This window comes from Martes martes (genome assembly GCF_963455335.1).
Source record: "Martes martes genome assembly, chromosome: X".
NCBI lineage: Eukaryota > Metazoa > Chordata > Mammalia > Carnivora > Mustelidae > Martes > Martes martes.
The window spans coordinates 39,855,826-39,927,914 of NC_137897.1; positions in this window are offsets into that span (position 1 = coordinate 39,855,826).

Here is a 72,089-nt window from a genome sequence, read left to right on the forward strand (position 1 = left end):
TCTCTTTAAGTCCTCTAGTTAATGTGGGTACTACCTAAATTTACTGATTGATCATGTGCCAGGCCATGGCAATACAGAATTGAATAAAATAGAAATTGAATAACAAGAAACACATAGGGGGAAAGGTGAAGCAATAGAGCCTTTATTTTTTTTTAAAGATTTTATTTATTTATTTGACAGACAGAGATCATAAGTAGGCAGAGAGGCAGGCAGGAGAGAGAGGAGGAAGCGGGCTCCCTGCTGAGCAGAGAGCCCGATGCGGGGCTCATTCCCAGGACCCTGAGATCATGACCTGAGCCAAAGGCAGAGGCTTTAACCCACTGAGCCACCCAGGCGCCCGCAATAGAGCCTTTAAAGACAATACAGAAAATTCATCCCCAGGTTTTGGCACAAAACAAAACAGGAAAAAGATGATATAGACAAGTATCTTTATGATCACAGATTAGGAAAATAATTCTCAAGATGCAAAAAAACCCATTAATCATAATGAAAAAGATTGACATCTGGCTACCATAAATTTTAAAGCTTCTATTCATTTAAAAGGTAGTGTTATAAGAGAAGAAAAGGACAGCCACCGAATAGAAGATATCTGCAACACCTATTAGTGTCAAAGGGTTTATATCTAGAGGACGTAAAGAACTCTTACAAGCCAATAAGAAGATCACTGAGTAGAAAAGTGGGCAAAGCATTTGAACAGGCATTGAACAGGGGAAATTCAAGGTTTCAGTAAACATGAAAAGGGCTTAACCTTAGTAACCAGGGAATGCAAATTTAAACCACAGTGAGGGGCATCTGGGTGGCTCAGTTGGTTGGGCATCTGCCTTCCGCTCAGGTCATGATCCCGGGGTCCTGGGATGGAGCCCTGCATCGGGCTCCCTGCTCAGCCGGGAGCCTGCTTCCCCCTCTCCTGCTCCCTGTGCTTGTGCGCGCTCTGTCAAATAAATAAATAAAATCTAAAAAAAAACAAAACCTTAGAATGTCCTCAATGAAAAAGACTGATAGTAGGAAGTGTTGAGGAGAATGTGGTGTGATAAGAATGCTCATATTTCTGATGGTGATCTAAACTGGTGCAACTTTGCTGGAAAGCATTTTATCTTTATTGGATAATGTTAAAGCATGCGTACATGAGAACACAGTGATTCCACTCGTGGCAATATGCCCAACTGGAATATGTGTACATGTGCAATGGGAGGCATGGCCAAGAATATTTACAGCAGCATTATTCAAAATGTGTGTAATATTTCATGATAAAAAGTTAAAAATCAATAGTAATTAAAAAACCAGTGTTCAACATAATAGTAACAGTATCTATTCTCTGTATGAAAAATATTAAGAATATTTTCTGGGGGGCGCCTGGGTGGCTCAGTGGGTTGAGCTTCTGCCTTCAGCTCAGGTTGTGATCTCAGGATCCTGGGATCGAGCCCCGCATGGGGCTCTCTGCTCAGCGGGAGCCTGCTTCTCCCTCTCTCTCTCTGCCTACTTGTGATCTCTCTCTCTGTGTCAAATAAATAAATAAAAACTTTTAAAAAAAGGATATTTTCGGGGATGCCTGGGTAGCTCAGTTGGTTGAGTGACTGATGCTTTTTTTTTTTTTAAGATTTTCTTTATAAAAAACAAAGATTTTATTTATTTATTTATTTGACACAGAGAGAGAGAGAGAGAGACAGCAAGAGAGGAAACACAGGCAGGAGGAGTGGGAGAGGGAGAAGCAGGCTTCCTGCTGAGCAGGGAGCCCCATGTGGGGCCCGATCCCAGGATCCTGGGACCATGACCCGAACCGAAGGCAGACGCTTGATGACTGAGCCACCCAGGAGCTCTGAGTGACGGATTCTTGATTTTGGCTCAGGTCGTGATCTTGGGGTCATGAGGTCGAGCCTTGTGTCAGGCTCTGTGTTCAATGCCAAGTCTGTTTGAGATCTCTCTCTCCCTCCCTCTCTGCCCTTCCTCCCACTTGTGCTCCCTCTCTCGAAATAAATCAATAAAAAAATCTTTAAAAAAGTATATCTTCTTAGTGCCTTTTATTTACATAATCCCTAAGCATATTACCCCCCCCTTTCACGCCCCCCCCCACGACCCAAGACCAGTTTTCTGGCTAGGGAGATCTGGGGAGTTGGGGGAGAGAACCATGTGAATGTATTACCTATTCAAAAATTAAGTTAAAAATTACCAATGGGACCAAAATGGAATAGACATAATTCTCTCTATTTCTCCTGCTGAACACAGCTAAAACCCCAGGACATTATATATAAAACAAAGATAAGGGTACTCTGTAAATTGGAGAGAGGGAGGCAAACTTGCCATGATCGTCAGAACCTGAGGAATGCCACAGTGGTGATTTCCCCATTTTCTTTTCGCCCCACATATCTTGGACTAGGTGCTAGAGAAACTGGCAACCTAGAATGCCTACTGGCATAGACTGGAAACAGCCCCAGGAAAGCCTGCTTTCATGAGTTAAAAGTACCAGGGAAAAGGCAACGTAGCAAGAGAGAAAAACTTCAATAATACCGCCCTGTTCCAGCCAAGTATCACGGAAAAGAACTATGCTCCTACTCCCATTCTCATCAGCAAAGGCTGAATGGGGAGCCTAGATTTTCATCCCGGCCTGGGGGTAACAAGACCCCTTGCCCATAGTATCAGTTTAGGCCGTGTGGGGCTCTTCCATTCCCACTCGACGACAAGGTGTCCTCTGCCTTCCCACCAGGGTGGTGTCAGACGTGGTGTGTGGGAAGGCCTGAAATCCTACCCTTGCCCAGTAGCAACAAGGTGTTTCTCTCCTTCTGGGGTGTCAAAGGAGGTCAGCTGGGGAACCTGAACTTTACATCTACCTGGCAATAAGGAGCATTCTTCAGAATCCTCTTCAGAAGAAGAAGATTCTTCCTTTCTAGCACAACAGTGTCAGAGGAGACCTGTTAAACACAGCATTTAAATAAAATCTAGAGTGTCATAGTTCCCAAAATATCCAGGACATAACTGAAAGATCAGGCACCATGAGAAGAAGCAGAAAAATCTCGACTGGAATGAGAAAAGACAATCAAGAGATACCAACATTGAGATAACACAGATGTTAGAACTATCTGACAAGAATTTTAGAGTAGCTATCATAAAAGTGTTTCAACATACTCAAAAGAAATTTGAGAATAGAAAGTCTTAGCCAAGAAAGAAAAGATACAAAGACAAACTGAATGGAAATTTTAGAACTGAAAAATACATTGACAAAATTTAAAACTCCACTGTGGGCTCAACAGGAGAATAGAGAGGACAGAGGAAAGAATCTGAGAACTTGACAATGGAACAATGGAAATGATCCAATATGGAGAGAAAGGAAAATTGGCTGGAAAAAAAATGAGCAGATCCTCAGGGACCTGTGAGACAATAATAGAAGATCTGGCATTTGTGCCATCAGAGTCCCAGAAGGAGAGGAGAACAAGTGTGGGGCTGAAAAAGTATTTGAAGAAACTGGCTGACAATTTCCCAAATTTAACAAAAATTATCAACTTATAAGTTTCAAGAAGCTGAGGAAAACCCCCAGAGGAAAAGCCAAAGAAATCTACACCAAGACACACTACAATCAGACTTTAGAAAACTAAAGACAAAGGAAAAAAACCTTAAAATTAGCTAGAGAGAAACCACAACTTACTTATGGGCATAAAACAAAGTGACAACGGATTTCTCATCAGAAACCATGAAGGAGAGATGCAAATGGCACAACATTTTTCTTTTTTTCTTCCCAAAGATGTATTTATTTATTTATATTGGGGGGAGGGGCAGAGAGAGAGGGAATCCTCAGGTAGACTCCCACTGAATGCAGAGCCTGATGCAGGGCTTGATCCCAGGACCCTGAGATCATGACCTGAGCCAAATTCAAGCGTCAGCTGCCTAACTGAGCCACCGAGGTATACTGGCACAACATTTTTAAGTACTCAAAGAAAAGAACTGTTGACCCTGCCATATCTGGCAAAACTACCCCTAAGAAATGAAGTGGTAACAGGCATCTGGGTGGCTAAGTCATTTAAACGTCTGATTCTTGATTTCGGCTCGGGTCATGATGTCAGGGTAATAAAATCGAGCCCTGCATTGGGCTCCGTGCTGGGCATAGAGCCTGCTTAAGATTCTCTCTTTCCCTCTCCCTCTGCCCCATCCCCCTTCCCAGCTCCCCCACCCCCTAATAAAAAGAAATGAACTGGTAATGGCCAATAAATACATGACAAGGTGCTCGGTGTCATTAATGATCAGGGAAATACAAATCAAAATGACGATAAGATACTACCTCACGCCCACTAGGATGGCTGGAATCAAGACGTCAGAAAATAGCAAGTGTTGGTGAGAACGTGGAGAAATTGGAACCTTCATATATTGCCGGGGGAGTGTAAAATGGTGCAGCTGCTTTGGGAAACAATCTGGCAGCTCCCCAAAGGACTGCATATAGCTACCATTTGACCCAGCAATTCCATTCCTAGGTTCGTGCATCCTCAAGAGAAATGAAAATATACGGCCGTGGGGGCGCCTGGGTGGCTCAGTGGGTTAAAGCCTCTGCCTTCGGCTCAGGTCATGATCCCAGGGTCCTGGAATCGAGCCCTGCTCTCTGCTCAGTGGGGAGCCTGCTTCCCTCCCTCTCTCTCTGCCTGTCTCTCTGCCTACTTGTGATCTCTGTGTGTCAAATAAATAAATAAAATCTTTAAAAAAAAAGAAAATATATGGCTGCATTAAAAAACACGTACACATATGTCGAGAGCAGCATTACTCATTAAGAGCTAAAAGGTGGAAATCACCCCGGTGTACGTCAGCTGACAAAGGGATCAACAAAACACGATACATCTATACAATGGTATATTATTCAGCCATAAAAAGGAATAAAATAATGGACACATGCTACAACAGGTACATGTCCAACGTGCTAGACTTCTTCCCTATCTGTATCTACGTACAAACTTACCCACCTAGGGACGCCTGGGTGGCTCAGTTGGTTAAGCAGCTGCCTTCGGCTCGGGTCATGATCCCAGGGTCCTGGGATCGAGTCCCACATCGGGCTCCTTGCTCAGCGGGGAGTCTGCTTCTCCCTCTGCCTCTGCCTGCCTCTCTGTCTGCTTGTGCTTACTCTCTCTGACAAATAAATAAATAAAATCTTAAAAAAAAAAAAACTTACCCACCTATAGGGACTGGAGACTTCCTACTTTATTCATCAGGTTATATATAATCTATTACTACCATTATTTATTTTGCTACTCAAATTGTCCCAGATTTGACTAGAGGGAGTTCCTTGAAACATTATGCTATGTGAAAGAAGCCAGATACAAAGATCACAGAATATCTGAGTCCATTCATGTGAACTGTCCAGAAGAGTGACGTCTATAGAGACAGAAAGTGTATTAGTGGTTGCTCGGGTTGGGGGAGGCAGGGAACGGGGGTGGAGGGGTGGGGAGGAGTGACGGCTGCAGGAAATGGGGCTTCTTTTTGAGGTGATGAAATTGTTGTCAAATGGATTGTGGTGATGGTTGCTCCTATCCATAAATATAAAAACCAGTGAATTGAATGCTTTACATGGGTAAATTGTATGGTATGTGAATTTTTATCTCAGTGAAGCTGTAATTAAGAAAGAAGAAGTGAAAAGGAAATCAAGATATTCTCAGGTGAAGGAAAATCTCTTGCCAGCAGACCTACCCTAAGTGAATGGCCAATGCAAGTTCTGTAAACAGAAAGGAGATAATAAGAGAAGGAATCTCGGAGCATCAGGAAGGAAGAGAAAACGGAAAAAGTAAAAATATAAGTAAACACAATAGACATTCCTCCTCCTCTCGGGTTTTCTAAATTACGTTTGTAGGTCAAAGCAAAACGTATTACATTGTCTATTGTGGATTTCCATGTATGTAGGGGAAATATTTAAGACAACTGTATTATAATATAATCTGGTAAGGGTAAAGGGATTTAAAGGTCACTAAGTCTTCTATGCTTCATTCTAACTGGGAAAATGTCAATGCCAGTGACTTATTTGGTGATGGAATAGTTCTGTATCTGTATTATTGCACAAGAATCAATACATAGGGGCGCCTGGGTAGCTCAGTTGGTTGGGCGACTGCCTTTGGCTCAGGTCATGATCCTGGAGTCCCGGGATCAAGTCCCGCATTGGGCTCCCCGCTCAGCAGGGAGTCTGCTTCTCCCTCTGACCTTCCCCCTCTCACGCTCTCTCTCCCTCATTCTCTCTCTCTCCCAAATAAATAAGTAAATAAATAAATAAATAAATGAAATCTTTAAAAAGGAAGAATCAGTACATGAATGGCAGAGAACTACACACACACACACTGTAGCAATGTCAGTTTCCTGTTTGTGATACTCAGTGATACAGGATGTAACCACTGGCAGAAACTGTGTAAAGGGTTACATGAGACCTCGCTCCATCTTTGCAACTTCCAGTAAATCTATAATTATTTCAAAAATAAAAAGTTTTAACAAGCTACCAATATTATCCTCAGAAGGACTGGAGTAGTGGGCATACCAGAAAAGATCAGAATGCTATTAAAAAGAAGCATTCCGGGCGCCTGGGTGGCTCAGTGGGTTAAAGCCTCTGCCTTCAGCTCAGGTCATGATCCCAGGGTCCTGGGATCGAGCCCCACATCGGGCTCTCTGCTCGGCAGGGAGCCTGCTTCCTCCTCTCTCTCTGCCTGCCTCTCTGCCTACTTGTGATCTCTATCTGTCAAATAAATAAATAAAATCTTAAAAAAAAAAAAAAAAAAGAAATTCCAAAAAAAAAAAAAAAAAAAAAAAAAAAAAAAGAAGCATTCCTTTCTTTCCTCTCTGCCTACCTACAAACCTATCCACCTATTATATGGGCTGGTGACTTCCTACTTTATTCAGTGGGTTATCATCTATTGCTATCATTTTTTATTTTGCTACTCAAATTGTCCAATTTGGCCACAGGGAGTTCCTTCCGGGTGGCTCCTGTGTCATTTTGACATGGCCCTGTCTTTTAAGCACTCTATTACTTTTCAGTACAATGAGTTCTTCCACGGTCATTTTGTACTCTCTGCTCTAACCCTGGAATCAGTCATTTCTCCAAGAAGCTCTGGTTCCCATTAGTGACGAATGACAAGTCAAGGTGTGCTCATTGTGCCTGGCGTGTAATTGTATTTTCAGCAGTCAGAGCGAGGGCTGTTCTTCCTTGGAATGCCAACTAACCAATGTGGTAGAAATGATGGGATTAGAAAAATGTCATTAGGGAAACAGAGTAATTACTTGTTAGAGGCAAGAATTGTCACTAGATGCATGAGAAATAGGACATTTACATAGCCTCAAAGTATCTCCCCACAAAATAGTTATTAATTACACAGGGAAAGACAGTCACGTTACAGAACCTGATAGACACTGTCTCAGTCATAGTGAACAAAGTTAATATTATCAATGAAGTCTAAATTGATATTGAATGCCTACTGACATGAAGCACTGAGAAGAACACAGCACTGTTTCTGTGATACTCCTGAGCAAAAAAAAGGAATGACCTAAATCTGATTATGAGGAAGCAAGAAACAAATCCAAGTTGAGGGACATTCTTCCAAATGGTCCATGTCATGAAAGTCAAGGAAAGGCTGAGGCACTCTTCCGGATCCAAGACTAAAAGGACATGCCAAGGAAATGTAATAAATGAACCTGGATTGGATCCTGGACCAGGGGAAAATGCTATAAAGGACCTTCTTGTGACAGCTGGGGAAACTGTATATTATACATTCCAGATTAGATAATTAGGTAATACACGCTATGTTAGCCCCTTATCAATGTGAAATTTCTTCTTTCTGAAAACTGTACTGTGGTTACGGAAGAGAATGTCCTTGTTCTTAAGAGATTCGCCTTGAAGTATTTAGGGGTGAATACTAAAAACCGTGTCTGCAAATTCCTCTCAAGTGGTTCAGAAAATAAAGTTTTAAATATAGCTGTGCGTATACACATAGACACGAACTTACAAACACACAGGCATACATCAAGAATGGAATGAAAGCAAACGTGGCAAAATGTTAACGGGTTATTTTGGATGCAGGGGGTACACAGTTCTTTGTGCTGTTCTAGTAACTTCTCTTTCATTTTAAAATTATTTCAAAGAATCAAAAGTTAAAAATAAAAAAAATAAAAAATAAAAAAAAGTTAAAAAAAAGGTAAAAAAAACCCAAAGCTTTGAAACTCCTCTTGGAAAATGTAGGTGAATATTTGTTTAGGCCTTGGGGTGGGTGAGGATTTCCTAAAGGACAGAGAATATGCGTTGGGTATCAAAGAAAAGACCTAATTGATTTGACTCTTTGGAAGTGAAGAAGCTTTATTCGCAGAAAGCCCCTCTGGCCTCTGGGAGCCCAGGTCGGCCTCCCCTTGCTGGTGAATGATCAGGGGCACCAAGCATGCAGGGAACTCACAGTACCTTCTCCAGCACCGGCAGCTTCTGGAGGCGGCAACACAAACCCTGGGCAGAGCCCAGCACTTGGAGCATCACCACCACCGCCCCCCCCCAGCCCAAGCCAGCGCTCCTGAGCACAGCCCTGAGGGTTGCTGAGAGGAGGACCTTCACTTGAGCCCCTAGGAACACACCTGACCTGTACCACCTTCATCACCCAAGGGCAGTCAACGAGGGGGAGCCCTGGGGTCAGGCTTGCTGGAGGCTCTCATTCTGCCCGCCCATCCTCTGGAGCAGCTTGCCAGCTACCCCGGGGGCAGAGGGGCAGGTGTGTGGGCAACACGAGGGGGAGGAGCCTCAGGGGGCGGGACATGAGTGGCTATTTACCAATCAGTATGCAAGAATGAAAATACTCTCTCATTTGACACTGTTCAACATTTTAACAACTCCAGTGGCCCAAGCTAGTGGACAAAAGACCACCCTCAGTCAGTCCCTCCCTCCCTGGGAGTCATGAAGGCCCCGTCTGCAGGGAAAGTGTACAAAGCCCACGACAGGCATTCTCAGCATGGACAGACACAAGATAAATATACACAAAGTATACTGCCCACAGAAGCCCCTCTTTGCTCCCCTTCCCCGCAAAAATAGCAGCTTTGGGAGGGGGATTTTGGTGCCAGAAATCTGGGGAGAAAGTTGCTAACACAGACTCGCCCAGATTTCAGCCTCACCCGCCACCTATGAAAAGGTTTGATTTCCTGTCCCATTTATACCAGGCAGGATGGCACGCCTACCACCACCAGGACCCCTGCAAGGACTTCCTCATCTGAGGTGAGGATCCCCACTCTAGCTCCTCGAGGCTCTCCAGCGGCCCACTGGGCTCTCCTGTCTCCCTTCCGGATCATCTGAGCCACACACTACGGGCTCTCATCCCGGGGGCCCTGCTGGGCTGCCAGGCTTGACTACTCACTGCCTGTTGTGTTTCCTGGCCCTCAGCTCCCGCCCATCCCGTAGCCGGCTTAGGTCTCCATACGCCCACTTCTGGGTTTGCCTCACTCCTGCCGCTGAACACTTCCACATCCCCTCCTGTGATATGTCCCGGCCCTCCTATACCCTGTCCCAGCCTAGCAGAAGGGCTTCCATGGTGCTTACGGGACTGGCTGAAAGTGTGCAGCGAATTCTTGGCTCCTTGGGCCCTCACCAGAGGCCAAAGACCCAGCCTCTCTGTATGTTTGCCTTTGGCTTGGGTTGCTTTGATCTTCCCTGCTCCCTCTGGTTGTTCCCCTCCCTCGGGCTGTTCTCGTGGCTCCCTCTCGGTTTCCCCTGCTTCCCCAGACCACTCCTGTCTCGTCTCCCTGCTGCTCCCTCTGCTGGTCCTTATTCCCTCAGCGTTAGTCCCCATCAGACTGCCTTGGTCCCTCTGTTTACTGTTCCCTCTAAATGTTGCTTGCTCCTTCTGAGTGCCCTTTGGTCTCTTTCCGGATTGTCCCTGGGTTCCTCTAACTGTTCCACGCCTCCTGTTTCTTCTTCCCTCTGACTGCTCCCTGGTGCCTCTGACTGTCCTGTGTTTCCTCCGACAGTTTTCCCTCTAGCTGACCCTTTGTGGCATCCTTCTGATTGCGCCCTAGTCCATCTGGCTGTTCCCTGGTCCCAATGAGCTTTTATTCCTTCTACTTGGCACAGACTGACTGCCCTTTGAGGCCCTGACTGCTGTCCAGTCCCAATTCTTCCCTGTGCCTTCGGCAAATCTAGAATGCATTTTTACTATACTTTCACTCAACACTCCTGCATCTGGTTTGGGGAGGTGGGGGGGCACTTTGCAGACAGCTGGTCAACCCGGCTCCTAGCCTAGACTCTTGACCACCAAAGTCTACCAGTTCTGGGTGCTCCGCCATGCTTGATTTTGGACTTTCGCCTTCTCCATCACTTACATCATGTCTATTTGCTGGTTCTTCTGTTTCCTGGGTAGGGTGACCAACTGTTTCATTTGCCCAGGACTTTCCCATTTTCGCACTGAAATCCCTGATCCCAGGAAACCCTGTCACCCTATTCCAGGGAACTCTGGCTGTATCTCAGCCTCTTCCTGGCTTCTGCAACTGGCCCTTAACCCTGGTGCCTGTTACATGGGGCCTCTTGCTGTTAACTGGCCTCAGGAATGCCTACTATGCCTTCCAGCTATTTTCTAGTCCCTCTAGCTGTTCTCTGGTCCGTCAAGCTGCTCTCCAACACCAGATAAACGTTTAATGGCCACTTTGTTGTTTCCTAGTCCCCTGGTTAGCCCCGGGGACCTTCAGTAGACACCCTATGCCGAGTACAGCTTTGCTGTTCCCTCTGGCTGTTCCTGGACCCAGAGAGTCTTCCTTGTTCTGTGTGGCTCCTGATGTCCTCAGCTACTCCTCAGCCTGGGAGGCCTTTCCCTGTCTTTCCACCTGTCCCACGGGCCTGTCCCCTCCCCACCCTTCCCCCTGTTTAGCTCCTCTGGCTGCTATCCACTCCATTCCCATTCTTTCCTATTTTTTTTTTTTTGGTTCCCTGGTGCCTTTACCTTTCCCCATCCCCTTGGATTCTTCCTTAAGCCCTGGTGCCTTGTGAAGCTGCTTGTCCCACAGGCTCCTGCCCAGAACGCCAAACCTATTTACTTTTTTTAAAAAAAAGATTTTATTTATTTATTTGACAGACAGAGATCACAAGTAGGCAGAGAGGCAGGAAGAGAGAGAGGAGGAAGCAGGCTCCCTGCTGAGCAGAGTGCCCGATGTGGGGCTCGATCCCAGGACCCTGGGATCATGACCTGAGCCGAAGGCAGAGGCGTTAACCCACCGAGCCACCCAGGTGCCCCTCTACTTTTTCCATTTTAGCCAAATTTTGTTTTCCCATCCCTCTGGACGGTCTCTGCTCCTCTGGCTGCTATCTGGTCCCTCCTCCTATTTTGCGATCCCTCTTATTGTTCTTGGACCTGCTGGCTTTTCCCTGCTCTCCACTTCTCCAGTCCCCATGACTATTTGTTGGTCTCTCCTCTGCCTCTGGCTTCTGGGCTTCTGTTTCCCGTTTCCTCTGTTCCATTGCACTCTCATCTGTCCCCTGGGTCCCTTGGCTATCCTCCATCTCCAGGGAGAGCACCAGGGTCCCTTCAGCTGTTCCTCATCCCTCTTTCTCTTACTGACCCTTCTGCCTATTTTCTAGGTTCAGCCACTATTTCCTGGTCCCGCTGGCTGTTCCCTACCTCCGGGGACACTCTTATTGGTTCTTTGGCATCTCTGCCCCTTCCCTGCTCCCCGACATCTAATGAAAAAAACCAAAAACCCAACAAATAAATAAGTGAATAAATAACATTCAACAGTGTCTTGGTCATTTCCAGCTCTTCTTGAAAAGAAGAGTCTGTGGTTGGAAAGGAAGAGATTAGTAGAGAAATGTACCCTGTAGAGCCCAGAATCTTTCATCTAGAAATTCCCACACACTGGCTGGGCAAGAGGCCACCTGCGGAAAGACTGGGGAGGAGCACATGGTTGCAGGCCCAAACTGTGGGTCCGTGATTGATACGATGGGGCCTATACATTTCCATGGGTGGAAGGAAGGGCACTATGGTTAGGCGGCAATTTGTTTACCATTCGACAGATTCATACCTTTGACCCAAATACAATTTCAGTGACGTGAGCAAAAGATTCAAGTGCAGGAATTTCCCCACAGCAGTGTTGATCACAACAGAAAACCTGAAACACCCTAAATACACATACAGCGGATTGGTTAAATTAATTCAAGTTTATCCAAAGGACATAATGCTGTGCGTTATGAGGACAGGAAGATAAAATACTTAATGCCCAGAAAATCATGTTAAGCTGACAAATGAAAAAGGAGGCAACCAAATACTGTGATTCCATTTTTAAACTTGAGCTACAGGATGTATCCGTGTCTGGTATGCGTGCACAGACACAGTCCCGAACATACACCCACATACACGCACGCATGTGCGTACAAAGGAAAAATGAACTGAAAGGAAATGTAGCTGAATGTTAACGATGGTTAACTTTGGGTGATGCTGGAATTACAAGTAATGTTTCATTCTCTTCTATTTGTTTACCTGTGTTTTCTAACATTTTATTGTGGTATAATGAAATTATGAAACAATAAAAATCAAAATAATTTTGTAAAGATTAATATCCTAGTGACCACGTGACCCTGAGCCCCTGTGACCAGAAGCCTGTCCCAGAAGCCTGTCCCAGAGGTGACAGCACCCACAGGAAGGTCTGAAGCAGGGAGCTGTCGGGCAGGGTCTGGCTTTCTCATCTCCTTCCCCTGTTTACAGATTCTCAAGGGGAATATTTATTTTTCATTTTATTTTTTAAAAAATATTTTATTTATTTGAGAGAGAAAGAGAAGGAACATAAGTGGGGTGGGGGGTGGAGGGGCAGATGGAGAGGGAGAAGCAGACACGGGGCTCGATCCCAGGACCTGGACATCATGACTTGAGCTGAAGGCAGGCGCCCAACAGACTGAGCCACCCAGATGCTCAAAGGGAAACTGTAGTGGGCAACTTGGTCTTGGCTGTGGTGTGGTGAGGGTGGAGGACCCATTCAGGAGACCTGGTTCCAGTCTAATGCTGTTACTCACAATCCAAGGGGCCTGGGCAAGTCATGTCCATTCTCAGGCCATTGTATCACCTCTGAAAGGAAGAGGAAGAACTAGAAGGACCCTGGATCCTGTTGTTGTCCTATTACCTTGCCATCCTCTCAGTTCCAGAGAAAACGGGTTTTTCTGCCTTAGATCAGGATAGAGGAGAAATCAGCAAATCCCCTGAGACAAGGGAGAAAGGAGGCTGGGGGAGGGGTGAGTGATCAGCTGAGCATCTACAGAGAGCCAGTGGAGAGTGCAGGGTCTGTGCTGGGGGTCAGGGGTAGTGTCTTCCTTGCTAGGACCCCGGATGTGGGGTTACCCTCCCATCCCACCTTCCCCCCATCACATGACCACTGAAACACACTCTGGATATGGGACACCGGCTACGTGGTACTCATACAGCCAGAGGACGGTGACCTGGTATCCTGGAGTCTTGGAATCAGCCACTTCTGTGACCCACCTGCCCCCTCCTTGTGGCCCTGGGGACAAGTCAGGGCTGCCTCCTCACTGAGTGAATTCCAGCCCCTGGAGTCCTCTCCCTCCTCACCTCACACAGGCTGCCATGTCCCTCTGCAGCCAGGACCGAGGACCACTGGGGAGAACTCTGGTTAGCTGGCATGTTCCCGCTGGGCCTCAGCTCTCGGGGCTCTCTTGCCGATGACTCTGCTCTTCCCAGGAGCTCGAAGCCGGGTGGGCAGCCGGGGACCCAATCAGAGCTGCTGGGGCCAGGAGGTAGGTCCTACAGCCTCCACTACGGGGTCTGGCCCCGGGGGCTCCGCAGAGACTCCAAGAAATGCTGAAAAGCCAGTGTCCACGTGGTCAGTCATTCACCATTCTCCCCACAATTGCCTCCTGGGGGCACTGAGGGGGCAGCTCTCTGTGCTGGATACTGTGAAAAAGTTCAGTAAAACCAACACCAAGTGTTAGCATATAATATGAAAAAAAATACTCATAAGACTTGGTATAAAATGAATGAGGGCTTGAATTCCAGATCTTCTAGCTAGAATTTGGGGGAAGTCACTTTAGTCTGAGTTTCTTTATCTTACAACTGAGGATGAAAACTTCTGTTCACATACGGTCATTAGAATTAAATGGCATAATACCTCCAAAGCGCTCATTCCTACTTGGCACCTGGAACATACTCCATTGATATTAAATATTGTTATTATTGTACAAGGGCAAAGCAGGTACCTCTTTTAATTTTCAAACTCATCCTATGAACTAGGTATTCTAGTAGTCTTATTCCCATTTATCATCACATAGAGATGTTCAGAGATATTAAGAAATTTTCCCCCAGATCACTCAGATTAGGGGGAAGGACAGGGACTCAAACCCAGGTATGTCTGGCTCCAAGGTATATTTTCTTAAATACTAAGCCATACGGTATTCTGTACATGGGAGGTCACAAAAAACATTATTTCCATTTCCTGCTGCCCTTAAAGTGCTCTGGCTAGGGGTGATCATGCCACAAGTGCATAAACTGAGCTTCTGTATAATTTGGTGTCTGCTCTGGGCAACTGAGAGAGCCCACCTTCTTCTGCCATAGATGAAAACATAAACTCATTGCCTCCTTCCCCCAACTCCCATCTGGGCACTGACAACCAGCATGTCTGTACAGGTTCCTAAATCAGTAACCCACACTGCTTGACAAAATCGTGTCCCAGATGGTATCATCCACTGGTTTTCATAGGTTCCCCAAATAATCATCAACACAGGCAATACACCCTCAATAGAAAAACCAACCACTGATCCACTCAATGACTTTTGGGGACCAAACCTGACCTCCCATAGGACCCCATAACTCACAGCCCATATGGAGAATTAGTGACTCTCATAAAATCTTTAGTAATAGTCTATCATATACTAACTTACACAGTCCTGCATTTACTGATATCCATAGGTCTCAATCAATGACTCGGAAAAGGTCACCAAAACTGACTCCCCAAAACTTGTAATCCCAGGCTTACAAGCAATCATTTGCCACCTCAGGGTCCAATCAATAACTTTTGTGGGCTAATCAATGACTTCAGATACTTATATCTCCAACTCTTTTTTTAAAAGATTTTATTTATTTATTTTTTTATTTGACCAGAGAGAGAGAGCACAAGCAAGGGGAGTGGGACACAGAGAGAGAGGGAGAAGCAGACTCCCCACTAAGCAGGGAGCCAGATGCGGGGCTTGATCCCAGGACCCTGAGATCATAACCTGAGCTGAGGGCAGGCGCTTAACCAACTGAGCCACCCACGCACCCCTATATCTCCAACTCTTATAAAACCTCAAGAATTTCCCAAGACTGTCACTCACTGCCCCATTGTGAATCACATATACAGGCTTTAGATTATCTAATCCTATTGGACCCTACTTCATTGATCCTTCCCCAAAGAAATCCCCCCAATCCTTGACTCCCAGAGGAACCAAATCAACCCCAAACCTGATGTGGCATTGAATTTAGAGGATAAAAAGAAAACCTAAGGGGCGCCTGGGTGGCTCAGTGGGTTAAGCCTCTGCCTTCGGCTCAGGTCATGATCTCAGAGTCCTGGGATCGAGCCCCGCGATTGAGCCCCGCATCGGGCTCTCTGCTCAGCAGGGAGCCTGCTTCCCCCTCTCTCTTGGCCTACCTGTGATCTCTCTCTCTGTCAAATAATTAAATAAAGTCTTTTTTAAAAAAACAAAAAAAAAAAAAAAGAAAGAAAGAAAACCTAAAATACTTCCAGGCAGAAACAACATGTTATTTACAATGGAAAGGGCTCACAATGGCAACTAGACTTATTGTTTGCAATGATAGGAATCATATTAGAAGAAAATATCTACAAATTACTGAGAGAAAGGGGCTGAGATCCAAGAATTTTAAGCGAATCCTAGCTTGATACTATTCTTCTGTCAGAGCAAAAGACAATTTTAGACATAAAAGCATTTATAACACTAAATGCCACCATTCCTAGCTCAGGAGACCACTCAAGGGAAGAGTCTAAGCAATTATAAGTTGAATAGTAACAGGAACCTCAAAAACCAGAGGAAAGCAGTCTTGAGAAATGATTCTTGTAATATATAGTTATATCTGAATAAAGAAAAATAATGTAACTAGGCATATGGAATAAATAAGATTATTATTAAGTGGAAAATTTACAATAGCCTGGAAAAATCTACTGAGTAAAATGACGAAGAGAAGGCAAATCACACACCTCTATTCCTAGATCCAAATGTGATTACAACATTATTGGATCTAGTAATAGAGAAAAGATAGACTATCAGAATTCCTAGATAATATGAACCCAGAGGGGAATGAGAAATGTGACCAAACCAGCAAAAATAGGAAAAGAGTAGAAATACCAACCAAGTCAAATAAATAGTTAGCATAAAATAATAGAAGGCACAATATTTAATAGGTTATAAATCAACTAAATTGAATGAGTTGATCCCTGCCATAAAAGACAAAGACAATGGGACTGGTTCACAAAACAAAACACAGGTGCCACATACGTAAAACAAAAAGACAAAGACGTGAAATGAAGCATTGGACAGAAACATGCCATTGCTGTTTATCATTCTTTCTGTTATGGTTGGTACTCGCTATGTCTTAGTTAGGAAAACTCAGGGTCATAAAGATGTTCAATGTTTTCTTCTAAATTTGGATTGTTCTATCTTTTACATTTAGATTTATAGCCCTCCTGGGAAGGATTCTGGTGTGTGGTATGTGCTAGGGTCGAGATTCATTTCTTTCAGGGCGCCTGGGGGGCTCAGTCAGTTAAGTGTCTGCCTTTGGCTCAGGTCATGATCCTGGGGTCCTAGGGTCCTGGGATAGAGCCCCAGATCACGTCAGGCTCCCTGCTCAGTGGAGAGTCTACTTCTCCCTCTTCCTTTGTCCCTCCTCCTGCTTGTGCATGCTCCCTGTCAAATAAATAAATAAAATATCTTTTTAAAAAAATATTCTTTTCTTCCATATGGATATCAAGGAGATCCAACATGGCTTATTGAAAAGACTGTCCTTTCTCCACTGCTCTGCAGTGTTGCTTTGTGACCATCTACGTAGAGGTCCATTCCTGGACTCTGTGTTTTGACTGGGCTATTTGTCTATATGTGGACCACTACTATCATATCTTAATTAGTGTGCTTCATATCAAGTTTTGATATCTGGTAGAATAAAAGGATATTAAATTGGACTACACTAAAATGAAAGACCTTGGCTCATTAGAAGACAAATTAAGAGTGAAAAGGCAAATCCCACAGTGAGAGAAGATGATCGTAATACTGGTATCTGACAAACAATTCATATCTCAAATATATCAAGAATTCCTAGAAATCAATAGGAGTAACAGGAAAAACTCAAATGGAACAGGCACTTCCCAAAGAAGATATGCCAAGTGGCAAATAAGCATAGGAAAAGATACTCAACTTCATTAGTTAGCAAGGATATATAGATTAAACTGCAATCAAATACTTCTTCATAACCACCAGAAATGGCTGAAAATGGAAAAGATGGAAAATAACCAAGAGAGCTGGTGAGGATATGAGCAACGGAAACTCATAAATTGTTTCTGAGGAGCATACAGTAGCACAAACACTTTGTAAAACTGTTTGGTGTTATCTATGAAAGCTGAAAAGGGGCACCTGGGTGGCTCAGCAGGGTAAGCACCTGCCTTCGGCTCAGGTCATGATCCTGGGGTCCTGGGATCAAGCCCCGCATGGGGCTCCCTGCTCAGTGGGGACCCCGCTTCTCCCTCTCCTTCTACCCCCTCCCCCTGCTCATGTGCTCTCTCTCTCAAATAAATAAAATCTTAATAAAAAAAGAGAGAGCTGAACCCAAGTAATAGTCTATGACCCAGCTCTTCCACTCCTAGGAATGTACTCAGGAGAAAGGCGAACATATTTTGATAGAAAGACAAGATGAAGTTCAGAGTGGCTTTATTCAAAACTGAAAATTAAAAAACAAAAACAAAAAACTGAAAATTATCCAAATGCCCATCAATATCAGGATGGATAAACAAGCTGTCCTATAATCATACAAGGTAGTACTCTACAGTAACGAGAATGAACAGATTACTATGCACGACAGACAAGAATCCCATCTTATGAATATTCCATTGGCCAAAGAAGCCAGACCCAAAAGAGCAATGAATCAATACTGTAGGATTATGTTTATATAAATTTCAAAAACATGTAAAACTAATCTATGCTGTTACAAGTCAGGCGGTTGGTACCCCTTGGGAGGAGGTTAGTGATTGGAAAGGAACACAAGGGGGTACTTCTTGGGTGTAGCGATGTTCTATTTCTAAATCTAGGTGGTGGTTGTGCATGTTCACGCAGTCTGTTAAAAAATCATCAAGCTAAATGCATAATCTGTGCAGTTTCCTGTATTATGTCATAATTAAATAAAGATTTTTTAAAAAATGTACACCAGGCAAATGTAAGAAAATGAAAGCATATCTAGAAATATAATTCCTGAGGTGGAAATTAAGTCCAAACTGTTCCGTAGATTAACAAAGGGGTTCATTTTTAATAAAATATACAATAAAGAAGTACATAAACTTTTGCATAAATTTTTAGGGCCATTCAATATGTAAAATAAAACCAGCACGAATGCATGAAACCACATGAAGTTTTCAAAATCATAATTATGGGGACTTTCTCTTCTGAAGATGGAGTAGTTTACCTATTTTTTCTGCTAAATACAACTAATATAACTAAATACAACTAAAAAGTGTGGACATTATACATAAAACATAGGGAGAAGGGTGCCTGGGTGGCTCAGTCAGTTAAGTGCCTGCCTTTGGTTCAGGTCATGATCCGAGGGTCCTGGAATCGAGCCCCACATCGGGCTTCCTGCTCAGCGAGGAGTCTGCTTCTCCCTCTGCCTCTCCCACTGGCTTGTTCTCTCTCTCTCTCTCTCACTCATAAATAAAATCTTTAAAAAAATATAGGAAGATGTGAGAAGGTGGAGTGAAGAGGCCAGACTGACTAGGGATCCTGGCAGTGAGTTCTGTTGTTTTTCTTTTAGCCTCATCTAGCCTACACTTGGTGCTGGAGAAGCCAGCAACCTAGAACTAGAGGCCAATGGGTACAGACACAAACTGCCCCCAGAAAAGCCTGTTCTCTCTAGTCAAAGGACCAGGAAAGAGGCAGACTACCAAGACAGAAAACTTTTAGACAACAATGGCTCCACTCAGGCCAAACCCCACAAAAACACTGGGGTCCCACCACCATTACTGACAGCAAAGGGAGAGGGAGAGAGAATCCCAAGCAGACTCCCTGCTGAGTGCAGAGCCCAATATCCGGCTCAGTCATGACCCTGAGATCATGACCCCAGCCAAAATCAAGAGCCGACACCCAACTGACTGAGCCACCCAGGTACCCCATCTGACAAGGATTTTAGAGCAGCCATCATAAACACACTTCATTGGGCAATTAGGAAAAATGCTTAACACAGATGAGACAACAGAAAATCTCAGCAAAGAAAGAGGCATACCTCATTTTATTGTGCTTCCCAGATATTGAAGTTTTGACAGATTGAAGGTTTATGGCAACTCTGTCAAGTAAGTCTGTCAGCGCCATTTTTCTAATAGCAGCTGCTCACTTCATGCCTCTGTGTCACATTTTAGTAATCTTTTGTAATATTTCAAACTTTTTCATTATTATTATTTTTATTATGGTGACCTGTTGTCAGTGATCTTTGATGTTACCATCATAATCGTTTCGGGGTGCCACAAGCCATATCCACATCACTAGTCACAACAATCCCTTAAACCAAAGCCTAATCCAGATGAAGGACCTAACTCTCTTCAGTTTTCTGAAGGCTGAGAGAGGTGAGGAAACTGCAGAAAAAATGTCTAAAGCGAGCAGAGATTGGTTCACGACTTTTTAAAAAAAGGTTTTATTTATTCATTCGAGAGAGAGAGAGAGAGAGATTGAGAACGAGCACGGTGGAAGGCAGAGGGAGAAGCAGGCTCCCCACTGAGCAGGGAGTTTGATGCAGGGGCCGGATTCCAAGACCCTGGGATCATGACCTGAGCTGAAGGCAGATGCTTAACGGACAGAGCCCCACAGGCGCCCTGTTGGTTCATGAATTTTAAGGAAAGAAGCCATCTCCGTAACATAAAAGTGTAAGGTGAAGCAGCAGGTGCTGGTATGGAAGCTGAAGCCAATTATCCAGAAGATTCAGCTAAGATAATTACTCAAGGTGGTTACGCTAAACAGATTTTCATCATAGACGAAACAGCCTTCTATTGGAAGAAGATGCCACTAGGAACAGAAGGAAATGGCACAACACTTTTCAAGCACTGAAAGAAAAGAATTGTTAGCCTAGAATCCTATACCCATAGAAAATATCCTTCCGGAATCAAAGCACTGTCAAGGCATCTTCAGATGAAGGAAAACTAAGAATTTGTTACCAGGAGACCTACCATAAAAGAATAGCTACAGGAAGTTCTCTAACCAGAAAGGCAATAATAGAAGTAGGAATCTTGGAACACCAGCCAGAAAGAACATGGGAAGAGGGAAAATATAGGTAAATATAATATGCTTTCCTTCTCCTAAGTTTTCTAAATTATGTTTGACGGTTGAAGTGAAAATTCCAACACCATCTAATGTGGTGCTCCATGCAGGTAAAGGAAATATTTAAGACAATTATATTATAAATAGGGGAGGATAAAGGGACATGAGGTAAGTAAGATTTCCACACTTCCCTGGAACTGGTCAAATGATACCAGTGGACTCTGATAAGTTGTGTATGTATTACATGAGACACACAATATCAGGTCAAAAAAAACTATATAAAGAGAACCTCCTGAAAACACTAGATAAGCAAAGCAGAATTCTTTAAAATGTCCAAATACCCCAAAGAAGGGCCCCCCCCAAAAAAAGAGAGAGCGAGAGAGAGAGAGAGAGAGAGAGAGAAAAACAAAAACAGAGAAAACAAACAGAAAACACAAAATACAACAGACTTAAACCTTAATGTATAAATAATTACATAAAATGTAAATGGCATAAATGCACCATATGTAGACAGAAATTAGCAGATTCTATTTCAAAAATCATGACCCAGTTATATACTGTCTACAAGAAATGTGCTTCAAACATAATGATACATGTAGGTTGGAAGTAAATGGATGGAAAAGATGTATCATGGAAACATTGATTAAAAGAAAGCAGGAGTAGATTTATTAATTTTGGATAGCATAGATTTCAGAGTAACGAAAATTACCAGGGATGGACAGGGACATTACATAATGATAAAAGGGTCAGTCCACCAAGAAGACATAGCAATTTTAAATGTGTATGCACCATGCAATAGAATCGCAAAATATATGAAGAAAATCTTGATAAAACTGAAAGGAGAAATAGGCAAAATCACAATTACAGCTGGAGACTTCAATACCCTTCGTTCAACAACTGAAAGAACAATTGGACAGAAAATCAGAATTCATGAACATCATTAGCCAACAGGATCTCAGCGATATTTATAGAACTTTCCACCCAACAGTAACAGAATACATATTATTTTTAAGTACCTGCAGAAAATATGTCATATAGATCATATTCTAGACCATATAACCAATCTCAACAAATGTAAAAGAATTAAAATCATACACAGCATGTTCTCTGTCCACAGTGGAATGAAACGAGTAATCAAAACAAAGAGCTAACAGGAAAATCCCCAAACACTTAGAAACTAAACAACATGCTTCTAAATAATACACAGCTCAACGAGGAAATCTCGAGGGAAATTTAAAAAAAATACACTGAACTGAATAAAAATTAAAATACAACATATCAAAATTTGTAGGATACAGTCTCGGGCATCTAATCATTTAATTCCCCTTTGACCATATAAGAATGGACCTTGGGGCACTTGGGTGGCTCAGATGGTTGAGTCTCTGTCTTCGGCTCAGGTCATGATCTCCGGGTCCCAGGATGGAGACCCACCCCCAACATCATGTCGCATTCCCGGCTCGGTGGGGAGTCTGCTTCTCCCTCTGCCTCTCCCCCCTCCCTTGTACTCTCTCTGTCTCTCTCTCTACCTCTTTCTCAAATCAATAAAAAAAAATCTTTAAAAAAAATGGACCTTGGGCCTGGAACACAAGACCAAGAGCCCACACAGCCTGTGTTGGGCTACCGCCTTTTGTGGGAATATCTTTCCCTATTTTGAACTCAGTGTGTGCCGTTCTGTTCTGCGGAAGTTTGTATGTCAATGGCTCTTCCACATGCCCTTAGCTTTCAGACTCCATGGGGGAGTGGGTGGGGTTCTTCCACTGCAATATGAGAAGGGTGTGAATAGTATCTTAGTTTAGTTCAGTTTAGATTTCTTTGCTAAGTAATGGTGTGAAGGATCTTTTCTTATGCTTACTCGCCATTTGGCTGCCAGGGGACCCGCTAGCTATGAGGAGGCGACGTCTACTACTGACACTGACCTTACTTTGTCTCTTCTCTAGGCAAGTAAAGCATTGTTCCATTCAGTGTTTCATTGGACTGTGTTTTCCTTGGTGACTCTGATACCAAGTCACAGTAGGCAAAAGTGTTTGGAGTCCTCCCCTGAGATTTGATAACCAGTGCACAAGACTCTGCTCCATAGACTACAGCAGTGCTACAAGGAAATTTAATGGCACTAAACATTTATAAGTGAAAGAGAAAAAGCCTCAGATCAATAATCTAAACTCTCATCTCAAGAAATTAGAGAAGGGCACCTGGCTGGCTCAGTCAGTGAAGCATGTGACTCTTGATCTCAGAATTGTAAGTATGAGCCCCACGTTGGGTGTAGAGATTACTTAAAAATAAAATCTTTAAAAAAAAGAAATTACAAAAGAACAAAATAAACCCAAAACTAGCACAAGAAAGGAAACAATGAAGTAGGAGCAGAAATCAATGAAATTGAAAACAGAAAAACAACAGAAAAAAAAACCGCTGAAACAAAGGGCTGGTTTTCCAAAAAGATTAATAAAATTAAACAAACCTTTAGCAATATTGACAAAGAAAAAATCAGAGACACAAATGATTAATATCAAGAATGAAACAGGGGATAACACCACAGACCCTACAGACATCAAAAGAATAATAAAGGAATACAATAATAAATTTGACAACTTAGAGGACATGGACCAATTCCTCAAAAAGTACAAACCACCACAACTCTTCCAATACGAAATAGTTCGTTTGGATAGCCTCATAACTATTAAGGAAATGCAATTTGCGAGTTAAAAAACAACTCTTGAAATATAAATCTCTAGGCCAAATGGTTTCACTGGAGACTTCAACCAACTTTTCAAGAAGAATTAACACCAATGGCACATTATGTCTCCCAGGAAATAGAAGACGGGATTCTTCCTAATTCATTCCCTAAAGCCTGATACTGAAAGTAGACAAAGAGTACAATAAATATGTCATTGGGACGCCTGGGTGGCTCAGTTGGTTAAGCCGCTGCCTTCGGCTCAGGTCATGATCCCAGGGTCCTGGGATCAAGTCCCGCATCGGGCTCCTTGCTGGACAGGGGGCCTGCTTCTCTCACTGCCTCTGCCTGCCTCTCTGCCTGCTTGTGTGTACTCTCGCTCTCTCTGGCAAATAAATAAAATCTTAAAAAAAAATTTATTAAAAATAAATAAATAAATAAATATGTCATTGACGTGTTCATGTTTTCCCACTAATTTATATGTGGTTTGCATAGCAAATTTTGCACATTTTGTCATCACCTGTATTTGAAAATAGTATTTTCTTGATGAATAATTCTATTGCCTAAGCCAAAAAAGTATAAAAACCCTACAGATCAATATCCTTCATAAGCACAGATGCAAGAATTCTTTTTTTTAAAGATTTCATTTATTTATTGGAGAGAGAGAGTGAGAGAGAGAGAGCATGAGAGGGGAGAGGGTCAGAGGAAGAAGCAGACTCCCCGCCGAGCAGGGAGCCTGATGTGGGGCTCAATCCGGGGACTCCAGGATCATGACCCAAGCTGAAGGCAGTCACTTAACCAACTGAGCCACCCAGGCACCCCATAGATGCAAGAATTCTTAACAAAATATTAGCAAATGTAATTCAGCAACATACAAAGAGAATTATACACCATAACCAACTGGTATTTATTCCAGGAATGCAAGACTAGTTCAATATTTGAAAATCAACTGATGTAATTTACCATACTAACAGGCCACAGAAGAAAAAAACCACATGATCATATCAACTGATGCAGAAAGAGGTTTTGACAAAATCCAACACCCATTCATGATTTTAAAAAACCAAACTCTTAGAAAACCTGGAATAAAGGTTAACTTTGTTAACTTGCTAAAAATAAGATCTACCAAAAAAAACTATAACTAACATCATACTTAATAGTGAGAGACTGAATGTTTTCCCCCTAATATCAGGAACAACACAAGGATGTCAACTGTCACCACTCTTATTCAATACAGTAATGAAAATTCTTGCCAGTGCAATGAGGCAAGAAAAAAGAACAAAAGGCATAGAAATTGAAAAGGAAGAAATAAAACTGACCCTACTTGCAGGTAACATGATGGTCCAGATAGAAAATCCCTAGGACCCTACCCAAAAACTTCTAGAAGAAGGGGATCCTGGGTGGCTCAGTAGATTAAACATTTGCCTTCAGCTCAGGTCATGATCCCTGATCCCACAGAAGGGATCACATGGAAGTCTCGAGTGAAATGGAATCAGGGTCCTGGGATGGAGCCTCACATGGGACACTCAGCAGGGACCCTGCTTCTCTCTCTCCCTCTGTTCCCCCCTACTCATGCTCGCTCCTGCTCTCTCAAATAAATAAATAAAATCTTCAAAAAAACCTTCTAGAAGTAATAAGTGACTTCAGCAAGGTTATGGGACACAAAACAACACACAAAAATCAGCTGTATTTTTATATACTACAAATGAACATAATGAAATAGATTAAAAACACAATAATTTACATCACTCAGAAAGTGAAATATTTAGGTGTAAATGTAACAAAACATATACAGGCCTTGCCTGCTGAAAACTAGAGAATGTTGATGAAAGAAGTCAACAAGGATCTAAATAAATGGAGACAGATACTGTGTTTATGGGCAGGTAGCCTCACTGCAGTAAAATATCAGTTCTTCACAAGTTGATTTACAGACTTAATATAATTCCTATTAAAATCTCAGCAAGAATTTTTTGTAGATACAGGCACAGTTATTCTTAAATTTATGTGGAAGAACAAAGGATCTACACTAGCTAAAAACAATTCTGACAAGGAATAAAATGGGAGAAATCAATCTACCTGTTTTCTCGAGATTTTTTATTTAACTACAGGAATCAAGACAATGTGGTACTAATGAAGGGATGGAAACACAGAGCAATGAAACAGAAGAGAGGGCCCAGAAACAGCCCCACAAAAGTATAGCCAACTAACTTTTTTTTTTTTTTTTACAAAGGTGCAAAAACTATTCAATGGATGAAGGAAAGCCTTTTCAACAACGGTGCTGGAGCAATTGGATCATTCATATTCAAAATGAATTGAGATTCAAAATGAATTTCAATCTAAGTGTCACACTTCATAAAAAATTAACCTGAAATGGATCATAGATTCAAATGTAAAACGTAAAACTATAAAACCGTTAGAAGACCATGTGGGAGGGCGCCTGGGTGGCTCAGTGGGTTAAGCCTCTGCCTTCGGCTCAGGTCATGGTCTCAGGGTCCTGGAATCGAGCCCCGCATCAGGCTCTCTGCTCGGCAGGGAGTCTGCTTCCCCCTCTCTCTCTGTCTGCCTCTATGCCTACTTGTGATCTCTCTCTCTCTGTCAAATAAATAAATAAAATCTTAAAAAAAAAAAGAGGACCATGTGGGAGAAAATCATCAGGACTTAGGGCTTAGTAAAAGTTGTTAGATATGACACCAAAAACATGATCAATAAAAGAAAAAAATACATATATTTGCCTTCAACAGGTTAAAAACTGTAGCTCTGCAAAAGACACTGTTAGGAGGATGAAATGAAAAGCTACAGAGTGTTATAAAGTATCTGACAAAGACTCATAAGTATAATATAAAGAACTCTCAAAGCTCAACACTGAAGAAACAAACAATCCAATTAGAAAATGGGCAAAAGACATGAAGAGACATTTCACCAAAGAGGGAAAATAAGTACATGAGAATATGTTCAACATCCATAGACAAACATATTCTAGAATTTATACAGAAAGGCACAGCCCCTAGAATAGCTAAAGCAGTCTTAACAAAGAATAAGGTGGGAGTGAACAAAATAATTTAACTAAGCATTATGCATAGCTCTGTGAGAATACAAAATCCCCAGCAAACATAAACTACCAAAATTAATCCCCCCCAAAGCAGAAACCTGTTAAGACCAATAATCAGAGAAAAGAAAATAATTGTAATTTACCATTTTAAAGATTTTTATTTATTTGAGAGAGAGAGAGAGAGAGAGCGCGCGCACGTGCACACACAAGCATGAGTGGGGGGAGGGGCAGAGGGCAAGACACAAGCTAACTCCCTGCTGAGCGAGGAGCCCTATGCAGGGCTTGATGGTACGACCCTGAGATCACGACCTAAGCCAAAATCAAGAGCCAGACTGTTAAGTGACTGAGTCAGCCAGGGCTCGTACAGTCAACTGATTTTAGATAAGCGTTCCGATATAATTCCATGGGGAAAGAAAAGTCTATGACATCAAAAGCACAAGAAACAAAAGGAAAAAAACAGATAAACTGGACTATCAAAATCACAGACTTTTGTGCTACAAAGTCAACCACCAAGACAGTGAAAAGATACCCACAAAATGGGAGAAAATACATGCAAATCACATATCTGACAAGGGACTTGTATCCAGAACATATTAAGAACACTTACAACTCAATAAGAAAAAAATCAAATCACTCAGTTAATAATAGGCAGAGGATTTGAACTGACCCAAAGATTCAGTCCATTGCACACATGAAAAGATATTCAATATCAGTAGTCATTAGAGAAACAGAAATCGAAACCACAATGAGATAGCACTTCCCACCCACTAGGATGGCTAGAATAAAAAAAGACAGTAACAAGTGTTGGCGGAGTTGTGACTAATTGGAACCTACATGCATTCCTGGTGGGATGTAAAATGGCACAGCCATTTTGAAAAACGGTTTGGCAGTTCTTCCAAGTGTTAAACATAGAGGTACCATATGATCTAGCAATTTCACTCCCCAGAGAATGAAAATAGATGCTCACACAAAAATGCAGACACAAATGTTCACAGCAGCATTATTCATTGTAGTTAAAAGTGGCAACAACCCAAACGTCCCTCAGCTGATGAATGGGAAAAAAGTGTGGTATATCCTCACAAAAGAATATTATTCAGTAATAAAAAAGGAATGAAGTACCAATACATGCTGTCACACGCATGAATGAATCTTGAAAACATGGTAAATGAGAGAAGAGAGTCACAAAAGACCACCTGTTGTATGATCCCATTTATATGAAAAGCCTAGAATAGTTAAATTTACAGAGACAGAAAGGGGTTGCCTGCAGGAGGGGGATACAGAATGGGAATGAGGAATGAGTACCATGTTTCTTTCTGAGGTTATAGAATGTTCCAAAATTAAATTGTGGTGGTGGTTGCACAACTCTATGAATATACTTAAAACCACCAAACTGTAAGCTTTGAATGGATAGTTTACCATACGTTTATAGTAGATGAATTATATCAATAAATCTGTTAGAAAAAAAAAAGATCATGTAGCTAGTAAGTGGCCATGCAGGATTTCAAACCCAGTCTCTTGGCAAGGGGAAGGTACTCAATAAATGGTTGTCGAATGTATGAATAAATGAATGAGCAAATGAATGAATGAATGAATGAGCACCTTTCACTTTCAAATTAGCAACAAAATAGGGATAACCTCTATCAAGTATCATTCAACATTGTTCCGAAAGTGCTAGCTATTGCAAGAGAAGATGAGGTATCAGAATAAATATTTGGAAGGAAGAGAGAGTATCATTGTTAACTGGATAATCTATCTAGGAAAACTAGGAGACTGTAAAAAGCAACTAGAATTCACATGAGAATCTGATCATTGCACTGGATAAGAAATTTTAAAAAAGAAAATAAAAATTGATCTTTTCTTCCTTTGGAAACAGAAAAAGTATGCTTTTCACCATGGGGACAAAAATAAATGTAAAATATTAAAGAATGCAATTTTTTAAATAAAAAGGTGCTGGGTGGGGCGCCTGGGTAGCTCAGTGGGTTGAGCCTCTGCCTTCAGCTCAGGCCATGATCTTAGGGTCCTGGGATCGAGCCCCGCATCAGGCTCTCTGCTCAGGGGGGGCCTGCTCCCCCCTCTCTCTCTGCCTACTGGTGATCTCTGTGTGTGTGTGTGTGTCAAATAAACAAATAAAATCTTTTAAAAAAAGGTTCTGGGTCTATAAGAAGAAAACAACAGGCACTCCTGGGGGGCTCAGTTGAGCCTCTGACTCTTGGTTTCGACTCAGGTCATGATCTCATGAGATAGAGCCCTTAGTCAGGCTGCTCGCTCAGTGGGGAATCTGCTTGAGATTCTCTCCCTCTGCCCCTCCTCTAACTCTCATGCACTCTCTCTCTCAAATAAATAAATCAATAAATCTTTTAAAAAAAGAAAACTACAAAATACATAGTTTTAATGGCTGTTTTGAAACAAAATAAGATGATTTTAACATTCACATGGAAGAATAAATGCTAAAGAATATTAAACAGGGGTGCCTGGATGGCTCAGTTGGTTACACATCTGCCTATGACTCAGGTCATGATCTCGGGGTCCTGGGATCCAGACCCGTGTCAGACATGGGGCGGGGGGGAGTCTGGTTCCCCCTTCCCTCTGACATGCCCCCCACTCGTGTTCTCTACCTTTCTCTCCCTCTCAAATAAATAGAATCTTTTTTTAAAAAGTAATATTAAAGAAAACAACCAAAAAATTAAGAAAAGGAACAGTGAAGGGGCTAGCATTATTTGATATTAAAAGTATTTCTAAAAGTCAATACACTTTTTTAAAGGGGAGTAGATAACATATATCAGAAGGAAAGAGCTCAGACATAGAGCAATATGCATTTGGAAATTTATGTGACAAAAGTGGCATGTAGTTGAATTAGAAAAGTGTATTCATGTAATGATTAGTGCCAGCAAATATACTATCCAAATGGGAAATACAAACTTCAATCTCATCTCACACCACACACCAGAGTAAATTCCAGCTGGACTGAAATTTAATTTTAAAAATTAGGGGCACCTGGGTGGCTCAGTGGGTTAAGCCTCTTCCTTCAGCTCAGGTCATGATCTCAGGGTCCTCGGATCGAGTCCCACATCAGGCTCTCTGCTCAGCAGGGAGCCTGCTTCTCCCTCTCTCTGCCTGCCTCCCTGCCTACTTGTGATCTCTCTCTCTCTCTCTGTCAAATAAATAAATAAACAAATAATCTTTAAAAATTACAACAATACAAATGTTAAACTTCAGGCATATATTTGTTTAAGCATGAAGTGGAGAGAACTCACTAGGCAAGAGAAGATACTCAGAACCTGAAAAGGAAAAAGACAGGTATCTCTAATCGGATGATTATTTTTTCTAATTATATGTGAAAACATCTTTCAAAAATCAAGATATAAAGACAGATAAAAGGGAAAAGATCACAATAAATGACACGAGGTTAATATTCACAAATTAGAAAGACAAACCACCTAAAGGAAAAAAAGAGCAAAGGATATGAAACTTTAAAAAAACCCATTCAAAGGTATTCAACCATCAGTTGCCAGGAAAATGCATATCAAAGTAAAACAAGATAGTAGATACCATTTACTTTACCAAAGTAAAAACAGATACCATTCTGTCTGGCCCTCAGAATGGGGAAAATTTAAAAAGCAGCAAAATTCAGTGTGGGAGAGGATGTTGGAATGAGCCCTTTTATTTTTTCAATTTTTTTCTATTTTTAAAGATTTTATCTATTTATTGGAAAGAGCGCAAGAACAAGCGGGGAGGGGGTGGTCCAGGGTGGGGGAAGAGGCAGAGGGAGACAGAGAAGCAGACTCCCCCCCTAGTGCAGAGCCCGAGTCAGGGATGTGACCCCGAGATCAAGACCCCAGGCCAAGTCAGATGCTCAACAGACTGAGCCACCCAGGTGCCCCCGGAGTGAGCCCTTTTATATGTTGTTGATGGGAGTACCAGTTTTACAAAAGGTTTGGAAAATAATTTAAAGTTCAATACATACCATCCACTTTAAGGAACATCCATTTCTGCACCTAATAATCACTCAGACGACAGTCTCTGAGTGAAATCAGTAACAAAAATTTCAACTTTTTGGAAAATCAGAATCTCATATCTAAATAACTATGGGGTCAGAGAGGAAACCACAACAGAAATTAGAAAACATTTGAAGTAAACTGTAGTGAAAATGTTATGTATCAAAATTTGTTACATGGAGCTAAAGTGTTCTTAGAGAAAAATTCATGAACTTACAGCTTATACTATAAAAGAAAAGTGACTGAATATTAATGAGATAAGCATTCAACTTAGGAATTTAAAAAAAAAAGAAAAGAATAAAAGAGGGAGCCTGAGTGGCTCAGTAGGTTAAGCCTCTGGCTTCAGCTCAGGTCATGATCGCTGCATCCTGGGATGGAGCCTGGCATTGGGGTCCTTGCTCAGTGGGGAGTCTGCTTCTCCCTTTCCACTCCCCCTGCTGTGCTCTCTCTCTATCAAGTGAATAAATAAAACCTTAAGAATAAGAGAAAAAACTGAAAGAAGAGAAATAATGAAATCAAGGGGAGAAATTAATGATGCAGAAAACAAAAATACAGGAGGTCCAACAAAGTCAAAGTAGGGTTTTGAAACAATTTCATCTTGGTTTAAGACCACCCATCGCTGAGGCAGCAGATCTGATTCCACTGGCCCTCTATCAACCAGTCCCAAATAAATGCATGACTGATGCCACAGAAACCTTGACCGTCCACTCAATAAACCCCACCATGCACCTCACAGACCACGCAAATCACCCTTAGGTCCGAATCATTCATTCACTGATCCTTCAATACTCACCGCACAAACTCTCCACCATTCACTCCTCAGACCACCCATTACTTCCCAAACACCCTCACCACTCACCCACTGAAGTCCAGTCGTTCATCTTGCAGGCCCCTATCACTTACTCCACTAACCCCCTATGAATCACCCCACAGACCCCCATAACTTACCCCACGGGTCCAATCACTTACACCGCAAGACCCCGTCAGTGACTTCTGAGAATCCTCACCACTCTCCCCCACAGCGTCCTCATTGCTCACCCTATAGACCCCAGGACCCTCATCACTCAATCTGCAGACTACGCATTTTATTTTCCCCATTGATCCCATCAGTCACCCCAAATCCGTGTCACTCACTCCACGCCCCTCCTACTTATGGACTTCAGAGAAGCCTCATCACTCACCCTACGGAGTAGCATCACTGAGTGAGAAATCCATGTCACCACACCCCCATAATCATGTCAGTGCTTCGGTGGCCCAACTCTGCCGCCTCCGTTAAACTCACGTCCCTGAACCCTAAGTGTGGAAACTACCTTTGAGGGACTCTTCCGTGTCTGGACTTGACCGTGCACATGCTCAGAGTCAGCCTGGGAGCGGCCGGCAGGCCGCAGTCCCACAGGGGTGCCCTCGCGCCGTGTTAGCGCGTGTGCCTGGCCGTGGAGAGGCTTTCAAATGTTCTTTAGTGACTTTGTCAGGCGGCTAACATGGCTGTCCCCTCGGGAGTGTCTCTACGGGAGTCGCCATCTTGGAAGGTTGCTCATTTCGGCCGCGGAGCCGGCGGTCCCCGGCCAGATCTGGCCCTGCGGGGTTTCCCGGGAGCCGACCGGGCCGGAGCGCGGGCTGTGCGGCCGGCACTTCTCCCGCCCGCGCCACCTTCTCCGCGGCGGCCGCCGGGACGCAGGCCCCGGCGCTCGCCTTTCCTGGCGCTCAGGGGTCCCGCCCTCGGGCCGCATCCCCGGGGAGCCGCGGCTTCTTCACGCGCCGCTAGGCCACCCCCTCACCCGCCACTCGCGTCCTGCCACCGGGTCCCCGCTAGAAAGACTCCTCCAAGCCGCGGGTCCACAGCCTGGCCCGCCCCCGCCCCGGCCTCCGCCCCGGCTCCCCTTCTAGAGCGAACGGGACGGCCCCTGGCGGGCGCGGGTGGCTCGCGGCGGCGGCGGGGCCCAGGGCGCCGCAACGTGCCCACCTGCCGGCGCCTCTCTGTCCCCGCCTCGGCTGAGGGCATCGCCGGGCTCCTCGACTGTCACCGACCCTGGGTGGTTGCCACGGGCGGGGGGGAGAACAGTACGTGTCAGATTTAGGCCAGGAAGCGGAAGTCGCCCGCAGCGAGAGTTTAACCACTCTGGGCGCGGGGAGCTCATGCAATTTAGCGCTGGGGACCAAGGATCCGTGGAGCGACTAACTGGGGGGCCCGAGCTACCAGTGGTGGGGCATTTCATCCATTTTTTTTAAATCAAATGATCAGCCTTCCCGGTGTCCTTATGAAAGCCTTCAGGCTAAAAGTTCCAAAGATCCAAGTTTTGATGGCTTTCCATTAGTGTTTGGTTTCAAGTGCTAATTTGTAAGTTGTCCCCCCTTTTAACCCATGAATTATTTAGAAGTCCATTGTCCAACTTGCAAAACTTCTCCGGGACTCACAGGGCAAGGGAATGGAGATTTTTTTCAGGCTGCTGCGACAGGGAGAACAGCCCAGCCCAGCGTTTCCCGGAGCATGGGGAGTTTTATAGGGGAGAAGAGTTTTGTCACATACTCCTCTCGGAATTAATAATACCACGAAGGAAGGTAGAGGGAGTGCAGAAAAGTTTACAGTTCCTGACACCGTTTTTCATTCTCCCAAACAAACACAAAGTTAATCTGATACTAGTGTTTTCTCACCTAATCGCATTGTGGTTTGGGAATTTTGTCTGAATGATGCTGAGTCTTTGAAATTTGTTGGAACTTGCCTTATGGCTCAAGCACGGGCCCAGGTTTCAGAAATGTTTCATCTCCTGATTTAAAAGATTGTATTTTCCAGTTGTTGGGTTGAACATATGCGTTTGTTGGTTCAAGCTTGTTAGTTGGGCCTTAAAAATGTGTTTCCTTCCTGACGATTTTCTTCTGCTTGCCCCATGAGTTCCTGAGAGAGGTGAGACATTCTCCCACTGTATTGTTAGGTCAGGTTTTCATTGTGCTAGTCTATTTTTGCCTTCTATATTTTGAAGTTTAATATATTTTTTTAAGATTTTATTTATTTATTTGACAGACAGAGATCACAAGTAGGCAGAGAGGCAGGCAGAGAGAGAGGAGGAAGCAGGCTCCCCACTGAGCAGAGGGCCTGATGCGGGGCTCGATCCCAGGACCCTGAGATCATGACCTGAGCCGAAGGCAGAGGCTTTAACCCACTGAGCCACCCAGGCGCCCCTGAAGTTTAATATTATTAAATTCAGGTGAGGGTATTTCATTGTCAAATACATACAGCCAAATCAATTCCCCAAAAGATTGTAACATGCCTACTGCCAGCAGCAAAATAGGAGTTCATTGAGGCAAATCTTTTCAGCACTAGATGTTGATGCTTTCATGTTTGCCAGTGTGACGGCCAGTAGTGTTTAATCGCTTTAATTTGCATTTTCCTGACTACTTCTGCAACAGAGGATCTTTTTCTGTTTGTTGACCACTTAGATTTTCTCTTCTGCAGATCTTCATATCCTTTGTCCAGTTTACTTTGGAGTGATTTGTCTTTTTCTTATCGATTTGTAGAAGCTCTTTGTGCTAATATTACGGATAGCAACCCTTTGTGAGTTGCGCTGCAGTATTTCCCCCTAACTCTTACTCTCCTTTGCATTTTATAGGTGTCCTTCGATATGTAATTAGAAAGATGCATTCTCTCAACAGAAATGTCTAAGCTTTCTTTCCTGGCCTCTGTATTTCCTGTCTTGCATGGTCCTCCTCCCCCATTCCACATCTGCCCAAAATAAGAGTCTTAACATTTATTTCATTTTTATTGCTTTAATTTTTTTAATCTAGTTGGAATTTACTGTGACGTATGGTATGAGGCTAAGGTCAAGGCTTGTTCTTGCTGTATCAAATAGGGAGAAAGCTTCCATTTCAGAAATCTGCAATTATCTCATAACCAAGCAGAAAAAGGCTTCTCTTTTGTAGATAGGGTAAGGAGGAGGCAAGCCGAGATCTGCGAGAGCGAGGAACTGCTTTAGCAGGAGAATGGCCAGTGGGATCTGAAAGGAAAGTGCCCCCTGTGGCCGGTTGATTCCCTCCCAGGGGAGGCTGAGAAGAGAGGGCCCATTCCACAATCTTTTGTGCTGTCTCAGACTTGGGGACAAGCCGAGTTCAGGAGGCTGCAGGAAAGAGAGAGACTCACTGCCGTTTGGTAACAAGCATTTTGTTCGGAAACAAAGTCAGTGTTTATGAGGAAAGGACTGGGAATTTGGAAGGTCTGCGTCTGTCCTTGTCATACGTAAAGAACAGGAACATCCACTATGAGTCCTGTCTAAGTCAGGGAGGGAAGGGGAGTTCTTGGCAGTAAGCAGTTTTCCAGAACATGAAAGAATAAGGGGATTTCTCAGCCTTCACTGTTTACCAGGATCACAGGGCTCAGGTAAAATTCAACAGGGCCACGTGGCACTGTTTATGAAACACAGTGCCTTGTATCCCCTGAATTAAATATCACTTTGTTCATACAAGGTCACACATATGTTTTGCCTGACCTGAACTCTTTCTTGATTGTGTCTCTGCAATCTGATTTCAAAGGAGTTCTCTTCTTGAAAATTTATTTTTCTTATTTATTTATTTATTTATTTGACAGCCAGAGATCACAAGTAGGCAAAGAGGCAGGCAGAGAGAGAGAGAGAGAGAGAGGGAGGAAGGGAAGCAGGCTCCCTGCTGAGCAGAGAGCCCAATGGGCGACCTGAGCCAAAGGCAGAGGCTTTAACCCACTGAGCCACCCAGGCACCTGCAAATTTATTTTTCTAACAACTCCCTGAAGTTTAAAACGAAGTTTCAAAATGAACGCTACCCCCTCCCCAAAACCCCAACAAAACAAAACTTTTGGGATTCTGATTGGAATTATATTACCCTAATATAATAGTTTGGGAAGAGTCAATGCTTTTCGTTATCTAGAGATTTCATGAGTCTCCACTTGATTATGTCTTATATACGGCAATGATTTTGTTGTCTTCTTATAAGTCCATCGTCTTTTTTGGTTAAATTTGTTCTCAGATAGTCACAATATTTTTGTTGTCAATGTTAAGGCCTGCTTGCTAATCCTATCCGCTTACTATTAGTATAGGAAGAAAATACCTATTTTTATAACTTTATCTTGTATCCAGCCCATTATCAAAACTACCTGCCAATTCTGGTAGCTTCTTAGTATATAGTCTCTCGTTTTCTAATTGCACAACCTGTCAGATATAGATAATATTTTCTCACTTATCCAGTACTTGCTGTGATTCTTTTTTTTTTTTTTAAAGATTTTATTTATTTATTTGAGAGAGAGACAGTGAGAGAGAGCATGAGAGGCGAGAAGGTCAGAGGGAGAAGCAGACTCCCCATGGAGCTGGGAGCCTGATGCGGGACTCGATCCCGGGACTCCGGGACCGTGACCTGAGCCGAAGGCAGTTGCTTAACCAACTGAGCCACCCAGGCGCCCTGCTGTGATTCTTTTTATTGTGTTAGCTGTTCAGTACAGTAGCCACTGAGCTCATGTGGCTATTTAAATTTATATTTATTAAGAAACAGACTCTTTTTTTTAAAAGATTTTATTATTTATTTGACAGAGAGAGAGAGCACAGCAGGGGGAGCAGCAGGCAGAGGGAGATGTAGGCTCCCTGCTGAGCAAGGAGCCTGATGTGGGGCTCGATCCCAGGACAGCGGGATCATGACCCAAGCTGAAGGCAGATGCTTAACCAACTGAGCCACCCAGGCGCCCTAAGTAGTTTCCTTCTATTGTTATTTTGAGTTTTTACTATTACTATAATGGCTAGAATTATATCATATACTTTTGAAATATCAATAGCATTATGTAGCTTTTCTAAAGTGTTGGTGTAATGACTTCTGTTGATTGACTTATAAGTATTAAACTACACTAGCATTTTTAGAATCATCTTAATGGTTATGGTGTTTTTTTTTCTTTTTCCTTTTTTACAGAGAAAGAAAGAGCACATGCGTGGTGGGGGGTGGGGGGGAGGCAGAAGGATAGAGAGAGACAGCGCAGAGGTGGGGTTCCATCTCACAACCCTGAGATCATGACCTGAGCTGAAATCAACAGTTGGATGCTTAACTGACTGAGCCACCCAGGAGCCCCTTGTTTTCTGGAGACACGTCTGGATTTGATATGTGGATACTTCATTTAGAAATTTTCGTTCACATTTATGAAAGATTATCTCCAATCATCTTGGTTTTTTTTTTAAGATTTTATTTATTCATTTGACAGATGGAGATCACAAGTAGGCAGAGAGGCAGGCAGAGAGAGCCGGAGAAGCAGACTCCCTGCTGAGCAGAGAGCCCGATGCGGGACTCTATCCCAGGACCCTGGGATCATGACCTGAGCCAAAGGCAGAGGTTTTAACCCACTGAGCCACCCAGGCGCCCTCATCTTGTTTTTTTGAGCAATATATTTCCGTTTGGGCATTAAGGTTATTCTTTCATAAAATAAATTGGAAAATTTCCATCTTTCTCTAGGAGCTGGTAGAGTTTATGAAACATAGACCCCTTTCATCATGATTTATTTAGGAAAGTGCTTCTTAACTTCCAGCTGGTTAAGGTATTTCGGTAACATTTTAATTTATTTCTGTTCTTACTGACTCTTATCACAGGAAATGATCTGTGAAGGCCCTACTTTTTAAAAATGTATCCATCATTTCTCTTAGGCCAGGTGGGACAACTGAATGTTTTTTAATGTTGCAAGGACATGGGATTATATAGTCTCTTTGTAAGATATAAAGTTCTTGGTGTGCCTGGCTGGCTGAGTCGGTTAATTGTCTGGCCCTTGGTTTGGGCTCAGGTCGTAATTTCAGGTCCTGGGAAACAAGCATGTGGCAAGGCTCCACTCTTCGCACAGCGTCTCCTTCAGATTCTTTTTCCCTCTCCCTCCTGCTTGCATGCACTCTCTTTCAAGTAAATAAATAAAATCTTTTTAAAACAAAGATAGGAGCGCCTGGGTGGCTCAGTCATTAAACGTCTGCCTTCAGCTCAGGTCGTGATCCCAGGGTCCTGGGATGGAGCCCTGCATCTGGCTTCCTGCTCAGCGGGGAGCCTGCTTTTCCCTCTCCCTCTCCCCCTGCTTGTGTTCCCGCTCTCGCTGTCTCTCTCTCTCCGTCAAATAAATAAACAAAATCTTAAAAAAATAAAATTAAAAAAGATATAAAGTTCTTTTTATGTGTATTAAATATGGCTTATTGATTATAATTTTCATATCTTTTTTGCCTTTGTTTTTGTTAACTTGATTCATCATATTCTGAAAGAGGTATACTCTCTCACTATAAATTATGATTTTAAGGTTTTGTTTCATCTCTATTATTTTTGCTGGCTCTATTTGTGTTTTTGTAAAGGTTTATACATATTATATCTTCACCAAAGGTAGACTTTATTATTATGTAATGTCTCTTTTTATCTGTTGAATGCTTTTAGCCATCGAATTTAACTTGATAATTATATCATCAGACCTGCTTTCATTCTGCTTGCATTTACCTGACATGTATCCTTTGCTATTGTTTAATTTTGCCTCTTTTAGTAAACAACACAGAACTCTTGTTCTGTCTTGTTTTTTTAAAAAGATTTTATCCATCTACCTGTCAGAGAGAGACAGCGTGTGCCCAGGCAGCAGGCAGAGGGAGAGGGAGAAGCAGGCTCCCCACTGAGCAGGAAGCCCAATTCGGGACTCAATCCCAGGGTCCTGGGATCATGAGCTGAAGGCAGATGCTCAACCGACTGAGCCACCCAGGCATCCAAGAACTCTTGTTTTTTAAACCCAATTCCCCAGTCTCTTATAGGAGAACCCAATCAATTTCATTTGTTAATGATATGCCTGATTTTGTGTCTTCCATTCAGAAGGACTGTCTCTGTTGTTGCTCATTCTTTTGCCATTTCCTTACGTTTGCTGTCTCTGTCAAGTTTCTGTTCAATCTCCTTTTCCCTTTCTTAGTAATTTGGATGTTCAACTGTGCTTATCAAACTACTGGTTATTATTCTTCCATTATGAACATGATTCAGATTTTCTCTATTGGTAGATTGAACACACACATTATTTGCATTTACCCCTAATTTCTCAGGAGCATGAAACATTTAGAACGTTTTTACTTCCAGGTGCCTGGGTAGCTCAGTCAGTTAAGTGTCTGGCTTCAGCTCAGGTCATGAGCCCAGGGTCCCTGGGATCGAGTCTGACATTGGGCTCCCTGCTCAGTGAGGAGTCAACTTCTCCCTCTGTCCCTCTCTCTGTACTCGCTTTCTCTCTCTCTCTCTCTCTCTCTCTCTCTCAAAAAAAGAATCTTTAGAATGATTTTACTTTTTTTTAAAAGATTTTATTTATTTATTTGGCAGAGAGAGAGAGAGAGAGAGAGATCACAAGTAGGCAGAGCAGCTGGCAGAGAGAGAGGGGGAAACAGACTCCCTCCTGGGGCTCTATCCCAGGACCTTGAGATCATGCCTGGAGGTGAAGGCAGAGGCTTAACCCACTGAGCCACCCAGGCGCCCCTGATTTTACTTCTTTACCCTCACACCAAGTGTCTGTTCTTTCTGAAATAATTTTTTTAAGATTTTATTTATTTATTTGTCAGAGAGAAAGAAAGAACACAAGCAGGGGACTCTATTCTTTTGAAGACAGAGACCCTGGACAATGAGACAGTATTTTCAAAATGGACCATGTGCATGAGGACTGAAGCCCCAGCTCCCAACGAGCACTGAGATCCCAGTCATGTGATGAAATCTTCTCAGACTATCCAACCCCGCCTTAGCTGTCTCTGACATCATATGGAGAAGAAACAAGCCCTCCCCACTATGCCCTCCCCCAAGTTACTGACCCAGAGAATCACGAGCAATAAAATGGTTATTATTCTAAGCCACTATATTTTGTTGTGGTTTATTTACACAGCAATAGATAGAGGAAATGTCCATGAGTCTCAAAATACATGTGGGTGAGGACAAGTTACCAAGAGCCCCAGGAACTGTATGATATAGTTATCTGAATGGGAAAAAGCAGAGAGAAGTAACTGGCATTTGACAGACCTAAGAACAGGAGAATGCCAAAACAATCATCTGGTATGGTAGGCCAGCATGAATTCAGCAGCGGAAACAGACAGGTGTATTTGCTCCATCCAGTGAGAAGCAAGTGCAAAGGGTCTGTGGTATGGTCTGAGTGGGGTGGAGCAACCTAATTCCTGTGAACTCTTTTTTTTTAAGATTTTATTTATTTATTTGACACACACAGGGAGAGAGAGAGAGAGCGCGCACAAGCAGGGGCAGTGACAGAGGGAGAGGGAGATGCAGACTCCCCACTGAGCAGGGAGCCCGATGTGGGGCTCTATCCCAGGACCCTGGGATCATGACCTGAACCAAAGGTGGGTTCTTAACCGACTAAGCCACCCAGGTACCCCAAACAAAGATATTCTTAACAGGCAGGATATTCCAAGGTCTTAGAAGCTGTCTCCCAGGAGCTGTGCAAGGGCCAAAACTTTCTTAGGAAAGTGTGAGGTTTGGATACTCCAGAGGGGTTGAATTAACTAACCCTTTACCATACTGATCCATGGGGGGCTCTCTCCTCACACAAGGATCTGGGGGTGGAGAGGAGAAACTGCTGGGGGTCAAATAAAAATGGAGCAGGTTAGAACAGTCGACAGTGAGTGTATTCATTTCCTATGGTGGCTTAAGGCAATGAATTTCTTCTTTCGCAGTTCTGGAAGCAAGAACTCTGAATCGGCATCGCTAGGCTAAAATCATGGTGTCAGCAGAGCTCAGCTCCCTCCCAAGGCTGCAGGCATTCCTTGGCTTGTGGCTGTATCACTTCAATCCGCTTCTGTGGTCACATTTTCATCTCCTCTTCTGCCCATGTCATCTCTGCCTCTCTCTTGCAAGAGCACTTGTGATGGCCTTTAAGGCCCATCTGAAAAAACCAAGGTGATCGCTCTATCTTTGAGACCCCTAACTTAATGGGTCTTAACGCCTTATCTTAAGAACTTCATACCTGCAAAGTCTTTTTTTTTTTTTTTTTTTTTTTGCCAAATAATCTAACATTCACTGTTCCAGGAGTTAACACGAGGATATCCTTGGGGAGCTGTTATTCAACCTACCACAGTCCACCCTCTAGTCCCCAAATATCGATGTCCATCCCACATACAAAATATGTTCACACTACCCCAACACCCTTAAAAGGACCAACACATGACAGTGTCAACTCAAGTCCAAAATTTCATCTAAAGATCATCAGCTCTGAAGTATTAAATCTCATCATTTGAATCAAGGATGAATGCATTCTTTTAGTATGCCATCCTGGAATAAAATTTTGCTCAATCTGTGCACTTGTGAAACAAGAAAACAAATTAAAACCACCTCCCCAAATACAATGGTGGGACGGGCATAGGATAAACGTCATAGACATTCCTATTTCCAAAGAGAGAGAAAAATAGAAGGAAAATAGAAAGCCTTTGTCACTGAGCCATTTTGCAATCCAGGAGGGCAGACGTCATCAGACTTTAAGTCTGGGAAATAATCGTTCATAGCTTGAGGCCCTACCCCACCCAAAAATCCACTCGTTCATGCTTTTTCTGGAAGGGTAACGCACGTTCAAAACTGAGTAGTTTCAGAAGCGTGTTTCTTGTTTCAGGAATCTGCCAGCCTTCATTTCATTTCATCCTATCTTTGTCCCTTTCAGTCCACACTGGCAGTATTTCCGATGACATAACGGTCTCAAAAACCTTGCGGGTCCCCTCTCTATATCACAGGGATTCACACCATTTGAGAAAAGGTGCCTCCACACGTGTTTCCTCATTAATCCCATCTCTACTGCTGGCTTCTGCTGTGAAGGTGGAGCGGATCACTGAGTCAAATGCTTAATCTCGTCGGTAATAGCAAAAGGTTGTCTGGCCACACCCTTGGCACCATCTCCAGAACGTGCTTTCCTGACAGTGAATCTCCTAATTTTAGCGCCTTCTGCAATCTGGATAGGCTGAGATCTTCCCAAATCCTCAAGCGTTGGTGCCTTTTTTGCTCAGCAGTTCTTCCTTCAGTTTCCCCACTTTCCTCCCACTTTTTCCTATAAGCAGCAAGGAGAAACCAGGCTACACCTTCAACACTTTGCTTAAAAATTTTCTCAGCGGGCGCCTGGGCGGCTCAGTGGCTTAAAGCCTCTGCCTTCGGCTCAGGTCGTGATCTCCGGGTCCAGGGATCGAGTCCCGCATTGGGCTCTCTGCTCGGCGGGGAGCCGGCTTCTCTCTCTCTCTGCCTGCCTCTCTGCCTGCCTGTGATCTCTCTCTCTGTCAAATAAATAAATAAAATCTTTAAAAAAAAACTGTCTTTAAACAAAAAAAGTTCTGCTCTCCCAACCACTGTAGAAACAATTAAGCTACGTTCCCTGTTTCGATATAATGACGATCACTTTTCCTCCAGTTTTCAGCAACATGTTCCACATTTCCTTCTGAACCCTCATGAGCAACACTTGAAGGCTCATATTTATGCCAACATTTTGTTGAATGTCTATATCTATATCTATCTATCATCTATCAATCGTCTATCTTCTCTAAGACAATATAGGCTTTTCTACCATGTTCCTTACTTCCAAGCCCTCACCAACAGCACCTTCAGCATCTGGATTTTTATTTCTAGGCAATCTAGGCTTTTTTTTTTCTGTCCTGTCCCTTACCATTCTTCCAGCCTCCACCTATTACCCAGTTACCCTATTCTGAAGTCACTTTCACATTTTTTGAGATTTCTTATAGTAACACCATTCTTCCGGCACCAAAGCCTGTTTCCTATGGCAGCTAGGACAGATTACCATAAGCCATGTGACTTAAAACAAAAGATATTTATTCTCTCACAGTTCTGGAGGCCAGAAGTCCCAAATCCGTATTTCTGGGCCAAGATCAAGGTGCTGGCAGGATCATGCTCCCTCTGGGAGCTCTAAGGGAGAATTCATTCCTTGCTTTTTCCAGCTTCTGGTGGCTGCTGGCATTCCTTGGCTTGTAGCCCCATCACTCCAATATCTGCCTACATATCCCATTTCTTTCTTCTCTTCTATTTGTGGGATCTCCCTTTGCCTCCCTCGTACAAAGACACATTCCATTGCAGTTAGGGCCACCTGGATAATTCAGAATGATCTCTTCACCTCGAATCCTTATAATCACATCTGCAAAGTCCTTTTATGGTAACACAGGTTTCAGGGATTAGGACTTGGGTTTCTCTTACGAAGAAACAATCTAGCCTACCTCAGTAAGGAAAGAGAATGCCCAGATAAAAGTAGGTGAATAGAAACAAGTTGCCATAATTTTTAGCACTATGCAAAAACAACAGAAGAGGGAGCTCTGACATTTAAGAAGCTACCCTGAACCCCACCTCCCTCCAAAAGTTAAGGAAAACTAATTTTGTATAAAGAAGACCAACAAAAAACCCACAAGGAAAAAACCCATACAATGTCGCTCTAAGGACAAGAGGAAGAATACCACCCTAAGAGACAATGAAGGCGCGCTAGAAACCCATGCCTACAGAACAGACCAAAGTTATAGCCAGCTACTTTGCGCTCAAATGCTCTACCCCTGAGCTATAGCCCCGAACCAGCTACTTTGAACAAGCTAAAAGATATTAAGATAATGATGTAAGGGGTGCCTGGCTGGTTCAGTCAGTGGAGCATGTGACTCTTGACCACGGGGCTATGGGTTCGAGCCCTGGGTTGGGTGTAGAAATTCTTTGAAAATAAAAGCTTTAAAAAGGAGAGAAAAAAGTGTAAAACAGTGAAAGAAAACATAAAATAAATACTAGAAAAACTCAGAAATGACTTGATCGATCTCAGGAAATATTTGGAATTAAAAGGAAAAAATTCATTTCAGAATAGAAGATTAAACTACAAGGAACACAAACCAAATAAACACAACACATAACGGCTTAAGAGAAATAGAAGGTGACAAAGAGGGACCTTTTTTTAAAAGAAGTAAAAAGATTTGAGAACAAGTAACAAATATCAAAGTTAGAAAGAGAAGATCTAATTCATATACCAGCAGAGTCCCTGAAAAAGAAAATCATACTAAGGAAACAAAACAAATACTAAAAACTATAATTCCATAAAACTTCTTCTTGGAGTAATAATAATAATAATAATAATAAAACAAGCCTACATACTGAGAGGGCATACTGGACTTTCTTCTGCTTCTGACCAAGATGGAGTAACAGGGACCAAATTTACTCTCCCAACTGAAATAACTAAAACGGTAAAATATATGAAACAACAGTCTTCAAGATGATGAACATCAACCAACAAAGAACAGTGATCCTTGTGAAAGCGGAAACAAGTGAATTGAGCCCTGCAAATGCCTCAGCCTGGATGGTTTCCCATCAAAGCACTGAGAGGGGAATCCAGGCAGAGACTGGTGCTCCTTATGAGTTAAGGAGATGGACCTGGGAGTCCGAGGAGACCAAGGCAGGTGGAGGTCAAGGGCAGGGTACTAGAGAGGAGAGGGCTGCATGGAGTTGAAAAGAGCTCTAGAGGTCTTCAGCTAAGTACTCCTTAGCTCTTGTATGTGAGGAAACTACCCAAGGCTGGGCAGAGAACCACCAAGAAGGATTAGTGGGAATAATCCTGGGAATTCACAAAGGGCTGGCAAGAGTTCCTGATCTCACCAGATAGAGAAGAAAACCTCATAATTTATAGATGATTGAGTAGAGTACTTAGGAGGCTAACAGTGAGGGCAAAAATAGCCCCTGAGAGTACCTGCTTTGCCTCTGCTCAATAAAGCTTAAAAGCAAGACCCAGAAGAATCAAACTGTTTCCAGACATGTTAACGGTGTCCCAGAATAAAGCTTAACAACATTCATAGGAATACAAAACTATCCAGCCCCAGGCAAGGTAAAATTCACAATGTCTGCCACCCAGCAAAAAATAACCAGGCACGCAGTGAACCAGGAACTCATGATGCATAATTTGGAGAAAAATCAATCAATTTGAATTGACCCAGAAGTCATGACGCTTTTGAATCAATAGTGAAGGACATGAAAACAGTCATTATAACTCTAGTCCAAATGTTCAAAAGCCTAGATCAAGCATCTTAAGGAGAGACATGGAAGACTCTAAAAAGGCCCAAATAGAACTTCTAGAGATGAAAATATAAAGTTTGAAATGAAAAATGCATGGATGGCATTAACAGTAGGTGAGACACAGTGGAAGAAAAGATTAGCGAATTTGAAAGCATAGGAATAGAAACTATCCAAACCAAAATATAGAAGGAAAAATGATGGAAAAAATGAGCCGTGTATCAGCCATGGGATAAATTCAAGTTGTCTAATGTGCACGTGGCTGTTGTCTCTGGCAGGTGGGAGGTACAGAAAAAAAATATTGGAAAGGGCACCCCACATACTCAAGAATTATCCACCCAGAGTGACCACCACCCCGTCCTATTCTCATAAATGGTTGGACTCTATTTTTTAAAAGATTTTATTTATTTATTTGACAGAGACACACACACACACAGGGAGAGAGGGAACTCAAGCAGGGGGAGCAGCTGAGGGAGAGGGAGAAGCAGGCTCCCTGCTCAGCAGGGAGCCTGGTACGGGGCTCCATCCCAGGACACCGGGATCACGACGGGAGCCGAAGGCAGATGCCCAACCGACTGAGCCACCCAGGAGCCCCAGTGGTTGGACTTTAAAATAAAGAAAAAAGAAAAAAAAATCTTTGAGCCTCTAGGGAAAAAAAAGAGCAAGTGATGGATAAGGGTAAGAAAATTAGATCATCATCAGACTGCGATGGCAGCCTTTTATGTTAGGATAAAGTGGAGCAACATTTAAAATAACAAGAAGAGAAAATGTGAGCCAAGAACTTTATACCAAGAAAAGCCGTCTTTCAACAAAATGTTATCAACATGCAAAAACTCAAGAAATATTGTGCTCATAAGTCCTTTCTAAAGAGTCTATTAAAGAACAAGCTTCAGAATATCACAATGGCTCAGGAATCTTTGACCTAAGGATTGGTAGTAAGCACTGAACTAAGAATTAAGACTCAGTAACAGTTTAGAAGGAGAGTTGAGTGGGTCATGGCTCAGATGATGTGGGTATAATGCAACTGGGAAAGGAATTGGAAGAGAATAGGGGAGCATATACCCCTGTTTTTAAACTATTTGTGGCAATCAAGTCAGTGGTGGTAGAATTAGTATTGTTTTCTTGGGACTGACCAGCATGGATACCCAGAAAGGGGTTAACTTAGCAAGTCTGAGACTGCTAGCCCTCAAAAGATCCGCTCACAAGGTTTGCCCTTGGCTTGAGTCTCGGAACTTGGATTTCAGGAGGGTTCCCACTGTTCCCTGACTGATAAGCGTGGCTTATTATGCCTAGACTGTGCCAGCGGTGCGGTTTATGGCAAACATCTGCTTTAGTGCTGGGGATCTGGAATATTGGTACGTGCTCTGCCGAGGGTGCCTAGTGACTAAGTCTCAGTGAAATCCTTGGCCACCGAGTCTCTAACGGGCTTCTCCTGGAGGAAACGAGTATTGCTGCGTTTTTGTTGCCTGGGAAACCGCAAGCTGTGTGTGTGTGACCCTTCGTGGGAGGGAGACAGTGAGAAAGTCTGTGCTTGGCATCCTCCTGTGTCGTTTCCCCTTGTGGATTCTACCATGTATTTATTATTGGCTGTTATAAATCTTAGTGTGGATACCGCTATAACCCAAATCCCAGGAGTCCTCATAGCAGATCATTGGATGTGGTGGCAGTGGTGGGACTCAGTTGAACAACCTGACTCACTGAAATATGGCTCCAGCATGGCTTAGGAAAAAGAAAAAGGGAATGAGAAGATCCTGGGGAGACCCTGGGGAGAATGACAAGATCCTGGTGTCTGGGGGCGCCTGGGTGTCTCAGTGGGTTAAAGCCTCTGCCTTTGGCTCAAATCATGATCTCAGGGTCCTGGGATAGAGCCCTGCATCCCGCTCTTTGCTCAGCGGGGAGCCTGCTTCCCCCTCTGTCTCTGCCTGCCTCTCTGCCTACTTTGATCTCTGTCTGTCAAATAAAGAAATAAAATCTTTAAAAAAAAAAAAGATCCTGGTGTCTGGGTGGCTAATGGAGTGACCTCTAGTAACAAGCGGTGAAAGCTCTCTTCGGAATTTGAAGACCATAAATCTAAAGTTAGAAGGCCAGTTGGCTTGCTAGAAGATTCCCGGACTGCTCTTGGTCCTGCTGGGTAAAGGGAGGAAAAAGAACAACTCCAGACAATGCCTTTGGTTTGCGTTCTGTCCTCCAAGGGGAGGAGAAAGGGCCCAAATATCCCCCCCCCCCCGCCCACCCCAGTGAGCTTTGTAGGAGTTAAAGACAAATCAAAATTAGTTTGTAGTTGCTCTCTCCTCCAGGTAGGAGGGGAAAGGATCTCCAAATTCCCGGAAGACAGATTTTGGGGTGGACTAAAAAACGTTAAGCCTGTGTTGCTCTCTCCTCTAAGTGGAAGAAAAACAGCTAAATTGCATCCGAGGGCTGGAGCAAGGCTTTAGATAAACCAGAGGGACAAAAAATGGCAAAGAAAAGAAAAGAACAAAAAAACCACTCTAACCTTTTTTTTTTTTTTTTCCAGTTTAGCAGCTGCCCCATTCTGGCTGCAGTGGGGCGAGGGATAGGGGGGAGGCGGCAGCTCCTTACTTGGCTGCTATGAGCTCCCGCAGCTGTAATGTTAACCCTGTAAATGCTGATTTTACAGCTAGGGGTTCAAAAAAACGTTTTTTTAAAAAAGACATTGGATCCTGTGGCTACTGCATCTGGGAGCATGATAAAAATGGATGTAAAGGGTCAGACGTTTCATCAGCACTAGGCAGGTGGTCCGCGTCAGGAAAGCCATAGTTGAAGCAAAAAGTGTCGGTGGCTCCTAGCTCCCTCACTTTGTCTTGCCTGGGGGCAGATGGCAGTTTAAAGTCTTTGGGTATTGAAGACGGAGCAAGACTCCATAAGGGATGATTTTTGCCTATTGGAGTCTCTGGAAAAAGAGACAATCATGAAAAGAGGCAGTCTGGGGCACCTGAGTGGCTCAGTCTGTTAGGTGTCTGCTTTTGGCTCAGGTCATGATCTCGGGCGTCCTGGGATCGAGTCCTGTAGAAGGAGAAGCAGGCTCCCGGCTGAGCAAGGAGCTCTATGATGCTGATGCAGGGTGCTGAGATCGAGCCCGGAGTAGGGCTCCTTGCTCTGCAGGGAGCCCGCTTCTCCCTCTCCCTCGGCCTGCAGCTCCCCCCACTTGTGCTCACTCTCTGTCAAATAAAGAAATAAAATCTTTTAAAAAAAAGAAAGAAAGAAAAAGAAAAGAGGCAGTGCCCATATAGAAATGGCACTTCTGGAGATGGGAAACTCAGCTTTTGGTTTGCTAAGGTGCTCTTCTGGAAATGAGGTGCCTAGACCCCACAGAGGCTTTCCAGCCCCATGCACGTATGTTTGAGTGGGTCTGCTTGGACTCTGAAACTGACAAGATGAAAAGGGCTATTAGGGAAGCTTTGCTTGGCACTGGGACTGGGAGCACAGCTGTCCGGCCCTTCCTTGTCTTGGCTTTGCCGCTACTGAAGAAAAGCTTCGGGCTTTGGAAAAAAAGTCCTGGATTCCCAGATCCCAGTTGCTGGGGCCTGACTCGAAGCTGAAAGCTGACAGTTGGCTTCTGCAGCTGTTTTGGCCTGACTGTGAGCTGTGCCGAACTGAAACACATCTCAAAGAACAAAACCGGGATTCTGGAAGGCTTGCCTATTTAAGACAGCCCCCCACCGGGACAGGGGTTGGGAGTGGGGTGCATAAACTAGGAACAGATTGCAGGTGCGGATTGAACAGGATATTTGAGCTTTTTTTTTTTTTCATTTCTATCTTTGATTCTTGAAGTACGGTTGACAGATAATGTTATATCAGCTTTGGGGATACAGCACGGTGATTCAACAATTCCATACCTTATGCAGCACCCCCAGCCAAGCGTCGTCCTCATCTGTCACCCAAGCACATTACTACAATATTATAGGCAATATTCTCCACGTTGTACTTTGCATCCTGGTGACTTATTTAGTTGATCACTGGCAGTGTCTTATCTCTTAATTCCCTTTGCCTGTCTATCCCACCCAGCCCCCACTCCTTCCCTCGACAACCACCAATCTGTTCTCAACAAACCAACCAACCAACCAAACCGAACCGGCAAAGAAATCAGAAAGACACTCGTGGATCTATCCGAATATCATACAGATGCCCAGAGGAGTGGGCTTGTTCTCTGAAATGGAGCTGCTGGTTGGCTTTATTTTTATTTATGTATTTCTGTATGTATTTCTGTATTTATTATAGATTTCATTGATTCATTTAAGAGAGCGAGAAAGAGAGAGAGAGAGAGAGAGAGAGAGAGAGAGAGAGGCAGGCTCCCCACTGAGCAGGGGAGCTGCGAGGCTCGATCCCAGGACCCTGGGATCATGACCTGAACCGAAAGCAGAGGCTTAACTGACTGAGCCACCCAGGTGCCCCTCTGGTTGTCTTTCTATTACTGATATAGAGACTAATTGTTGGGGGGACATTGCAGGGAATATGACCCTTCACCAGTGGGTGAAGTCCCATACAGATGGGACTCCTGACCCTCTCTTGGAGATGTGTCGCCGGTGTCGACTTGCTGTGTTCCAAATTTCCAGATTATTTGCAGTTTGTACCCTTGAAATGAGAGCCTGCCTGACTCTTCATCACTCTCTGTGCTACACGCACATTTGCCAGGCGTTTGATTACCAAACGCAGCTGTCCCCAGCAAGGGCTTGGTGTTTTTCTAGGCTGTTCACTGGGAAAATGATCAGCATGAAAGGAGTGGGAGGTTATGTAAACCCATTTTGAAACAAATTGAAAGTTGAGAATTCTTCCTGACCAATTCCCGGACGTGATACATCCTTCTGGTTAAAATCATACAACAATTTTTTTTTCCAGGGAAAATGTTTCTGTCCCTCTTGCACGCAACGCTTCCAGACAAAAGGTTTGGTGGAGAATAAAATGCTTGGGAAATGGAAGGTTAGGTCACTGCGTGAGACACACTGATGGTGTAACCATGGAGAAATCAGGAGACATTTGGGGAGGAGCCAGGGAGTAGAACAGGCATTAATGATCTCTGCTTTTCTGAACTGTTCTGGAAGCTTCCCGTCTTCTGGAAGAAAAATGCCCCACGGGGCTTGATTCCCAAGCTGCTGTGAGCACCTTGAATATGCAAACTGACTGCTGAGCCCCACGTCCCAACTGCGGGAGGGGCTCTGACACCTCCAGATGTCGTCCACGTTCAGGAAAGGGAAGACATATGTCTCAGACAAGCAGAACTGATGGAAACCGACTTGCTTTCAGGCCGTCCCTCTGAAACCAAGGACTAAATGGAATTATTTGGATTGGACTGGGCGGGAGGCCACCCTGGGGCCTGGGTGGGGGGGTGCTCTGTTAACCATACTGCCTGACTAATGTCTGTCCTGCTTGGGGTGTCCTAACAATTGTCAACTGTTCCCTGGGGTGCCACACATGCCCTCTGGGACTGCACCTCCTGTGTATGTGCGCTGGACCACCTCGACACTGCCTCAGCCCAGAAGACTTTCAGGTCAGCTTCTGCTTCCTGATCAGGGTACGCTGTGTCTGAATGGATGCCATGAGCCAAGTCCAAAAGTGTTACCATAGAAACTTATGAAAGAAACCACCTGGCTTTCTAAGATAGATCTTTGTGGTTAATGGGATTTGTTTTAACTGGAGAAATCGAGGACTCCTGGAGGGTAGGAATGAGGTCAAGGCTGCCAGTTGGTCTCACCCCCTTGGTCCTACTGATAATTTTGCTGTAAAGTTGACCTGCCCAAGGGCCACGGGGTGGGCTATCCAGAAGGAGACTAATAAAGCAGGCCAGAGACTGCTCTCCTTTGAAAGGCCTGCTTGCAAGGTTGGCACTTGGCTGGGAATTTGAATTTGGGGAGTGGTCCTACTCTTCCTTAACTGATCAGAATGGCTCCCTGTACCCAGACTATTCGTGCCAACAGCGTGGTTTATGATGCTCACCTGCTTTCCTCCTAAGAGTCTGGACTTTTGGGGCATCTGGGTGACTCAGTCGGTTAAGCATCTGCCTTCAGCTCAGGTCATGATCCTAGGGTCCTGGGATCAAGTCCTGCATTAGGGTCCCTGCTCAACAGGGAGCCTGTTTCTCCCTCTCCTCCTGGCTCATGCTCTCTGTCACTATTTTTCTTCTTTTTTTTTTCCTGTTACTTTGTTTCTCTCTTTCTCATCTCAAATAAATAAATAAAATCCTAAAAAAAAGGGGGGGGGTCTGGACTTTTGGTATGTGCTAGGCAGAGAGCATCTAGTGACCAGCCCCCAGTGATTGGGCATTGAGTCTCTAATGGCTTCGCTGGGTAGAAACATCACACGTCAGTCACTGCATTTCGTTGCTAGGGAAACAGTGAGCTCTGTGTGACCCATCGTGGGAGAGAGACAGCCGAAGAAAGCCTTTGCATGGCATCCTTTAGACTCTGCCTACCTACGTCTTTGTCCCTTGTTTTGTTTTGTTTTTTCTGTCACAAATCCTTTTGCTGTAATAAACCTTAGCCGTGAATACGACTATATGTTCCATCCTATGAATTTTTCTAGTGAGTCACCAAGTGTGAGGTGAACTTGGGAACCTCTAACACAGTGGGGTAAAGCCAGTGAATAATTATGAGATATTCTATCATCCCCTGTTATCTTTGAGAACCTGTGTTTGGGGCGTGGAAGAAGAAAATACAGATACAATACACAAGAGGTTCAAAACCAAAAAATGTGTATTCCTGAATTTGAATCGGAAGTATCAGTATGATCTCATAAGATAGGGCATTGAAAAAAAGAAGAATGTGTGCGTTCACGTGCTTGTCCTTTCTAGTTCTGTCTGCCGAAGTGGCCTAGAAACAATGACCAGCTCAACAGCTGGCCACCCTGACATTCAGATTGTAGCCTTATAATTTCCCATGAAAGGAAATCAGTCTCTTGGAGAAATGGCTGATTCTAGGTCTGGGACTGGAAATGTACAAGATGACCCTAGAATATTGTCATTGTAGCAGATTGTGGGGAAGCTGTTAAGGCTTCCTAGGATCATGGCCAAAGGTCCTAAGGGCCAGCTTCATGAGTCTCCCATTGGCCACAGATGAGATCATTGGAGCTTCAAGAAGATCATAATTGCAATCTGATTGAAATCCCGCTAACACGGTTAAATTAACGATGTCACAATGATGTTTAATCAACTCATGACTGGAAGATGATAGGGGACCAAACCGTTTTCTTTTCTTTTTTTTTTAAAGATTTATTTATCTCTTTATCTCTTTATCTATCTATCTATCTATCTATCTATCTATTTATTTGACAGAGAGAGAGAGAGAGAGAGATCACAATTAGGCAGAGAGGCAGGCAGAGAGGGTGGGGGGAGCAGGCTCCCTGCTGAGCAGAGAGCCCAATGCAGGCCTCGATTCCAGGACCCTGAGATCATGACCTGAGCTGAAAGCAGAGGTTTAACCCACTGAGCCACCCAGGTGCCCCAAACCGTTTTCTTGAAAACGGCAAATAAAGGGGAAAGAATAAAGCATTTCTCCTGGGGGCGCCTGGGTGGCTCTGTAGCTTAAGCAGATGTCTTCGGCTCAGGTCATGATCCCAGGGTCCTGGGATCAAGCCCCACATTGGGTTCTCTGCTAAGTGGAGAGCCTGCTTCTCCCCCTCCCTCTGCCTGTCACTCTGCCTACTTGTGCTCTCTCTCTCTCTCTGTCAAATAAATAAATAAAATCTTAAAAAAAAAAAAAGCATTTCTCCTGTCCTTCTACATGAACTATAGCATCGGTAACCAAACAATAGATGGCTGAAAGCATCTCTATAAAATTATCGCAATTAACAAATGAAAATGAATCATTAAAATTTGAATATCATTATTTTGCCATCACCAGTGAACGGATCTAGGATCAAACGGATCGAGCATCTCAGCTGCTAACTTCACAAAAAGAATGACAATCAGACAGTATGTGACCCCTGATGAGAAGATGTGCCCCTATCTGTAATATTACTAAAAACATCAAACCTGAACCAGGTCTGGCCTCTGCATCCAACTGCCAATTTGCAGGAAACAAGAGTCCAGTGAAATATGTTGAACTGCATGGGACATAATAGAAAAAAATCTCTATTGATCTCTGTCTTTTGGGTCCTGGCACAGATCTCCTCAAATCCTTCTAATTTCCAAACCATGAAGAGCACTAGGAGCATCCTCTTTCTAATATTTGGTCTTTGAACCTGGTTCCTGGCCCAGAGTTCACAAGTCCTTTGGAACTTCCTGGGTGACAGTAATGTCTTTTGTTCTAATGAGATGACTCTAGGTGAGTCCTGGACGGAGGCTGGTCCCCAGAAAGACTAAGCCATGATGAGAAGGTTGGGATCTTTCAGCCCCGCCCCCTACCCAACTACTCCAGAGAGGGGAAAGGGACTGGAACGAGTTAATCGTCAATCATGTCTACATGATGAAGCTTCCATAAAAACCCAAAAGTCCATGGTTTGGAGTGCTTCCAGGTTGGTGAACGTGTGGGGCTCCTGGGAGTGTGATGCCCAGGAGAGGATATGGAAGCTCCCCCAACCCTTTGCATACCTCGTCCCTTATCATGTCCTTCTGTAATAAGCTGGTAAACAGTAAGTAAACTGCTTTCCTGGGAGCCGCTCTGGCAGATAATGGAAACCAAAGACGCCGTCATGGGAACCTCTGATTTATATAGCCCCCGAGTCAGAGGCACAGGTGACCGCCTGGCCTTGGGACTGGCGTCTGAAGTGGAGGGGAGGGGACAGCCTTGTGGGGCTGAGCCCTCACTTACATAGTGGGATCTGACCCTCTCTCCAGGTAGTGTCAGAATTAAGTTGGCAGACATCCAGCTGGTGTCACAGAATTGCTTGGCGTGGGGAGAACACCCGCACCTCTGGTGTCAGAAGGGTTGTGAGCATGGCAGTCATGGGACAGTAGAGGAGAAACTCATGGGAAGGGTTGTGTAGGCTTTCTAGACACTGCACCACGTGTAGGCAATCACTCAAATCCAGACCTGAGTGGGAACTTGGAAAATTAAGAGACGTAAAAACCTAATGATTTTTTTAAGTTTGTTTATTTATTTATTTATTTATTTAAGTCATCTCTACACCCAGCATGGGGCTTGAACTCACGACCCCAAGATTAGGAGTCGCATGCTCTTCTGACTGAGCTAGCCAGGAGCCCCAGAAACCTAACAACTTTTTTTTTTTTTAATGGAGAAGACTAAACTCCAGTGCTTGGGTGGACAATTGGGCAATAAAACAATTTTAAAAAATGCACCGGGGTGGCTCAGTCGGTTAAGCATCTGCCTTAGGCTCAGGTCAGGATCCCAGGGTCTTGGGATCGAGCCCCACATTGGGCTCCCTGCTCAGTGGGGAGCCTGCTTCTCCCTCTCCCACTCTCCCTGCTTGTGTTCCCTCTTTTGCTGTCTCTCTCTGTCAAGTAAATAAAATCTTTTTAAAAATTATTAAAAAAAATAAAAACGCAAGGAGATAATTGCTATAGAGTCAGGGTAATGGTTGATGGGTTGAATTTGGATGAGGTTTCTGGGGTGAGTGGCAAAGTTCTTTGAGTTTAGTAGTGGTGACAAGGATGTTTGCTTTGTCATAAACCCCTTAAGCTACGCTTTGGTGATATATGGCTTTCTCGATCTATATTTTATTTTTTTAATATTTTATTTTTTAATAAAAATGTTCAGACCCTGGGCTATTGTTGTGGGTTTTTTTTTTCTCTTAGAGCAAGGAATATTTATCTTAAATGCAGTCACCTCCATTTAGATTTCATTTTATGTGTCTCTTACAAGAGTCATTTCTTGCTGCCATTTTCCTCATTTCGAGATTTCTGTTCTAAGGTTCGAGAATTTTGTTGAATATTTTTCTCAAGCCCAGGACATGGATGGTACATTCTCTGCACTCTTGGTCTGAAAAATACCTTTGCATTGACCGATAGGAATTTTCATACACACCTTTAAGACAAGGCAAGTGAAAATTACCCTCTTTCTATTTTCACATCTAAAAAGGGGAAGAACTGAAATAGAAACTCATTAATTTTACTCAGAGTTCTGTGGTAGTTCCAGTACTCCAGCATGACTAAAATCTAGAGCCGATTTTTATTGTACTTCATATATTATATCCAGCACTGTGGCCTCTCTCAAGGGTCTCCACGATGTATTTGCCCAGTAAATTTGAAAATTACAACAGAATTACAGTAAAATACACATAACATGAATGTACTGTCTCAACTGTTTTTAAGCATACAGTTTGGTACTGTGAAGTATTTTTACATTGCTGGGCAGCCAACTTCCAGAACTTTTCATCGTGCAAAACTGAAACTCTGGACCCATGAAATGTCAACTCCCCGCCTTTCCCTCCCCTCCCCAGCCTCTGGCAACCCCCTCCATTCTACTTTCCAGCTCTTTCATTTCATCTACTCTGGGGACCTCCTATATGTGGAATCATGCAGTATTTGTCTTTTTAAAAAATTTTATTTTTTAAGATTTTATTTACTTATTTGAGAGAGAGAGATCATGAGCCAGAGGGAGGGGTAAAAGGAGAGGCCGACTTCCCGCTTCGCAGGGAGCCCGATGTAGGGCTCGATCCCAGGACCCTGGGATCATGACCTGAGCCAAAGGCAGAGGCTTTAACCCACTGAGCCACCCAGGCGCCCTGCCATGCTGTTTTCCACAGTGGCTGCACCACAAAGTGTTAATCATATTTCAATAAACAAACAAAACAACATTACACCCACATTTAGTAAAAACTGACAAATTTCTCTAAGGCCTGTTACCAAAAAAAAAAAAAAAAAAGAAAGCATTTCCTTGACTCCTCCGCCCCTTTTCCAGCTTCTCAAAGGGGAAACTACTTCGAATGCATTTAATTGATTCTTTTGCTCTTACCTCCCATCTGTACATTTCATGCATGCATTGCTCATCCGTTCTTTGGCAGGCACTGTGTTTCGTCCTTCCAGCACAGGAGATAAGGATTCAGCTCTCTCCCACGGGTGCTACCCCCCTCTCCAGCATTCACACCCTCACTGCCCAAGCTCCATCCTCCTAACATGACCTTGTAACTTGGCTAGGTCTAAGGTCAGTATTTATTTTTTCGACCACATAAGCTATTCACCGCTGGACCATGCTGTGGTTTGATTATTTTTCCTTTCCTGCTCATCTTTTCATTTTTCCTACGGTTGATAATTGTCCGGTTTAGCGGTTTATTTGGTTTTCTCTGTGCTTACCGGGAACTGACCTTGGAATTCTTCCTATTGGAATTCTTCCTGTTGATAGATGTTATCAACATAGTCCACCTATTGGGTTAATAATAATACCAGCAGCAAACGCTTATGTAACAGGCACTGCTGTAGGCACTCCACATAACACCCCACAACCACCTGATGAGAGAGGTCATCTGAGTTTCCCTATTTTATTAGCTGAGGAGACTGAAGTGCAGAAAGTTTAAGGAAGTAACTGCATAGGTAGATAGAACCTACAATTCCCCCTCCTTTACTCTCACACAGAACACTTTGCTTCTTTTTTTATGATTTTTTAAAAAATATTTTTATTTATTTGAGAGAGAGAACGCGTGCACAAGCAGAGGGAGAGGGGGAAGCAGGGAACCTGATGTGGGACTTGATTTCATGACCCTGGGATCATGACCTGACCTGAAGGCAGGCGCTTAATGACTAAGCCATGCAGGTGCTCCACAAAACACTTCACTTCCGACACTTCTGGTCACCCAGTCAATGCGGGGAGGTGTTTTCCCACACCAGGTGATTCTCTGTGACACCAGAGGGGGCGTCCTACAATTTAACTCATTCTGACATGATCTACCTGGAGAGAGCCTCAGATCTCACAGGTTAAGGGCTCAGTCCCATAAGACTGCCCCCTTTCCTTACGTAGATGCTAATCCCAAGTCCCAGGTTGTCACCTGTGTTTCTGACTGATGGGCTATAAATCAGAGGTCCCCATGATGCCCTCTTTGGGTTTGATTAATTTGCTAGACTGGCTTACAAAACTTAGGAAAATGGTCTATTTTATTTTTTAAGACTTTATTTATTTACTTATTCATTTATCTATTTGAGGGAGAGAGAGAGAGAGCAGGGGGAGGGATGGGAGGAGAGGGAGAGAATTCCAAGCAGACTTCCCACTGGGCTTGGAGCCCCACGCAGGGCTCAATGTCACCACCCTGAGATCCCAACCTGAGCGGAAACCAAGTCAGTTGCCCAACCCACTGAGCCACCCAGGTGCCCCAGAACAACAGTGTATTTACATTTACTGGTTTATCATAAAAGAAGATGACTGGGGCACTTGGGTGGCTCAGTCATTAAGCGTCTGCCTTCGACTCAGGTCATGATCTCAGGGTCCTGGGACGGAGCCCCGCATCGGGCTCCCTGCTCAGCAGGAAGCCTGCTTCTCCCTCTCCCACTCCCCCTGCTTGTGTTCCCTCTCTTGTGCTCTCTTTCTGTCAAATAAATAAATAAAATCTTTTAAAAAAAAAGAATATGATAAAGGATACAGATGAACAGCCGTATGGTTCTTCCAGGCGCCATTCTCCCAGCACCTTCCCGTGTTCACCAACCCAGAATCTCTCTGAACCCTATACTCTTGGGATTCTACAGGGGCTTCATCGTATAGGCATGGCTGCTCATTAACTCCATTTCCAGCCCTTCACCCTTTTTGAGACAATGGGGGATAGGGCTGAAAATCCCAAGTATCTAATCATGGCTTGGTCTTTCCGGGGACCAGCCCTCATCTGGGAGGCCACCCACAGTTGCCTCATTAGAACAAAAGACACGCCCATCACCCAGGAAATTACGAGTTTCAGGAGGCCGCTGTCAGGAAGCAGGTCAAAGACTAAATATTAGAACAAAAGGTGCTTCTAGTGCTCTCATCCCTTAGGAAATTACAAGGAATTTTGGAGCTCTGTGCCAGGAATGGGGAGCAGAAACCAAACGATATTTTCTATTATCTCCTATCATCTCAAATCACAGGCTAGAAAGTGCTGGTGCTGGGATACAAATAATAAACACAGATTATTCATTCCATCTGCTTGATGGAATCTTTTGAAGATTCCATCTGCTTGAAGAAATCCCTTGAATAAATCTTGAAAGAGATCTCTTCTGCAGCTTTCTGACCTGCCCCAGTCTGAGCTCATTGTCCTACACTTGGCCACCCACTCCAATGCTAGAATCCAGTGAGGTCACTGCTGTGGGTCAGCTTCCTGGGTGTCCTTCCAGACCATTTTCTGTGCATTTACATATATATATAGTACACAGAAAAATGCATAGTTTGTGTTTTTTCCTTTTCTGGGAATATTCTTATTTTTCTGCCAATCGCTTTTCCAATTAAAAATGTAGCTTGAATATGGATCAGAGAGTTTTCCATATTGATACACATAAAGCTACCTGTGGTATTCAGAATAATGACGCCTTCAAAGATACCCACATCCAAATCCCTGGAACCTAGGAATGTGTGACCTTACGTGGCAAAAGGGACTTGCAGATATGATTAGATTAATTATCTTCTAACAAGGAGATTATTCTGGCTTATCTGGCTGGTCCCAGTATAATCACAAGGGTCCTCATAAGCAGTGGGCGTGGCTGGCTCAGTTAGTTGGTGGAGTGTGCTGCTTTTGATCTCAGGGTCGTGAGATCAAGCCCCACATTGAGCACACAGATAACTGAAAAAAATAAGTAAACTTAAAAAACAAACAAACAAACAACAAACCCCCTCCCCCCCCAAAAAAAAACCCAAAACCCCAGTCAATCTCAGCAAAGAAATAGAAAAAAAATTTTTTTAAAAGACAGAGACGCAGAAAGGCTGTGGGCGGGGTGGGGGTGGATTTCTATGCTGATCTTTTGAAGATGAAAAATGGGATTATAAGCCAAGGAATGTAGGTGACCTCTAGAAGATAGAAAGGGCAAGAAGATGAGTTTTTCCTAGAGCCCGCAGAAGGAATGCAGCCGGGCAAACACTTTGATTTTAGCCCAGTGAGACCCATTTAGAACTTTCCACATCCCAAACTGTTAAGATGGTAACTTCATGCTATGTCGTAAACCACAGACTTTGTGGAAATTTGTTACAGCAGCAAAAGGAAGTGAATATACTTACTACCTCATCATTTTGAACTGCTACTCTGTCATTACTCCGTAGTAGGGGAATGCCACTGTTTGTTCTGCCATTTCCCTACCCGTGAACTTGTAGGTCACTCTTAAGTTTTCACTTGAATGCACACCAGATTCCCTGGTACACAATTCTATGGGTATTCATGTGAATCTTTTATTAGGAGAAGGGATATCTAGAAATAGAATTCCTAGGACAAAGATGGGCACTACTCATTGTAATAAAATTGCCAAATTAGGAGCTACCGGGTGGCTCGGTGGGTTGAGCGTCTGACTCTTGATTTTGTCTCAGGTCGTGATCTCAGGGTTGTGAGCTGGAGCCCCACATGCAGGGCTCCGTGCTCAGTGGGGAATCTGCTTGGAGAGGCTTCTCTCCCTCCGCCTCTCCCCACCTCTAAACTAAATAAATCTTTATTTTAAAAAACAGCCAAATTATCCTCCAAAAGGTAGAATCAGCAATGTTTATGAGTGGAAGTTTCTGCCAATTATACACTCTATTTCCAGCGTTGTATACCATCACTCCTTAGCTCAAGCAAAACTAAATCATATATTGGTTTTACTTTGCGTGTCTCTAAATACCTTTGTACTTTTCTATTGTTGAACATAATTTCCTAAATTGACTGGACATTTGTATTTCTTTTTCTATAAATTGCTTGTTCACATAACATACCCATTTTTTATGGGTTTTAAACAAAAATCTTTTTCCCATTGGTTGGTTCGAATCCCTGAGTTTTAGATATTAAACCTCATTCTCCTTTTGAGACTTATCTTTCCTTTTTTTAAAAAGATTTTTAAATATATTTATTTGACAGAGAGAGAGATCACAAGTAGGCAGAGAGGCTGGCAGAGAGTGGGGGGAAGCAGGCTCCCGGGGGAGCAGAGAGCCTGAGGTGGGGCTCAATCCCAGGACCCTGAGACCATGACCCCAGCCGAAGGCAGAGGCTTAACCCACTGAGCCACCCAGGTGCCTCGTGACTTATCTTTCAATGTTATTTACGATCTTCTGTTTTGTAGGAGTTTTGAACTTAGATGTGGTAATATTTGTCAATAGTTTTCCTTCTGGCTTTTGTATTTTATATCTTACTGTAAAAATCCTTCTACAAACTGAGATTATTTAGTAATGTTCTATATTATCATCCAACATTTTTATAGCCAGCATTTTTGCCCACCTGGAGTGTAGTTTAATTTTTCTTACGCAAGGATATGATTATTTTAAAATTTGCATACAGTAAAATTGATGTATTTCATTGTACAGTTCAATGAGGTTTTTTTTTTAAGATTTTATTTATTTATTTGACAGAGAGAGACAGTGAGGGAAGGAACACAAGCAGGGGGAGTGGGAGAGGGAGAAGCAGGCTTCCCACCGAGCACAGAGCCTGATATGGGGCTTGATCCTAGGACCCTGGGATCATGACCTGAGTGAGCTGAAGGCAGCTGCTTAACCGACTGAGCCACCCAGGCGCCTCCAGTTCAATGAGTTTTAACCCATATATTGATTCACCACTGAAATCGGTATACACAACAGTTTCCTATCTTGAAAAATTCCCTCATGCTTCTCTTTTATAATCAAACCTCTCCCTCATCCTTGGCAACTCTTGGCAACCACTGATCTGTCTTCATCCCTATCATTTTGTTTTTACCAGAATGCCATGTAATGGAATCATCAGGAACATTCGTTCAGGTTACAGTACCTAACGTTTTAAGCCTGGTTTCTTTCACTCAGCTTAATATTTAAAATTCATCCATGTCGATGCATGTATGCATGTTCAGGTTTTTTTAGATTTTATTTATTTATTTGACAGAGAGTGAAGGCATAAGCTGGTGGAGCCGCAGGCAGAGGGAGAGGAAGAAGCAGGCTTCTCACCTAGCAGGAAACCTGATGTGGGGCTGGATCCCAAGACCCTGGGATCATGACCCAAGCCGAAGGCAGCTGCTTAGCCAACTGAGCCACCCAGGCACCCCCGTTCATTCCTTTTTATTGCTGAGTACACTCAGCATAGTTTGTATGTTCTATTGTATGAATGTATCATAGTTGTTTACACATTTACTCATTGAAGGATGTTTGGGGTTGTTTCCAGTTTGGGACAAGTATGGATGGGGCTGTGATCAACATTCATATTTGGTGTGCATGTAAGTCTTCACTCCTCTATGGCAGAGGCCAGCAAACTGCAGCCTGTGAGCCAAAACCAGGCTGCTTCTGTGTTTGTAAATAAAGTTTTATTTGAACCAGACACACTCATTTGTTCCTGTACCGGTTGCTTTTCCGGTATAATGGCAGAGAGGAGTAGTTGTGATAGAACCTGTGTGGTGTACCAAGTCTAAAATACTTACTGCTTGGCCCTTTACAGAACAAGTTTACTGACCTCTGGAGTTCATAAATCATTTTATGGGGTTTACCGAGTTCTTCACTCTGCGGTGGGAGTGAGGTCCCGCCCTCCTGGGCCCACAGCTCCACCTGCTGGAAAGGAAGGGGTCCCAGCCCTTCGGATTCTGGCTCCTTTGGCCACTCTGATGACACCATGATGTTGCTTCGAGGCGTGGGCACAGGAGACCAGAGAAAATAAAAATAAAAATAAAATGGTGGGGGGATTTCCATGCTCTCTCTGAGCATTAGGCATTCTCTTTTCTATTCCTCGCCCCAGAACTAAAGGGCTTCTCTCAGATCTTTCTATAACACAGTCTTCATTTCCCATTTCAGCAGCATTTAGCTCAAGCCGGGGCATCCTGGAGGAGGAAAAAAAAATGGTAAGTTCACCGCCATTTCAACAGCACCTCAAACTCGGAGTTCCTGCTCTGTGTACTTTTCAGAACTCTCCAATGGCTGGTCCATGCATTTCGCTCAGGTTTTATTGCCAGGCTAAATCTGTGAAGTTTGTCTCCCCAGCAATGTGCAGCCATGGATGTCTCTGCTGGGTTTTTCGTTTTGTTTTGTTTTGTACTTAAGTTGACTTTTGAAGGTCACCCCCTGTCTGTACAGCATAGCGTTCAGCCAAAGATTGATCAGAGGTTGTGTGAAAACAGGTCAAGCCGTGTTTGACATCGCTTTAAGGCTGGAGAGTGCGTGCAAATCTTCCCTGGCTTCTTTTTCCCCTCCATGGGGCTTGCTCGTGTCTCCCCCCACCCCCCACCCTGAGCACACTACGTGGGTGATTTGGGTATGCTCCCAGCTCAGCTGCCCATGCCTACGGGCTCCAGTCTGCCCAAGACATCAGGTCTCCTATGGATGTCCCACCTCCCAGACCACCAAGTTCAATTCCCAGCAGATCAGTCCATTGATAGCCCCCAACAGGCTGTCAGGTCTGATAAATGGCACTGCTGGCCCCCTCCCTTTGCTTGCTGCTGAGAGAGTCACTTAAGCTGGCCAGACTCCAGATCACTCTAGCCATCTCCAGAAGCCGCTGTGAAACTTGTTTTCCCAGTCTGCTTTGCCATGCTTGAATGACTTTTGAAGGATGGGACCCCCACTAGGAAAAAGGACATTTGGGTTGTTTGGGATGGGATGGGAGGAGGGATGGGACCCCCAGTGGGAAAAAAAAACACAAACTATCCTGCTCTGAGCGACAGTTGAACAGTTTTGATGAATAAAACACTTCTCGGGGAGCCTGGGTGGCTCAGTCGTTAAGCGTCTGCCTTCAGCTCAGGTCATGATCCTGGGGTCCTAGGATCGAGCCCCACATTGGGCTCCTTGCTCCGTGGGAAGACTGCTTCCCCCTCTCCCACTCTCTCTGCTTGTGTTCCCTCTCTCGCTGGGTCTCTCTCTGCCAAATAAATAAATAAAATCCTTTAAAAAAAAAAACCACTTCTCAATTTGTAGTATGCATTTAGTCTAATTCTGGGGGACCCAAGTGGTTGTTTTGGGGGCTTTTTCATTTGTTTTTCGTTTGTTGGTTGGTTTGTTTTGACCATTTTTTTTCCTCCAGCTTTTAGAGTTGCTTTTTGGGAAGAGAATTCATCAGCTCGATCCTGCCAGAACCAACATCTCCCTTAAGTTTCTTATAAGCAAAAATAATGGCAGAAAGCAGCATGCCTGCCACCGAGACCGAAACTTCAAATTATGATCAAGGCAGTCCACAGGGGCAGGAAGCTTGTCTTTTTGCAGACATCCTCAAAACGAAACATTTAGTGCCTGCTGACAGTGAGATCAAGACCCCACACTTTCCCATCAACCACGCGCTTCTCCCGAATACAACTACACCCCACCATTACCTTCCTCTGAACTTCAGAACTGAATTTCCATGACCTTTAACCTCTAGAAAGCCAGTCACTTTCCCAAATTAGAACGCGCGGGCTAACAGCGAGCTGTGTAACCGGACCCAACAGGCTTACAGAACACTTCATCCTTCTTATCCTTTCCAACCTTTCCATTTCACATTGAACGTTCCCACTGTCAATCGAATATAACCATATTTCATTAGTATATCCATTCTGAGATTCTCTATCATTATGAGGGGTGCGGTGAATCATTTATAGTCAGCGTGATTCTTTGGGCCTTGTTTCCAGACCAGTGATTCTCAACAGGGGCCAGTTTTGCCATACATACCCCGTCAAGGACATTGGCAATGTCTGGAGACACTTTAGTTTTTCCAATGAGGTAGTGACTGTGCTTCTGGGGTTTAAAAGGGAGAGTCCAGCCTGGTAAACAGCCTACAATGCACGGTAGGGTCCCCTGCAACACAGAAGTTGTTCATGTTTGGGGGATTATAGATTTGATTTCTCAGTAACTATATCATTGGGATGCAATCATGGACATTGCTGGGCTGTGAATCACTGACCCATTACACACCCAGGAAATGACCTCCAGGAATGTTCCATCTGTTGACTTCCAAAGCCTCCTAATCACCTCATCATATGCTCAGCATTGCTGACCCCAGAATCTGGTGTTGGCTGAAAAATACTGATCTTAGAATTGTCTCCATCGGGGTGCCTGGGTGGCTCAGTGGGTTAAGCTTCTGCCTTCGGCTCAGGTCATGATCTCAGGGTCTTGGGATTGACCCCCGCACTGGGCTCTCTGCTCGGTGGGGAGCCTGCTTCCCTTCCTCTCTCTGCCTGCCTCTCTGCCTGCTTGTGATCTCTACCAAATAAATAAATAAAATCTTAAAAAAAAAAGGAATTGCCTCTATCTAGGTACCCCAGGAAACCCACTTGTGTGACCCCCAAACCTCTTAATTACTGACTCTCAATCACTAAGAGACATAGATTTGGTAAGACGGGTCCCACACAGACCCCACAAAATGTAGAGGTTCTAACAATCGACCACGAGAGCACCCACACCCCCGATTCCCCCCAATCACTACCTTGTAGACAACCACAGTCACTAACCCATAGGCCTCCCAATTACTCACCTACACATCACCCCCGCCCCAGCCAACAAGTCTCACAGGCCCTCAGTTGCTTTAAGCAACAGAGCTCTGTTTTCTTGACCCTCACGGATCTCCCACCCTTGATATCAACAGATCCTAAATCACTGATCTAGGAGACACCCAAAACGGGACATCCAGGGACTTCTACCTCGGACTCAACAGACAACGAATAGCTGCATAGATTCTTACACAGTGTGCTCTGAAGTCCACTGATCACTGACAGCCACAGAGTCCATCCCTGATCCCCACAGAAAATTAACCACGAAGGAAGATATACAGTTGGCAAGCAAGCACATGAAAAGATGCTCCATGTCATACCTCCTTAGGGAATTGCAAATTAAAACCACAGTGAAAGTCCATTACATACCTATTAGAATGGCTAAAATCCACAAAACTGACAACACCAAATCCTGGTGAAGATATGGAGCAGTGGGAGATCTCATTCATTGCTGATGGGAGTGCAAAATGGTATAACCTTATTGGAAGTATTTGGCACTTCCTTTTCAATGTTATATGTAAGCTTACCGTATGACCTAGGCATTGTGCTCCCAGGTATTAACCCAAATGAGTTGAAAATTTACATCCACACTAAAACCTAGACAGGAACGTGTATAGTACTTTCATCACCATTGCTGAGAACTGGAAGTAACCAAAATGTCCTTCAAAGGGTGAATGAAAAAAAAAAACCCAACATGGCACATCCACACAATGGAATATTATTCAATCAACAATAATAATAATAAACCAAGCTATCAAGCCATGAAAAGACATGGAGGAACTTTCTTTTCTTTTTAAAATTGATTTCTGCTTTTTATTTAATTTTAGAGGTGGGGGAAGGGGCAGAGGGATATTGAGAGAAGGAGAGAGAGAGAATCCCAAGCAGGCTCTTCACATCCAGTGCAGAGCCTGATGCAGGACTTTATGCCGGCCTTGATCTCAAGACCCCGGGGTCATGAACTGAGCTGAAATCAAGAGTTGGGCCCTTAACTGACCGAGCCATCCAGGCGCCCCTACATGAAGGAACTTTAAATACACATTGCTTAGTGGAAGAGGCTCAATCTGCAAAGGTTACATACCATATGGTCCCAACTTTTTGACATTTTGGAAAAAAAAAAAACAGTAGAGACATGTATACCCATGTTCGTAGCGGCATTATTCTCTAAGAGGTAGAAACAAGAAAAAAAAAGAGGTAGAAACAAGGCAGATGCCACGAATGGATGAGTGGATAAACAAAATGTGGTATATACATATAATGGGACATTATTCGGCTTTAAAAAGGAAAGAAATTGTGGCCCAGGCTCCAATGTGTGTGAACCTTGACGACATTCTGCTAAGTGAAATAAATCAGTCACAAAAATGCACATACGGTATGATTCCACTTTCATGGAGGATCTAAAGTAGTCAAATTCATAGAAACAGAAAGCAGAACGGTGGTTACCAGAAGCTGGGGGAGGAGGCCATGAGGAGCTGTTGTCTAATGAGGGCTGAGTTTCGGTTTTGCAAGATGAAAAGGTTCTTAAGCTCTGTTGCCTTATGTTGTGGATCTACTTAGAGCCCCTGAACTGTGTACCTGAAATGGTTACAATGGTAAATTTTATGTGATATGTCTTTTGCCACCATAAAAACCACTTTATTTTATTTTACTTAAGATTTTATTTATTTATTTGAGGGAGAGAGAGAGAGCGAGAGAGCGCGCGCGCAAGCAGGGGGAGGGGCAAAGGGAGAGGGAGAAGTCGACTCTCCCCTGAGCAGGGATCCCCCCCCCCCCCGCCAGGCGGGGCTCAATCTCAGGACCCCATGACCATGACCTGAGCTGAAGGCAGACACGTAACCGACTGAGCCACCCAGGCGCCCTGCAATAAAAAACATTGAAAAAAAAATGATGAAAACAGTAAAAAGATCAGCAGTTGCCAGAGTTTCATGGGGAGAGGGGGAAGGGTGAACAGGTAGAACAAGGGGAGGTTTAGAGCAATGAAATTATTCTGTATGACACTGTGATTCTGGATACATGTCATTACACATTTGTCAAAATTCCTAGAACTGTACAAAACCAAGAGTCAGCTATGATGTAAACCATGGACTTCAGTTAATAATCAGATATTAACATTATCTTATGAGTTGTAACAAATGTGTCACGCAAAGGCGAGGTGTTACTAGCAAGAGAACCTGTGAGCTGTGGAGAGAGGGGGCGTACGGGAACTCTGCCCTACTTGACCAATTTTATGCAAACCTGAAACTACTCTAAAAACATGAAGTTTATTAAGTTAAAAAATGAAAGAGATGGCATTGGTCATGCGGTTAGTTGGATAATTTCTGTTTTGTGAAGCGTGTGTTTTCAGGATTCACCAATGTTACTTAGTCCCTCGTGGTGCTTCTCCACCAGGGTCAGACACCCGTACTGCCCCCAGGCAAGCAGTCTATGTCCTCATCTATGTCCACTGTGAGGACAGGATTTGCCCGGGGATTTCTGCCTAGGTCTCACATTTCTAAGTCATAGGACTTAGCTATACTTAAATGAGCACTGCCAGATAGCATTCTCAAAGGGCTGCTGTCACTCACTGGGCGCGGAGTTCATCTGTCCCCTCATCCCTGCCAAAATGTGACATGATCCAACTCTCCAATTTACGATAACCTCATGGGTATAAATAATATATCATAGTTTTTTTTTAAAAGATTTTATTAATTTATTTGAGAGAGAGAGAACAAGTAGGGGGGAGGTACAGAGGGAGAGGGAGAAGCAGACTCCTCGATGAGCAAGGACCCCGACATGGGAATCGATCCCAGGAGCCTGAGATCATGACTGAGCCACCTTGGAGCCCCTATGTTGTAGTTGTTTTAACTTACCCTTCTCTAACTATTAAAAAGTTCAAATATCTCTTCACATGTTTCTTGGCATCAGGCTTGTGAACTGCCTGTCATGTTTTGCCTATTTTTCAATTGGAGTTCCTACCTTTTCATTGTGGTTACTGATTTGCAGAAGTTCCTTGATATATAGTAGATATTGCCCTTGGTTGGTGTTAGACATTTAAATATTGACTCCCAATTTTTCATTGGTCTATTAGCTTTTTCTATGGGCCCCTTAATTGGGCAGAAATTCCTCTGAAGTAGTTATTTACCAAATTTTTGCCTTCTAAACTATACTTTTGTGATTTTCTTTAAGAAAGACTATTCCCATCCTAGGCGGGTTTTTACCCCCGGCTTTGACGTAATTGACACATTACACTGTATATGTTTAGGGTGGGTGTAGGACACGTTGACTCAATACATTTATATGTTGCAAAATGATCACCACCATAGCAATATCTACAATCTCCATCCCATCACATAATTACCGTTTCTTTTTTGTGGTGAGAACTTTTAAGGTCTATGCTCTGAGCAACATTAAAGTACAGGATAGAGTATCATTAGCCAGAATCACCATGCCATACATTGGATCCCCAGAATTTGCTCATTTTCTAACTGGGAGTGTGTACCTTTTGACCAATATCACTCCATTTCCCTCACCCCTCCAGCCTCTGGTAACCACCATTCTATTCTCTGGTTCTATGAGTTCGGCTTTTTTAGATTCCTCATACAAGTGAGATCACACACTAGCTGCCTTCCTCTGTCTTAGCACAATGCCCTTGAATTTCATCCCATGTTGTTGCAGATGGCAAGATTTCCTTCTTTCTCGTGGCTGAATAGTATTCCATTGTATATCATATATGGCTGTAGATACATCTATAGATATACCACACTTTCTTTATCCATTCATCCACTGATGGACACTTAGGTTGTTTCCGTGTCTCGGCTATTATGAATAATGTTGCAAAGCACGTGGGGGAGCAGATGTCTCTCTACAAGATTCTGATTTCAGTTCCTTTGGATATATACCCAGAAGTGGGATTGCTAGCTCATATGGTAGTTCTATTTCTTATTTTTTGAGGAACCTCTGTGCTGCTTGCTATAGGCTGTGCCAGTTTCCATTCCCACTGACAGTGCGTGAGGCTTCCCTTTTTGCCGCATCTTCGCCCACGCTTATCCCTTGTCTTCTTGATGACAGCCATTCTGACTAGTGGGAGGTGATATCTCGTTGTCGTTTTGGTTTGCATTTCTCTGATGATGAGCGATGTCAAGCACCTTTTCACGTACCTGTTGGCCATCTGTAGGTCCTCTGTGGAAAACTGTCTACTCGGTTCCTCTGTTCACTTTGTAATTGGGATGTTAGTTTTTTTGCCATTAAGTTGTATGAGTTCTGGATATAGTTTGGGTACCAATCCCTTATCAAATGTACCATTTGCAAACTTTTTTTTTTCTATTTCTGAGGTTGCCTTTTCTTTTTTTTTTTTTTTTAAGGTTTTATTTATTTGACAGAGAGACAGTGAGGGGGGTAACACAACAGGGGGAGGGGCAGCGGGAGAGGGAGAGCAGTCTCCCCGCTGAGCAGGGAGCCCGGATGCGGGGCTTGATCCCAGGACCCTGACATCATGACCTGAGCCGAAGGCAGACAGACACTTAACGACTGAACCACCCAAGCCCCCCGAAGTTGCCTTTTCGTGTTATTCGATCGTTTACTTTGCAGTGCAGAAGATATTTAGTGTGATATAATGCCGTTCCTTCATTTTTGCTTTTGTTGCTCATGTTTTTGCTGTTATATCCAGAAGATTCTTGGGGAAACCAATGTCAAGGAGTTTTTACCCTATGTTTTCTTCTAGGAGTTTTACTGTTTCAGGTCTTAAATTTAAGTCTTTAATCCATTTCAAGTTAATTATTGTGACAGTGGAAGACAGGGGTCCACTATCATTTTTCTGCATGTGGGTATCCAGTTTTCCTGGCACCACTGATTAAAGTGACTCTCCTTCCCCCTTGAGTACTCAGTTCCATTGACAAATATTAGTTGATTGTTCATGCATGGGTTTATTTCTAGGCTCTCCATTCTGTTCCATTGGTCTAAGTGTCATTTTTATGCCACTACCATACTTTTTTGATTACTACAGGCTTGTAGTATAGTTTAAAATCAGGAAGTGTAATGCCTCCAGCTTTGTTCTTTCTCAAGGTTGCTTTGGCTATTCGGGGTCTTTGGCGGCTCCGTACAAATTTTAGGATTGTTTGTTCTAATTCTGTGAAAAATGACATTGGAATTTTGATAGGGATTGCATTGAATTTGTAGATTGCTTTGGGTAATACGGGCACTTTCACAATATTAATTCTTCTGATCCACGAACATAGGATATCTTTCTATTCGTATCTTCTTCCATTTCTTCCATCAAAGTCTTAGAGTTTTTAGCGTAAAGATCTTTCACTTCCTTGGTTAGATTTATTCCTAAGTATTTTGTTGTTTTTGATGCTACTGTGAATAAAATGGTTTTCTTTATTTCTTTTTCAGGGGTTTCATTACTAGCGTATAGAAACACAATGCTTTTCTGTATGTTGATATTGTATCCTGCAACTTCACTAAATTTATTGATTAGTTCTAGCAGGTTTATATGTGTGTGTGTGTGTGTGTGTGTGTGTGTGGAGTTTTAGGATTTTCTTTATATAAGATCATATCATCTGCAAACAAAGACGATTTTACTTCTTCCTATTTGGATGCCTCTTATTTCTTTTTCTTTTTTTTTCTGGCTGGTATATTTTTTATTTTTTTAATATCTTTTAGAGGGGTAGAGGGGTAAAGGAAGAGGGAGAGAGAGAATCTTAAGCAAGCTCCAGGCCCAGTGTGGAGCCCGAGGTGGGGCTCGATCTCACAACCATGAGGTTGTGACCTGAGCTGAAATCAAGAATCGGATCGTTAACCAACTGAACCACCCAGGTGCTCCCATTATTGTTTTTGTATGTATCTTCCCAGCCTGTCTTTTGCCTAAAGACCCAACATTATTCCAAAAATCTCTAATGCTATGCATTATTTTGAAACATACTCTTAAAAGTGTTTATTATTTTTTAGAGATTTATTTACTTATTTATTTGAGAGGGAGCAGATGGAAAGAATCTCAAAGAGACTCCACACTGAGCATAGAGCTGGACTTGGACTTGGGGTTCGAAATCAAGGTCAGACACTCAACCGACTGATCCACATGGGCACCCCAAAAGCGTTTATTATTTTTATTATAGGTACCCTAAAACTTATATAAAAGAGAAAATGCTAGGGGCACCTGATGGCTCAGTTGGTAGAGCATGGGACTCTTAATCCCAGGGTCATGAATTCGAGCCCCACAGTGGGTGTGGAGCCCACTTTAAAATAATTTTTTTTTAATTTAAGAAAGAGAAAATACTAGTAAAATAATCCCTCGTTTATCTGTCACCCAGCTTCAACAACTATCGACATGTAACTTGTTTTCTCTGTGCTTCAGCTCCACTGTTGACTATTGAAGAGTAAGTCCCAGACACTGTAACAGTTTGTCAATAAATACCACATTATGGAAAAACAAAATAAATAAATAAATATTATATTGTGCGTCCTGAAGCTTGAAGACTCTTTGTTTTAATAACATTGCCACAATGCCATTAACACGCTCCAAAATCTATCAAAAATCCCTTAATATTATCAGTGTTCAAGTTTCCCTGATTGTCTCTTAAGTCTCTTATTTACAACTGGGTTGTTCCAATAAGAACCTAATGTCCACATTGCATGTCGTTAATACGCCTCTTAAGTGTCTTTTAATCAATAACACATTCCCTCCTTTTCTTTTTTTTTTAAGATTGTATTTATTTATTTGACAGAGATCACAAGTAGGCAGAGAGGCAGGCAGAGAGAGAGATGGGGAAGCAGGCTCCCTGCTGAGCAGAGAGCCCGATGCGGGGCTCGATCCCAGGACCCCGAGATCATGACCTGAGCCCAAGGCAGAGGCTTAACCCACTGAGCCACCCAGGTGCCCCCTCCTTTTCTTTTATTCTTGTGTTTTACTTGTGAAAGCATCGTGGTGCCTTGGCCTGGAATTTTTCACATTCTGGATTTAGCTTACCGTATCTTCCTTGTGGCCTATAATTTGTAACTCTATCCCCTCAAGTTCCTGTGAACAGATGTTAGAAGATTGATCAGATTCACATGTTATATTTTGATAAGAATACTTCGTAGGAGACGTGCATTTTTTTAAATTGCACTTATGGATACACACATGACACAGCATTGTTTTCCTTTTCATGATACCAATATTGACCAGTGACCTTGGGTATTGAAACTTTTGCTTTGTTTTATTTTGCTTTGCTCATCAGTATAATGTAGATACCTTTCAATGTTAAAATCTACTAGCTAATCCAGTCTGGAAGGGAGACATACTGCACTTCTCCTTCAGATCTTTACACAGTGGGAACTGCTGGTATAGTTGCTGTTTGTTGTGACAAGAGCTTACACATTGTTGCGACTGTTTCCTGCTACTGGTAAATTTCAAGGTGACATGGATTCCTTTTCTCAAATCTCTGAGACACTAGTTACTTACAAGTTCAGGGATGAACTGTCTGAAATTCTCTTTGGAGAGATCTTAGGCATTTTAGACATCTAAGCATAAGTTTTAACTCAAGTGTTTTGTGTGTTTATTTGTTTATCATTTGGTTCCAGAATAGATGACCATTTACTCTGACATCTCAAATACCTGACCAGCCAGTCTTTTTCTAGGAAAAAAAAAGACAAGAAAGAAAGAAAAAGAGAGAGAGAGAGAGAAGGGAAGGAAGGAAGGAAAGAAGGAGAAAAGGGAAACAAGATGGTATGCTGATTCTATTAATTGGGGATATTTTAAAAACATATTTTAAAACTCACCCGTTTTAGTCTAGCATTGCTCTGATGTTTTTTTCCTAATCCCCACTGGGAAAAAATTTGACCATACATATCATTTACCATACAAATGTTCACAGCTTTTAGCACGTTAGCCTCATGTTTCATAATTTTTCTTTTAGAAATGACTGAACACCATTAAGAATCACGGGTATAAAACTTAGGGAATTATTATTTACAAGAGACCCTGAAATATGGAAAACGTTCTATATACCTTTTTAAGTAAATTGTGTTATGGCCGCATGCTCTGATAGAGTTTGGCTGCAAAGAATAATATAGGGGCTCCTGGGTGGCTCAGTCGGTTAAACATCTGCCTTTGGCTCAGGTCATGATCTCAGGGTCTTGGGATCGAGCCCTGCGTCAGGCTCCCTGCTTAGTGGGAAGCCTGCTTCTCCCTCTCCTTCTGCTTCTTCCTCTCCTTCTGCCTATGCTTCTCCCCCCACTCACGCTCTCTCTCTTTCAAAATAAGTAAATAAATTAAAATCTTTAAATAAATAAATAAGCAAAAGGAATAATACCTTTGTTTTTTCAGAATTGAACAAATTTTTATTGAGCAACTTCCATATGGCGTTGACCGTACAGGAGTAAAACAACAAACAGAAACGAAGTCCCTGCCCTGCTCCTAGGCTTACATCCTAGGAGCCAGATGAGGTTAATATTGAGTTTTTAGGCACCTTCAAAAACAGCAAAATGTTCAAAGAACAATGCCCAGGAGACCGAAGCTGACAAGA